Source organism: Aegilops tauschii, chromosome 6 (assembly GCF_002575655.3).
Source record: "Aegilops tauschii subsp. strangulata cultivar AL8/78 chromosome 6, Aet v6.0, whole genome shotgun sequence".
In the NCBI taxonomy this organism is placed as follows: Eukaryota; Viridiplantae; Streptophyta; class Magnoliopsida; order Poales; family Poaceae; genus Aegilops; species Aegilops tauschii.
Genome location: NC_053040.3, coordinates 191,689,836 through 191,761,924, shown reverse-complemented (window position 1 = coordinate 191,761,924; position 72,089 = coordinate 191,689,836). Strand labels below are relative to the sequence as shown.

Here is a 72,089-nt window from a genome sequence, read left to right as displayed (position 1 = left end):
TGACCGCAGAAATCCTTCATCGGCTTCCTGCCGAGGGGCAGGTTATTCCCACCCCCAGATCCGGCGAGAGGGTCGTGTTTGTGTCGCACTTCCTCCGCGGGTTAGGGTTTGCACTTAACCCCTTCGTCCAAGGGCTCATGTTCTATTATGGGCTAGATTTTCATGATCTGGCCCCGGACTCTATTCTTCTTATCTCGGCGTTTATCGTCACGTGCGAAGCCTTCCTCTGAACTCCTCCGCACTTCGGCTTGTGGCTCAAGACTTTCGATGTGAAGCCGCAAGTGATAGAGGGGGAGCAGGCAGAGTGCGGTGGTGCCGCGTTGAGCAAGCTTGCTAGCGCTGTTTGGCTGAAAGGATCATTTGCCGAATCTTCCGACTTATGGCAGCAGGGGTGGTTCTATATCACCGAGCCCCGTGGCTCCAAGTGGGCAGCTACGCCCGCATTTCGATCCAGCCCCCCAATTCAGCTTGCATCGTGGATTAATAAGGGGTTGGACTGGGGATCAACGGACGAGGTGCGGGCTCTGCAAAGTCGCATCTGAAGCCTCATTGAGAGGGACATCAATATCGTCAACGTTGTTCAAGTAATGCTAGTCCGCCGGACCCTGCCGTGCCAGCGACGGCCTCTCCGCATGTGGGAGTTTAATCCAGAGGGGTCGTGGACTCTTCAGCACTTCTTTGGCACTACGCACGAAGGAATGTGGAGATTATTTTTCGGGAAACAAAAGCAATGGCCGGACACCACCGAAGATATCGGCCTAGACTGTAACCATCCGGACACCCCGGTAAGTGCCCGTTCGCCGAACACCTCATAATCAGATACCCAGTGGTAAGACACTGACCGAACCATCCTTTTTCAGGGCTGGATAAAGAAAGTGGAACGGATTAGGTGTCTGGCTCCCCCTTCCCGAAGACTCAGCTAATCCTGTGTTAACAAGGATGCTGGCCTCGGCACCATACCAGGCGCCGGCAAGGGAGGGCAAAAAGAAGAGTGAAAAGACCCGGGATGACCTTTGTTCCGGAGGTAAGTCGGATACTGAGTCCGGAGAAATCGACCTTTCCTCGCCTGAAGATAGAGGCGAAAGAGGAGCCAGTATCCCTTCTCCGAGCAGGAGGAAAAGGGCCGCCTCCGAAGGTTGGGAGGGGCGGTCTCCCAAGAGGGGAAAGATGCCACCGTCGAGTGGCTTGGGTTTGGAAAGCGACGCCGTTGAACAACTCCAACATGGGGACAAGTCCTCGACCAAACCGTGAGTGAATCCGGGGTGCTTTGATAGCGTCCCGCTCCTTTGCCGTTACCAAAGATATACGTAACGTGTCCGTGCATTTTTACAGGTCAGCACAGAGTTTTTCGGGGCAATCCTCTTCTTCGGGAGGTCTCCTCCCAGAGATGATGGAAAGCGAGACGCCTCCCCCGGCCTCCTCGCCCAATAAGGCGGACGACTCCGAAGTGTCATCGCGGAGGGTTTTTCTTGCTCAACAAGCTATGCAGGGGATGAAAGAGGCAGTACCCGAAGGTGGACCTCCGACCGTCCGGGATTCTGGGGCCAATAATAAAGGCCCCGGACTGTCTGGCTTGCAGCCGACGATGATTCCGGAGACAGATGAACAGATTCCTTCAAAGGATGACTGTGCTCCTAGAGCGGCTTCCGGAGACCCAGCGGCTCCGGACATATTGCGGGACCTGTTGCGAAACGCATCTGTCTCGGGGGAACAGCGTACCTTGATGGGTACAGTGGTTGAGAAGATTTTGTCCGCGAAGAGCGGATTAAATGAAGCCTTCATGAGCCTGCTAAAAGGCTTCGAGGTTTGTGATATAATGTTTTCAGCTATGTTTTATTTGCAAAGGTGCACCTGTGTATAGGTAGTAGCCCCTGAGACTCGGGTTGGCTTCCACAGGGAAGCGAACGGAGGATCGAAAAGAATTATTCGAGGACTAACCTGATGAACTTGAACTCAGGCTGCTTCCCCCTTGGCTACTTCCCAGACTATGGATATTGCCGAGCTGCAGTGGAAGCTTGATGTAGCAGGGGACGATCTTGCGTTAATCAATATGCGTCTTGATGAGTCGCAAGGTATGTCTTCGGGGCAATCCCCATACATTTTTGTGGTATAAGCATGATGCTACAATTTATATGCTAGAATATCCATGGCTACAGATGGTGCTGCCGCCGTTGAAGTTCTTCGAGCGGAGCTGGCCCGGGCCAAGGAGCAGGCCCGGTGTAGCAATGCTGCTGCCGAAAAGGCATCTGCTGAGTTAAAAGCCGAACAAGCTGCACGGCGCCAAGACGAGGAGAAAGTATCCACGATGGCGCTCGAACTGAAAAATGCTACTAGCCGCTGTGAATTTCTGGAGAAGGAGAATGAAGCCAAAACGGCTGAACTGGACAAAGCCTTACAAGAGGCGAGAGAAGCACGGTCAGAATCGAGAGCAGCCCGTGAGGAGATCCGGCAAGCTGGGGAGATTGCGGCTGGTAACCCTTTTTGCTACAAACTAAGTTCGGCGATCCGAACTATGCTCAGCTTAACCGAGTGTGGAGTTCTCTGGATGAGTTTTTAGACTTGCCGAAGAGTTCTTCCGATGCGGCACAGTATTACCAAGCACGAGATGGGTACGCAACGGAGAAGCTTTTCTGGTCACAGTTTGGCGCATCAAAGCGCCCTCTGTTGCTGAATGAACAGATGTCCCAGTGGGCCGAGCTTCATAGGATATCCGGCGCTGCCATGAAGAACGTCATAATCCGGTTGTGGCCAACTGAGCCCGTTCCGGATAGCTACTTCGGTTTGGTGCAAAGGCTTGTTGACGCGGTGTCGCGTATCGACGCTGTGAAGCGGTCGGCGTGCATTGAGGGTGCACGGATGGCTTTTGCCCGAGCCAAGACATTCTGGGGGAAGATGAAGGCCATCGATGTCGCGGCGAAGAGTCCACCCAAGGGCAAGGACCGTCCTGAACCGGAGCATTATTTTGAAGACGTCCTAGAGGCCGCCCGCTTGATAGAGGGTCAGTGCTTGAAAGACATAATGTTCGAGTGAGTTGTATGAGAATTGTAAAAGACAATTTTATAGTTAATCTATTTGTATGTTTTGCTCTAAAGCTTGTATTCCTCCTGTGCGGCCGTTGTAATATAATCTGAAAGTTTTCCAGTCGTCGGCTTCAGCCCCCTCGTAGGAAGTACAGGGGTGTTCAGAAAAGCATTTAATCACTCTTTATCCAACGTCTTGGTCCATGAAGGAGGTGATAATGCGGCGAACCAGGCAATCGGACTATAGGGCGTTAACACTTTCACTTAGCCATAGGAGTTTTATGGTAGGACTACGACATAGCCCCTGGTATGTACGCGCCGTATTATAATACGATGCTTTACATTTTTGATCTGAAAAAGATCCCTCGTGTGACAGGGAGAATCGCTAAAGATTCCAATAAGTCGTCAAATGGTTGACCAGCTCTCGCCGCATCATGACAGTCAGTTTTCGGCTTTCTCTACTGAGGTACTTGACCGGATGAACCGGAAGCACAATCGTAGTAGTTATCCCTTTACTACCCTAGCCGATGGAGCGGAACATAGGGTAGCAAGCACAGGAGCCGGGCAACCCAACTATTGACCCAAGACAATGATTCGGAGCTGATGCATATAAGGCCAAACTTACGACGCCGAAGTACGCTATAGAGCTGTTCGGACTTTTGTTGGCAACTCATTTGTTCCCGTACCGATCCCCTGGCAGGTTATGCCAAGGTATATCTGTGAAACAAACATGGGAGCCATTTTCATTGGCGAAACAACACGGATGATTAATTCGGGTACTGTTTACTGGGACCTGAGTGATATGCCAATGATTACTTTATATATATATAAAGACCACAACCCCGGCCATTTGACATGCTCAAGGTTGGGGCGGAGGAAGAGGCATAGTACAGGCTCGAAATAAAGAGTGCGGTCTACAAAAAGTTATTTTGGACCTCCTGTCGCACGTCTGCGCCGCCTGTCCTCGGCGAGGGGAATCCTTTGTGGAAGAAGCCCCTTAGGTGAGTGTATGGATCCGAACTCCGATAGAGTCAGTTTTAGATGTTTGTCCTATTCGTCACCTGTTTTTAAGACATAGTGAAGGAAAAAATAAAAATAAAATAGATAAAAGGTGTTACGGGAATGCTTGCAGGTTTGTCTGTAATGTGCTTCCGCCAATGCCCATGGTATCTTGAGTGCATAGTGATGTATGTGTGGTACAAATTTTGCAGGTATACGAAGTGAGCGGCGGAAGCCGGGCTGCTATTTCCGCTCTGGGAGTAGTCTATCCTCGGGTGGAAATTGCTTCTGACCCCCTATATGTCATTGGTGAACCTCTTCATTGTTCCTGTCGCCTGGCAGCCTCCTCCCCTTGTATTCGGCGTTGAGCTTGCTGGCCTGCTTAAAGACCCAACAGTTTCTGTTGGTATGATTAGCTGGTTTATCGTGGTGGTCGTGAATCTGGCAGGGTCGGTCCAATATCCTGTCTAGGTTTGATGGTTCGTCTCGGTTTGCCTTGAATGGCTTGTTCCGTTGACCAGGCTTGGGATTGCTGAATCCGGCGTTGACCGTTGTGTCGCGTGATCTTTCATTATCATTGCGGCTATTGTAGTTGCTTCGTCGTGGCTTGCCGTTGCCGTCTCGGATATCGGAAGTGCCCGTGTCGCTGGCACTGTTGCTTCTACGAGCGAGCCAGCTGTCTTCTCCTGCGCAAAAGCGGGTCATTAGAGCAGTGAGGGTTGTCGTGGATTTAGGTCCTTCTTGACCGAGGTGGCGTGCAAGCCATTCGTCCCGGACGCTGTGTCTGAAGGCCGCAAGGGCTTCCGCGTCCGGACCGTCGACGATTTGGTTCTTTTTGACTAAGAACCGAGTCCAGAGCTTCCTGGCTGACTCTCCGGGCTGCTGGACAATGTGACTTAGGTCATCGGCATCCGGTGGCCGGACATATGTTCCTTGGAAGTTGTCAAGGAAGGCTTCTTCCAAGTCCTCCCAGCTGCCTATGGAATTTTCAGACAGGCTGTTTAACCAGTGCCGAGCTGGCCCTTTTAGCTTTAGTGGGAGGTATTTAATGGCGTGGAGGTCGTCTCCACGGGCCATATGGATGTGGACGATAAAATCTTCTATCCATACCGCAGGATCGGTTGTTCCGTCGTATGATTCAATATTGACGGGTTTGAATCCTTCGGGGAATTCATGATCCATTACTTCATCAGTGAAGCAAAGAGGGTGTGCGGCGCCTCTATGTTGGGCCACACTGCGACGTAACTCCGAAGGAGTCCATTTGCGGTTTTCAGCTCTGGCGTGGCTAGGTTTGTCACGTCCGGATAGGTAGCCGTCGTCGCGTGTCCGGGCATGCCCTCGCGATCCGTAGATCGATCTTATGTGTCCTGCTCTACTGTCCAAGTCCCGTTGAAGGTCGTCTGTACAGCCACGGGCTGTGTTATTCTTGCCTTTACGGCGAGGTGGGGCGGTCTGGTGTTCGGCTTGAGTTGGCTCTTTATCCGGACCGAATTGTCGATGACCTGCCGAATTGTGTGATGATGGTACGGGCTCTAATGCCTCGTCATTGAACTGAGGTAGCAGTCTATGCTTCGGGTAGCTTTTGGCTGGGCCACTAAGGCCGTATTCTTCGGCGGCCAGGACGTCGGTCCATCTATCGTTGAGTAGGTCTTGGTCAGCTTGAAGCTGTTGCTGCTTCTTTTTCAGGCTCCTTGCAGTAGCTATTAGCCTGCACTTGAAGCGCTCCTGCTCGAGGGGTTCTTCGGGTACGATGAAGTCTTCATCGCCGAGGCTTACCTCATCTTCGGAGAGCGGAAGGTAGTTGTCGTCCTCCGAATTGTCACTGGGCAGAGCCTGTTCATCGGGGCTGGCTTGCCCGTTTTCTTGTTCCTCCTGTTCGGATCTTGCTCCAACAGGGTCTTCATTGTTTTCGACGTCATCCGAAGTACTATTTTCTCCGGTACCAGTGTTGCTATCTTTTGAGCGACGTGACTTAGAATGGCGTTTAGGGCGCCGGTGCTTGGACTATGTCTCAGGAGGTTTATTCGCAACTGGATCTTCTTTGTCATCATCGCTAGCTTTTTTAGGTGTATCAACCATGTACACATCGTACGAAGAGGTGGACGTCCCACGTCCAGTGAATGGTGGGTCTTGGCCTTGCTCCTTGTCGGCATCGTCGTCTATACCGTGAATGTCTTAGGAGCCATAATCAAGCATGTCGGTTAAGTCCTCGATAGTGGCTATGAAGTGGGTGGCGGGTGGGAAGCGAAATTCTCCATCATCAGCCTCCAGTTCGAACCGGACATAGTTCGGCTGTGAGTCCCCCGCCAAGGACAGGCTCTTCAATGAATTTAGCACATCGCCCAAGGGCGAGTGTTGGAAGATATCTGCGGTGCTCAACTCGAAGATCGATAACTGATCCAGTTCGGCGTCCGCAGGCGTGCGTTGTTTAGAACTTATAGCCGGAAACGAGTCCGGAATTCCGTTGACGCAGATATTGCAAGGTGCTGAGTCTGTGTGCGGCTCCAACACCGCAGATTATGTGGCTTCGGATGGCGCGATCTGCTCCGGATCTAAGGCCGTAGCAGTTACAGGAACCATCTCTTGAATATGGTCCGATGACATATTTAAGTCATGTTCATCGGAGCAAGGGGGAGCGATCGCCGTGGACTCAAATCCGTTGAAGATCAAGTCTCCACGGATATCTGCGACGTTGTTCAGGCTTCCAAATCTGACCTGGTGGCCAGGGGCATAGCTATCGATCTGCTCCAGATGGCCAAGCGAGTTGGCCCGCAGTACGAAGCCGCCAAATACGAAGATCTGTCCGGGGAGGAAGGTTTCTCCTTGGACAGCGTCACTATCGACGATTGAAGGGGCCATCGAACTTTTCGTCGACGGCACAGTGGAACTCTCAATGAAAGCACCAATGTCGGTGTCAAAACCGGCGGATCTCGGGTAGGGGGTCCCGAACCGTGCGTCTAAGGTCGATGGTTTACAGGAGACAGGGGACACGATGTTTACCCAGGTTCGGGCCCTCTGTATGGAGGTAATACCCTACTTCCTGCTTGATCGATCTTAATGAATATGAGTATTACAAGAGTTGATCTACCACGAGATTGTAATGGCTAAACCCTAGAAGCCTAGCCTGTATGACTATGGTAATGAGTATGTCCTTTCCGGACTAAACCCTCCGGTTTATATAGACACCGGGGGGATCTAGGGTTACATAGAGTCGGTTACATAAGAAGGAATCTTCATAGTTGGTCGCCAAGCTTGCCTTCCACGCCTAGGAGAGTCCAATCCGGACACGGGTACAGTCTTCGGCCTTCGTGTCTTCACAGCCCATCAGTCTGGCCCATTGATAATAGACCGTACGCCCGAGGACCCCTTAGTCCAGGACACCCTCAATGTTCACCATTGATGACTACCCCATCTCACGTGATGATCGGACATGGGTTAGTTGATTTGGATCAGGTGTCACTTAGATGACTTGAGGGATGTTTATTTAAATGGGAGTTCATTAGTATTTTATTAATTGAACTTAATTTATCATGAACTTAGTCTTAATAGTGTTTGCATATCTATGTTGTAGATCAATAGATCGTGATATAGATCCCCTATTTTGATATGCTCCTAGAGAAAACTAAGTTGAAAGATGATGGTAGCAATGATGCGGAATGGGTCCATGATCTGAGGATTATCCTCGTTGATGCATAGAAGAATTATGTCCTTGATGCACCGTTAAGTGACAGACCTGTTGCAGGAGCAGATGTAGACGTTATGAACTTTTGGCAAGCTCGATATGATGACTACTTGATAGTTTAGTGCGCCATGCTTTACGGCTTAGAACCGGGACTTCAAAAACATTTTGAACGCCACGGAGCATATGAGATATTCCAAGGGCTGAAAATTGGTATATCAGACTCATGCCCGTGTCGAGAGGTATGAGACCTCTGACAAGTACTTTGCCTACAAGATGGAGGCGAATAGCTCAGCCAATGAGCATGTGCTCAAAATTCTGGGTACTATAATCACTTGAATCAAGTGGGAGTTAATCTTCCAGATAATATAGTGATTGACAGAGTTCTCTAGTCACTATCGCCAAGCTACTAGAACTTCGTGATGAACTATAACATGCAAGGGATGACGAAAACGATTCCCGAGCTCTTCACGATGCTGAAATCGGCGAAGGTAGAAATCAAGAAAAAAACATTAAGTGTTGATGGTTAATAAGATCACTAGTTTCAAGAAAAAAGGCAAGGGAAATAAAAGGAACTTCAAGAAGAATGGCAAGCAAGTTGCGACTCCCGTGAAGAAGCCCAAAGCTGGATCCAAGCATGAAACTAAGTGCTTCTACTACAAAAGAAATGGTCACTGGAAGCGGAACTACCCCAAATACTTGGCGGATAAGAAGGATGGCAAAGTGAACAAAGGTATATTTGATATACATGTTATTGATGTGTACCTTACTAGTGTTTGTAGTAGCCCCTGGGTATTTGATACCGGTTCAGTTGCTAAGATTAGTAACTCAAAACAGGAGTTACAGAATGAACAGAGACTAGTTAAGGGCGAAACGACGATGTGTGTTGGAAGTGATTCCAAGGTTGATACGACCACCATCGCACACTCCCTCTACCTTCGGGATTAGTGTTGAACCTAAATAAATGTTATTTGGCATTTGCGTTGAGCATGAATATGATTAGATCGTGTTTATTGCAATATGATTATTCATTTAATTCAGAGAATAATTATTGTTCTGTTTACATGAATAAAACTTTCTATGGTCATACACCCAATGTGAATGGTTTATTAAATCACAATCGTAGTGATACACATATTCATAATATTGATGCCAAAAGATGCAAAGTTGGTAATGATAGTGCAACATACTTGTGGCACTGCCATTTAGGTCATATTGGTGTAAAGCGCATGAAGAAACTATGCAGATGGATTTTTGGAATCACTTGATTATGAATCATTTGATGTTTGCGAACCATGCCTCATGGGCAAGATGACTAAAACTCCGTTTTCCGGAACAGTGGAGGGAGCTAATGACTTACTGGAAATAATAAATACTGATGTATAGAGTGTTGAGGCACACGATGGGTATCGTTATCTTCTAACCTTCACATATGATTTGAGTAGGTATGGGTATATCTACTTGATGAAACACAAGTCTGAAACATTTGAAAAGTTCAAAGAATTTCAGAGTGAAGTGGAGAATCATCGTAACATGAAAATAAAGTTTCTACGATCTGATCGCAGAGGTGAATATTTGAGTTACGAGTTTGGCCTTCATTTAAAACAATGTGGAATTGTTTCACAACTCATGCCACCTGGAACACCAAAGCGTAATGGTGTGTCCGAATGTTGTAACCGTAATTTATTAGATATGGTGCATTCTATGATGTCTCTTACCAATCTACCACTAACATTTTGGGGTTATGCATTAGAGACAGCCGCATTCACCTTAAATAGGGCACCGTCTAAATCCGTTGAGACGACATCGTTTGAACTATGGTTTGGCAAGAAACCTAAGCTGTCATTTCTTAAAGTTTGGCGTTGCGACACTTATGTCAAAAGGCTTGAACCTGATAAGCTCGAACCCAAATCGGAGAAGTGCATCTTCATAGGATACCCTAAGGAAACAATTGGGTACACCTTCTACCACAAATCCAAAGGCAAGATCTTTGTTGCCAAGAATGGAACTTTTCTAGAGAAGGAGTTTCTCTCGAAAGAAGTGAGTGGGAGGAAAGTAGAACTTCATGAGGTAATTGTACCTTCTCTCAATTTGGAAAGTAGCACATCAGAGAAATCCGTTCCCGTGATGCCTACACCAAATACAAAGGAAGCTAATGATGATAATTATGAAACTTCAGATCAAGTTACTGCTGGACCTCGTAGGTCGAACAGAGCACGTTCCGCACCAGAGTGGTACTGTAGTCCTGTCCTGGAAGTCATGTTATTAGAACATGGCGAACCTATGAACTATGAAGAAGCTATGATGAACCCAGATTCCGACAAATGGCTTGAGGCCATGAAATTTGAGATAGGATCCATGTATGAGAACAAAGTGTGGACTTTGGTGGACTTGCCCGGTGCTCGGTAAGCCATTGAGAGTAAATGGATCTTCAAGAGGAAGACGGACGCTGATGGTAATATCACCATCTACAAAGCTTGACTTGTCGCAAAAGGTTTTCGACAAGTTCAAGGGGTTGACTATGATGAGACTTTCTCACCCGTAGCGATGCTTAAGTCTGTCCAAATCATGTTAGCAATTGCCGCATTTTATAATTATGAAATCTGGCAAATGGATGTCAAAACTGCATTCCTTAATGGATTTCTTAAAGAAGAGTTGTATATGATGCAACCAGAAGGTTTTATCAATCCTAAAGGTGCTAACAATGTGTGCAAGCTCCAGCGATCCATCTATGGACTAGTGCAAACATCTCAGAGTTGGAATATATGCTTTGATGAGGTGATCAAAGCATATCGTTTTATACAGACTTATGGTGAAGCCTGTATTTACAAGAAAGTGAGTGGGAGCTCTATAGCATTTCTGATAATTTATGTGGATGACATATTGCTGCTTGGAAATGATATAGAATTTCTAGATAGCATAAAAGGATACTTGAATAAGAATTTTTTTCAATGAAAGACCTTGGTGAAGCTGCTTACATATTGGACATCAAGATCTATAGGGATAGATCGAGACGCTTAATAGGACATTTACAAAGCACATACCTTGAAAAGATTTTGAAGGAGTTCAAAATGGATCAGTCAAACAAGGACTTCTAGCCAGTATTGTAAGGTGTGAAGTTGAGTAAGACTCAAAGCCCGACCACGGCAGAAGATAGAGAGAGAATGAAAGTCATTCCCTATGCCTCAGCTATAGGTTCTATAAAGTTTGCCATGCTGTGTACCAGACCAATTGTGTGCCTTGCCATGAGTTTGGCAAGGGGGGTACAATAGTGATCCAGGAGTGGATCACTGGACAACGGTCAAAATTGTCCTTAGTTACCTAAGAGGACTAAGGAAATATTTCTCGGTTATGGAGGTGATAAAGAGTTCATCGTAAAGGGTTACGTCGATGCAAGCTTTGACACCGATTCAGATGACTATGAGTCTCAATCTGGATATGCATTGAATGTGGGAGCAATTAGCTAGAGTAGCTCCATGCAGAGCATTGTAGAGATAGAAATTTGCAAAATACATACGGATCTAAATTTGATAGACCCACTAAACTTCTTTCATGAGCAAAACATGATCACACCTTAGTACTCTTTGGGTGTTAATCACATGGCGATGTGAACTAGATTATTGACTCTAGTAAACTCTTTGGGTGTTGGTCACATGGCGATGTGAACTATGGGTCTTAATCACATGTCGATGTGAACTAGATTATTGACTCTAGTGCAAGTGGGAGACTGAAGGAAATATGCCCTAGAGGCAATAATAAAGTTGATATTTTATATTTACTTATTCATGATAAAGGTTTATTATTCATGCTAGAGTTGTATTGATCAGAAACTTAAATACATGTGTGAATACATAAACAAATACCGTGTCCCTAGTAAGCCTCTACTAGACTAGCTCATTGATCAAAGATGGTTAAGGTTTCCTAACCATAGACATGTGCTGTCATTTGATAACCGGATCACATCATTAGGAGAATGATGTGATGGACAAGACCCATCCGTTAGCTTAGCATATTGATCGTTCAGTTTGTTGCTATTGCTTTCTTAATGTCAAATACATATTCCTTCGACAATGAGATTATGCAACTCCCGGATACCGGAGGAATACCTTGTGTGCTATCAAATGTCACAACGTAACTGGGTGATCATAAAGATGCTCTACAGGTATCTCCGAAGGTGTTTGTTGAGTTGGCATAGATCGAGATTAGGATTTTTCACTCCGAGTATTGGAGAGGTATCTCTGGGCCCTCTCGGTAATACACATCATAAGAAGCCTTGCAAGCAACGTGACTAATGAGTTAGTCGCAAGACGGTGTATTACAGAACGAATAAAGAGACTTGTCGGTAACAAGATTGAACTAGGTATGAAGATACCGACGATCGAATCTCGGGCAAGTAACATACCGATGGACAAAGGGAAATACGTATGTTGTCATAACGGTTCGACCGATAAAGATCTTCGTAGAATATATAGGAGCCAATATGGGCATCCAGGTTGCGCTATTGGCTATTGACCGGAGAGGTGTCTCGGTCATGTCTACATAGTTCTCGAACCCGTAGGGTCCACACGCTTAATGTTCGTTGACGATATAGTGTTATATGAGTTATATGATTTGGTGACCGAATGTTGTTCGGAGTCCCGAATGAGATCACGGACATGACGAGGAGTCTTGAAATGGTCGAGAGGTAAAGATTGATATATAGGACGATAGTATTCGAACACCAGAAGTGTTTCGGAGTACACGGGGTACTCATCGGGTCACCGGAAGGGGTTCCAGGCACCCCCGGCAAGTGTATGGGCCTTATGGGCCAAAGGAGGGGACAGACCAGCCCACGAAGGTGCTGGTGCGCCCCTCCCCTTGGTTGGCCAGCCCTAGGGGAAGGAAAGGAGAAGGGGTAGCCCCTCCTGCCTTTCCCTCCTCGGGGGAGAAAGGAAGGGGGCGCCACCTCCTTCATTTCTCCCGCACTTATACAAGGAAAGGGAGGCACTTTGGGGAGGACCCCAAGTAGGATTCAGCCTGCTTGGGGGCGCCTCCTGGCTGCTTCCTCCACCCCCACATATATATATATGTGGGAGGGGGGCGCCTAGCACACCAGAACATTGTCTTAGCAGTGTGTGACGCCCACCTCCACCGTTTACACCCCCGGTAATATTTTCGTAGTGCTTAGGCGAAGGCCTACGGAGATAACTTCACGATCACCAGCACCACGCCGTCATGCTGCCGGAACTCATCCACTACCTTGCTGAAGGAAATGTGCCCTGGAGGCAATAATAAAGTTATTATTTATTTCCTTATATCATGGTAAATGTTTATTATTCATGCTAGAATTGTATTAACCGGAAACTTAGTACATGTGTGAATACATAGACAAAAACAGAGTGTCCCTAGTATGCCTCTACTTGACTAGCTTGTTTGTCAAAGATTGTTATGCTTCCTGACCATAGACATGTGTTGTCATTTGATGAACAGGATCACATCATTAGAGAATGATGTGATGGACAAGACCCATCCGTTAGCTTGGCATAATGATCGTTTAGTTTTATTGCTATTACTTTCTTCATGACTTATACATGTTCCTCTGACTATGAGATTATGCAACTCCCGAATACCGGAGGAACACCTTGTGTGCTATCAAACGTCACAACGTAACTGGGTGATTATAAAGATGCTCTACAGGTGTCTCCAAAGGTGTTTGTTGGGTTGGGATAGATCGAGATTAGGATTTGTCACTCCGTGTATCGGAGAGGTATCTCTGGGCGCCCTCGGTAATGCACATCACTATAAGCCTTGCAAGCAATGTGACTAATGAGTTAGTTACGGGATGATGCATTACGAAACGAGTAAAGAGACTTGTCGGTAACGAGATTGAACTAGGTATTGAGATACCGACGATCAAATCTCGGGCAAGTAACATACCGATGACAAAGGGAACAACGTATGTTGTTATGCGGTTTGACCGATAAAGATCTTCGTAGAATATGTAGGAGACAATATGAGCATCCAGGTTCCGCTATTGGTTATTGACCAGAGATGTGTCTCGGTCATGTCTACATAGTTCCCGATCCCGTAGGGTCCGCACGCTTAACGTTCGATGACGATTTGTATTATGACTTATGTGATTTGATGTACCGAAGGTTGTTCGGAGTCCCGGATTAGATCACGGACATGACGAGGATTCTCAAAATGGTCGAGACATAAAGATTGATATATTGGAAGGTTATATTCGGACACCGGAAAGGTTCTGAAGTGTATCGGGTATTTTTCGGAGTACCGGGAGGTTACCGGAACCCCCCGGGGAGTCTATGGGCCTTATTGGGCCCTAGTAGAGAAAGAGGGCAGCAAGCAAGGTGTGGGGCGCCCCCTCCCCCCTAGGCCCAAACCGAATTGGTTTAGGGTTTGGGGGGCCGGCCCCCTCTTTCCTTCTTCCCTCCTCCTCTTTCCTCCTCCTAGTAGGAATAGGAAAGGCGGGCCAAACCTACTTGGAGTAGGATTGCCCCCCCTTGGCGCGCGCCTCCTCCTAGGACGGCCTCCTCCTCCCTCCCTCCTTTATATACGTGGGGAGGGGGCACCCCAAAGACACACAAAGATTTGTCTTAACCGTGTGCGGTGCCCCCTCCACAGTTACACACCTCGGTCATATCGTCGTAGTGCTTAGGCGAAGCCCTGCGCCGCTAACTTCATCATCACCGTCACCATGCCGTCGTACTGACGGAACTCTCCCTCGGCCTCAACTGGATCAAGAGCTCGAGGGACGTCATCGAGCTGAACGTGTGCTGAACGTGTGTTGAACGCGGAGGTGCCGTACGTTCGGTACTTGGATCGGTTGGATCGCGAAGATGTTCGACTACATCAACTGCGTTACTAAACGCTTCCGCTTTCGGTCTACGAGGGTACGTGGACACACTCTCCTCGCTCGTTGCTATGCTTCTCCTAGATAGATCTTGCGTGATCGTAGGCAAATTTTTTGAAATACTACGTTCCCCAACAGTGGCATCCGAGTCAGGTCTATGCGTAGATGTTATATGCACGAGTAGAACACAAAGAGTTGTGGGCCATAATAGTCATACTGCTTACCAGCATGTCATACTTTGATTCGGCGGTATTGTTGGATGAAGCGGCTCAGACCGACATTACGCGTACGCTTACGCGATACTGGTTCTACCGACGTGCTTTGCACACAGGTGGCTGGCGGGTGTCAGTTTCTCCAACTTTAGTTGAATCGAGTGTGACTACGCCCGATCCTTGTTGAAGGTTAAAACAACACACTTGATGAAAAATCGTTGTGGTTTTGATGCGTAGGTAAGAATGGTTCTTGCTAAGCCCGTAGCAGCCACGTAAAACTTGCAACTACAAAGTAGAAGACGTCTAACTTGTTTTTGCAGGGCATGTTGTGATGTGATATGGTCAAGACGTGATCAGATATAAATTGTTGTATGAGATGATCATGTTTTGTTGAAGTATCGGCAACTGGCAGGAGCCTTATGGTTGTCTCTTTATTGCATAAGATGCAAGTGCCATATAATTGTTTTACTTTATCGCTATGCGATAGCAATAGTTGCAAAAGCAATAGTTGGCGAGACGACCATGTGATGACACGTTGATAAAGATCAAGATGATGGAGATCATTGTGTCATGCCGGTGACGATGGAGATCATAATGGTAGTTTGGAGATGGAGATCAAAGGCACAAGATGATGATGGCCATATCATATCAAATATTTTGATTGCATGTGATGTTTATCTTTTATACATCTTATTTTGCTTAGTTCGGCGGTATCTTTATAAGATGATCCCATACTAAAATTTCAAGGTATAAGTGTTCCCCTGAGTATGCACCGTTGAGACATTTCTTCGTGCTGAGACACCACATGATGATCGGGTGTGATAAGCTCTACGTTCACATACAATGGGTGCAAGCCAGTTTTGCACACGCAGAATACTCGGGTTAAACTTGATGAGCCTAGCATATGCAGATATGGCCTCGGAACACTAAGACCGAAAGGTCAAGCGTGGATCATATAGTAGATATGATCAACGTAGTGATGTTCACCATTGAAAACTACTCCATCTCACGTGATGATCAGACATGGTTTAGTTGATATGGATCACGTGATCATTTAGATGACTAGAGGGATGTCTATCTAAGTGGGAGTTCTTAAGTAATATGATTAATTGAACTTTAATTTATCATGAACTTAGTATTGTTAGTATTTGCAAATTATGTTGTAGATCAATAGCTCGCGATGTAGCTCCCCGTTTATTTTGATATGTTCCTAGAGAAAACTAAGTTGAAAGATGATAGTAGCAATGATGCGGACTAGGTCCGTGATCTGAGGATTATCCTCATTGCTGCACAGAAGTATTATGTCCTTCGTGCACCGCTAGGTGACAGAACTATTGCAGGAGAAAATACAGACGTTATGAACGTTTGACAAGCTCAGTATGATGACTACTTGATAGTTTAGTGCACCATGCTTTACGGCTTAGAACCGGGACTTCAAACATGTTTTGAACGACATGGAGCATATGAGATGTTCCAAGAGTTGAAATTTGTATTTCAGACTCATGCCCATGTTAAGAGGTACGAGACCTCAAACAAAAACTTTGCCTACAAGATGGAGGAGAATAGCTCAGCTAGTGAGCATGTGCTCAGAATGTCTGAGTACTACAATCACTTGAATCAAGTGGGAGTTAATCTTCCAGATAAGATAGAGATTGACAGAGTTCTCTAGTCACTATCACCAAGTTACTAGAACTTCGTGATGAACTAAAATATGCAAGGGATAACGGAAACAATTCCCAAGCTCTTCGCGATGCTGAAATCGGCGAAGGTAGAAATCAAGAAAAAGCATCAAGTGTTGATGGTTGACAAGACCACTAGTTTCAAGTAAAAGGGCAAGGGAAATAAAGGGAACTTCAAGAAGAATGGCAAGCAAGTTGCCACTCCCATAAAGAAGCCCAAAGCTAGACCCAAGCCTGAAACTGAGTGCTTCTACTGCAAAGGAAATGGTCACTGGAAGTGGAACTGCCCTAGATACTTGGCGGATAAGAAGGATGGCAAAGTGAACACAGGTATATTTGATATACATGTTATTGATGTGTACTTTACTACTGTTTATAGCAACCCTTCGGTATTTGATACTAGTTCAGTTGCTAAGAGTAGTAACTCAAAACGGGAGTTGCAAAATAAATACAGACTAGTTAAGGGCGAGGTGATGATGTGTGTTGGAAGTGATTCCAAGGTTGATAAGATCACCATCACACACTCCCTTTACCTTCGGGATTAGTGTTGAACCTAAAATAAATGTTATTTGGTGTATGCGTTGAGCATGAATATGATTGGATCATGTTTATTGCAATACGGTTATTCATTTAAGTCAAAGAATAATTGTTGTTCTATTTAAATGAATAAAACCTTTTATGGTCATACACTCAATATAAATGGTTTATTGAATCTCGATCGTAGTGATACACATATTCATAATATTGAAGCCAAAAGATTCAAAGTTAATAATGATAGTGCAACTTATTTGTGGCACCGCCGTTTAGGTCATATTGGTGTAAAGCGCATGAAGAAACTCCATGTTGATGGGCTTTTGGAATCACTTGATTATAAATCACTTGATGCTTGCGAACCATGCCTCATGGGCAAGATGACTAAGACTCCGTTCTCCGGAACAATGGAGCGAGCAACTGACTTATTGGAAATAATACATACTGATGTATACGGTCCGATGAGTGTTGAGGCTCGCGGCGGGTATCGTTATTTTCTCACCTTCACAGATGATTTATCTACTTGATGAAACATAAGTCTGAAACATTTGAAAAGTTCAAAGAATTTCAGAGTGAAGTGGAAAATCATTGTAACAAGAAAAAGTTTCTACAATCTGATCGCGGAAACGAATATTTGAGTTACGAGTTTGGTCTTCATTTGAAACAATGTGGAATAGTTTCGCAACTCACGCCACCTGGAACACCACAACGTAATGGTGTGTCCGAACGTCATAACCGTACTTTATTAGATATGGTGCGATCTATGATGTCTCTTACCGATTTCCCACTATCGTTTTGGGGTTATGCACTAGAGATAGCTGCATTCACGTTAAAAAGAGCACCATCTAAATCCGTTGAGACGACACCGTATGAACTGTGGTTTAGCAAGAAACCTAAGCTGTCGTTTCTTAAAGTTTGGGGTTGCGATGCTTATGTGAAAAAGTTTCATCCTGATAAGCTCAAACCCAAATCGGAGAAGTGCGTCTTCATAGGATACCCAAAAGTAACTGTTGGGTACACCTTCTATCACAGATCCGAAGGCAAGATATTCGTTGCTAAGAATGGATCCTTTCTAGAGAAGGAGTTTCTCTCGAAAGAAGTGAGTGGGAGGAAAGTAGAACTTGATAAGGTAATTGTACCTTCTCCCGAATTGGAAAGTAGTTCATCACAGAAATCAGTTCCAGTGATGCCTACACCGATTAGTGAGGAAGTTAATGATGATGATCATGAAACTTCAGATCAAGTCACTATCGAACCTCATAGGTCAACCAGAATACATTCTGCACCAAAGTGGTACGGTAATCCTGTTCTGGAAATCATGTTACTAGACCATGACAAACCTACGAACTATGAGGAAGCGATGATGAGCCCAGATTCCGCAAAATGGCTTGAGGCCATGAAATCTGAGATGGGATCCATGTATGAGAACAAAGTATGGACTTTGGTTGACTTGCCCGATGATCGGCAAGCAATAGAAAATAAATGGATCTTCAAGAGGAAGACGGACACTGATAGTAGTGTTACTATCTACAAAGCTAGACTTGTCGAAAAAGGTTTTTTACAAGTTCAAGGTGTTGACTACGATGAGATTTTCTCACTCGTAGCGATGCTTAAGTCTGTCCGAATCATGTTAGCAATTGCCACATTTTATGAAATCTGCCAAATGGATGTCAAAACTACATTCCTTAATGGATTTGTTAAAGAAGAGTTGTATATGATCCAACCAAAAAGGTTTTGTCAATCCTAAAGGTGCTAACAAAATGTGCAAGCTCCAGCAATCCGTCTATGGACTGGTGCAAGCATCTCGGAGTTGGAATATACGCTTTGATGAGTTGATCAAAGCATATAGTTTTATACAAACTTGCGGTGAAGCCTGTATTTACAAGAAAGTGAGTGGGAGCACTACATCCTTTCTGATAAGTATATGTGAATGACATATTGTTGATCAGAAATGATGTAGCATTTTCTGGAAGCATAAAGGAGTGTTTGAAAGGAGTTTCTCAAAGAAAGACCTCGGTGAAGTTGCATACATATTGAGCATCAAGATCCATAGAGATAGATCAAGACGCTTGATAAGTTTTTTCAATGAGTACATACCTTGACAAGATTTTGAAGTAGTTCAAAATGGAACAATCAAAGAAAGAGTTCTTGCCTGTATTGCAAGGTGTGATGTTGAGTAAAGACTCAAAACCTGACCACGGCTGAAAATAGAAATAGAATGAAAAGTCATTCCCTATGCCTCAGTCATAGATTCTATAAAGTATGCCATGTTGTGTACCAGACCTATTGTGAACCTCACCATGAGTTTGGCAAGAGGGTACAATAGTGATCCAGGAGTGGATCACTGGACAGCGGTCAAAATTATCCTTAGTGGTATAAGGATATGTTTCTCGGTTATGGAGGTGACAAAAGGTTCGTCGTGACCTAGATTATTGACTCGTGCAAGTGGGAGACTGAAGGAAATATGCCCTAGAGGTAATAATAAAGTTATTATTTATTTCCTTATATTATCATAAATGTTTATTATTCATGCTAGAATTGTATTAACCGGAAACTTAGTACATGTGTGAATACATAGACAAAAACAGAGTGTCCCTAGTATGCCTCTACTTGACTAGCTTGTTTGTCAAAGATTGTTATGCTTCCTGACCATAGACATGTGTTGTCATTTGATGAACAGGATCACATCATTAGAGAATGATGTGATGGACAAGACCCATCCGTTAGCTTGGCATAATGATCGTTTAGTTTTATTGCTATTACTTTCTTCATGACTTATACATGTTCCTCTGACTATGAGATTATGCAACTCCCGAATACCGGAGGAACACCTTGTGTGCTATCAAACGTCACAACATAACTGGGTGATTATAAAGATGCTCTACAGGTGTCTCCAAAGGTGTTTGTTGGGTTGGGATAGATCGAGATTAGGATTTGTCACTCCGTGTATCGGAGAGGTATCTCTGGGCTCCCTCAGTAATGCACATCACTATAAGCCTTGCAAGCAATGTGACTAATGAGTTAGTTACGGGATGATGCATTACGAAACGAGTAAAGAGACTTGCCGGTAACGAGATTGAACTAGGTATTGAGATACCGACGATCGAATCTCGGGCAAGTAACATACCGATGACAAAGGGAACAACGTATGTTGTTATGCGGTTTGACCGATAAAGATCTTCGTAGAATATGTAGGAGACAATATGAGCATCCAGGTTCCGCTATTGGTTATTGACCGGAGATGTGTCTCGGTCATGTCTACATAGTCCCCGATCCCGTAGGGTCCGCACGCTTAACGTTCGATGACGATTTGTATTATGACTTATGTGATTTGATGTACCGAAGGTTGTTCGGAGTCCCGGATGAGATCACGGACATGACGAGGAGTCTCGAAATGGTCGAGACATAAAGATTGATATATTGGAAGGTTATATTCGGACACCGGAAAGGTTCCGAAGTGTATCGGGTATTTTTCGGAGTACCGGGAGGTTACCAGAACCCCCCGGGGAGTCTATGGGCCTTATTGGGGCCTAGTGGAGAAAGAGGGCAGCAAGCAAGGTGTGGGCGCCCCCCTAGGCCCAAACCGAATTGGTTTAGGGTTTGGGGGCCGGCCCCCTCTTTCCTTCTCCCCTCCTTCTCTTTCCTCCTCCTAGTAGGAATAGGAAAGGGGGGCCAAACCTACTTGGAGTAGGATTGCCCCCCTTCGCGCGCTTCCTCCTAGGCCGGCCTCCTCCTCCCTTCCTCCTTTATATATGTGGGGAGGGGGCACCCCAAAGACACACCAAGATTTGTCTTAACCGTGTGCGGTGCCCCCCTCCACAATTACACACCTCGGTCATATCGTCGTAGTGCTTAGGCGAAGCCCTGCGCCGGTAACTTCATCATCACCGTCACCACGTCGTCGTGCTGACGGAACTCTCCCTCGGCCTCAACTGGATCAAGAGCTCGAGGGACGTCATCGAGCTAAACGTGTGCTGAACGCGGAGGTGTCGTACGTTCGGTACTTGGATCGGTTGGATCGCGAAGATGTTCGACTACATCAACCGCGTTACTAAACTCTTCCGCTTTCGGTCTAGGAGGGTACGTGGACACACTCTCCCGCTCGTTGCTATGCTTCTCCTAGATAGATCTTGCGTGATCGTAGGCAAATTTTTTGAAATGCTACGTTCCCCAACACTCGCCGTCTTGTTGGATCAAGAAGGTGGAGGACGTCATCGAGCTGAACGTGTGCTGAACGCGGAGGTGTCGTACGTTTGGTACTCGATTGGTTGGAACGCAAAGAAGTTCGACTACATCAACCGCGTTGTTAAAGGCTTCTGCTTACTGTCTACGAGGGTACGTAGACATACTCTCCCCCTCGTTGCTATGCATCTCAATGGATAGATCTTGCGTGTGCGTAGAAAAATGTTTGCTTTCCATGCAACATTACCCAGCACCATGTAGCAAGGAAGATTATTCGCCCCCAAAAGGCAAACATAAGCCGGCACAATGGTCCTCATAGCTTGAAGAAGTCACTTTGAGCGCTCGAGCACCGCAGGGCAAGGCGCCAAGGTAGCCCCTAAGCCATCGAGATGAAGAAGGAAGCGAGCCCAAGGCTGCCCTGCTATTGTTTTGCAAGCTACCTCCGTCGCCAGCGGAAGCCCGAACAACCAAGTAAGCCCCTCGCAGGGGGGGGGGGTGTCAAGGAAATGCTCTTCCTGGGCAAGCTCAAGAAACCAACTATCAAAAATGTCATGGGAGATTCCATCTCACTTCATCCCATGCAGGCACACCCTATCACCACCTGGGGGCAGAGAAGACGACCCCATGGGAGTACATGAGCCACCTCCGCAAATTCGCAACCCAGGCGACAAATGTCTCGGAGGCTCTACACCAAGGTGTGACCCTTGAAGGTCACGCGAGGAGCACGTGGGGGGACAACAATATTCCGGGCACACTACCATACATACCTTTGATGTAGGTGGGACAACATACCAGTCATCATCATTGCCAGGAACATCATGGATACCCGCTTCGATAGCTCGGCGCCTTCCTCGTCGACACCATCATCATTAGCTGCACAACGCTTGAAGAGCATGCTCAAGGAAGGCGATGGGCATCAAGCCCCCACCGAGCCCCCACCAATACCTCAAAGGGCTTTACGAAGATACAGGGAGAATATCGGGGAGGCGCCCTGAAGCCTTCACCCCACTCATTGGCTTCACTCCAGGAAGGCTGCCCTCCGCCACCTTCATGGCAAAGCTTGCCTCATCACACAAGAGCCGCCACCAGCCACCCATGTTGAATCCTCGTCTTACATAAAGAGCACAAGTTACAACCAAGTACCTTCGGACACACGGCTCTTGTTTTTTCTCGTAATTTTTTTAACAAAATCACACAGATGGATAGCAAAAGATGAAAATTGCAAAATAATTAACAAATGAAAGACGGATATCCATACATATGTATCATATGGATTATTAGCCACCTTACAATCCAATGTTGGTGCCTTATTAGAAACCAATTTATCACTATTTTCTCGTTTTGATGGGCACTAAAGAAATGATTGCAGCTTGACCATTTATCTTTTTGACAAAACTTCGCTACGTTTAATCATCTAGATATCTTGTTTTCACAAGATATGAAAATGCTCGCAAAAAATCAAAAGAAGTTTTCTTAAATAGCACCAGCAATCTGTCAGCATTCATCTGAAATTACCAATCTTTGATCCACTCTGGAGTAGTCATATCAGCAGGATCTTCAGTCAGGATGGAAGGGGGCACTGTTAAATCCTGCTGAAGAGTTTCTACATATATGTCGATGCGATTAGAGATTTCTTGAGGTACTCTTGAAGTGCCATCTGCTATTTGTTTCCAGTCAATGTCATCAAACCAGGGATGTTCCTTCACAGCGTCAGCACCTGTGGCTCCAAGGCGTGTATTTTCATCTACCACAAGTAGCTGGCCAGAGAAACCACAAAATTGAGTTGCCTTATTGCACATAGAACAAATAAGGTCAAAGATATATATGAACAATGAAAGTACAAACATTGGACCGCGGGTACAACCTTGGTTATAAGGTCACCAACTTCCACACTGAAAGCTGATGGTATAATTAGGCGACCTTTCGCAATCTTACCGAAAGGTTCTAGCTCGCTCTCCCTCCAGGACCCAAATGGCATGTCTGATTGCAGCATGAAATAAATCAATACTCCAAGCGCCCACCTGATCATACAAAAGCAAAATAACGATTGGTTAATGTTTACAGAACTATAGATATACATACAAATCGCAAACTCATAGCTTTCCAGCTGAAGAATGTAGTGCAAAAAATATTAATGTGCATTCTTTCCTGAAGAGAATTTGTAATTTCGTATCTACTTCAATCTTGCTTCTTGGGAGAGATTAGGTTTTTATATGTCTCCATCTGCTGTGTTTTCGGCACTGAAAGCACCTTCTAGAGGAAAATGGGCATGTCGGCACTGACACCGACGGCAACAATGACAACAACAAAGACATCCATGACAACAATAATTCACAGCACGCATAATTTGGAAGGTCTTACACAAAAATGGGGGTAGATAACCACTTACCAGTCAGCAGTAAACCCATGCCCCCTGCCAAGAACAATCTCTGGAGGTAGAGAGTCAGCGATGCCACATATTGTGTAAGTCCTTTCACCTTCCAACTTCTTCGCAAACCTGAAGTCAACTATCTGTCACACATAAATACATTTTTATCATTAGAACAGCGATGCTATCTGCTCTCCTGTCACATGAAATGTCAATTTAGTAAATTAGAAACTACGCAACAATCAAGATTTGTCCTGGTCGAAGAAGGATTATATATTTGTATGCTATGGTCTTAGGGCTAGATGAACATGTGTGTTAGTTTTACATTCCTCAAAAAGTGCTTATTAGAAACATGAACATTCTCTGCAACAAATGGTAGTTCTATCACCAGATACCTTAAGGTCAGATAATCACCTGCAGATATCCCGATCGGTCGAGCATAAGAATATCTGCTGAAACACCTCTGTAAAGAATAGACCTCTGAAATATTGTACATACTTAGATGCATATTGTAGATAAGCTCATAATATGAAACATAATACAGTTTTTTTTAATGTCTGCAGAAAAGACACAAAATGGTCTGACCCTTCCCCGGACCCTGCGCAAGCGGGAGCTACATGCACCCGGCTGCCCTATTAGTCTCTCAAGTGCAGAAAATGAAAATCTTACCCGATGAAGTTCTTCTAGAGCAACAACAACTGAAGCTGCATAGAATCGTGCGGATGACTCACTTAGTGGTGCATTAAGTATTGAAGCCAGTGAGCAACAAAGGCAACAATTCAGCAGTATTCCAAGGTATGATTGATCCGCACAAGTACATAAAACTTCTGGCACACAAGCTGATTTGCTCAAAGTTTTCATCATGTCTTTCTCCTGAAACACCTGCTTTTCCTTACGGAGATCATTTACCCTCTTAATGTAGAACCTTTTGAAGCTTTTCATCTTGTCTGGTTGATGGTTAGCACAAAGGAAACAGAACACGATTAGCTAAAAGTCATGTATGGCTGTTAGAAAATTGATACATCTGATAACAAAGGACAGCCAAGCTGAATTCATCATCATACCAGAGCCTCTAATTTGGACAAGACCGATCTCGCTGCAATCAGCGGCATATATGCACTCCTTCCATTCCTGTGAACATATATAGAGCCATGCATCAGCAATGATCTGACCAAATCTTTCCCCTGATAGAAACATTGACATTAGAGAAAAGAAATTGAAATACTAACCCCCTACCAAATCAGATAGCTGAACCCTCCTGAAGGGCAAATCGTCATCCGCACAATGCTGGTTCTCCTTTGGGATAAGAGAACTTTTAAGCCTGCATATATGTCGTGAAATGATAAGCTCAGTGGCTGAGAAACATCTCCTGGGTGACTATGAAAAATATGTTACATGTACAGTACTTGGAATCAGCCTGTGATGGTTTAGGCAAGGACCCAACAATTAAATCAAATTTCTCTTTTGCTATAGTAGAACAGATCACATCACCAACTGAGCTAGCAGTAAATGTGATAGTCTCTCCAATGAGAGCCCACTCTCCAAAGTGACCTCCCTCATCTATCTCAACCACATAATTACCACTTTCTTGACTCTGTTGGACTTGCTTTCCGTGAGTACTAAGAAGATCCCACGAATCTGAATTTAACCTATCAGCTGCTACTGTAAGTCTCACATGGCCTCTTTGAATAATATATAGAGAAGAGACGTCATCATCCTGAAAAAGAAAAGAAACAATTAATAACTATTCAAGGATCCCATAAGTTTGCAAAAGAGCATGCCGATATGTTTTCTTTTGGCCGTGTGCATTGCAGATGCAGAGGTGGGGAGTTAACTCTTTTGTGATTATATCTCCCTGATATGGTGCAAACAATCAATAAAAGCTTCCATTTCATTAAAAAAACAATTTTCAGGCAGTATACCTTGTCTACTATTACTTGTCCATCTGCAAATGATACCTCAACAAGTGAGTCGGCAAGTTGACTTAGCTGAAGCACTGTCAATCTTGTAAACAGTTGTACAGATCGGAGCAACTTCAGTGATGGTATGTTTGAAAATTCTGACATCAGAATTCCCCGGAAATCCTCCCGCTTTAGAGCCCATAATGTTCCATTAGTCACGGCACGGACCGAAGACTGAAGTGGCTTGTTATACCTGTTTGTTTATAAACAACAAATGGTAATTAGATGTGCTAAATAGTGAGGGACTGAGCGTCACCTATATCCGTCTGGACTGCTTATTCATATAGTACTCCCTCCGTAAACTAATATAAAAGTGTTTAGATCACTATTTTAGTAATCTAAACACTCTTATATTAGTTTACAGAGGGAGAATATGGTTAAGTCAAGTCATGGCATGGGGGAGATACTTAGGGCGGCCAGGCCAGACCCAACAAGAATGAAATTTTATTGGATTCATTTGGTTCAGAGGTTGATGGTGGCCAACCTATCAGGTGATGACGACTCGTTTCGGTAGAAGCTAATAAATCCTGGTAGTTTTACCATAATATCATGTAGACTGATGGTATTAATACTGGTACGGTCTTGCAAGATCAATATATATAGAAGTTTAAGATTTCATTGAAATTAAAGATTTACCAAAAAAGGCTTTCGCCCTGCTTTATATATAAAGCAACAATCATCAACAACCCGGTACAAACACACGCCAACACAACACACGCACACACCCAACGCAGGATACATTGGTGCTGAGAGCGGCAACACCACCCCTAGGACTACAAGAGCAACCGGGGCCTTCAACCGTGAACACGCCACCGCGAAGATATGAAGCTGCATACGACGAACCGTGGGCTCCAAGGCGGCGCCTTCAGGAAGGTTACGACACCGGAGCGCCACCACCTCCCGATCCGAGGATCAGAGGAGCAACACGACGGGCAATGAGAGCCGCGACAACGCCTTCAAGAAGGGAACGAGCTTCGCTGCCGCCGGTCCGTCCGAAGATAGAGGTTTTCACCCGGCCAACACTCACCGCTACCGAACGCCACACCCCAGCTAGCACGCTGCCCACACGGCTATGGCCACCGGGCAGACCGAGCCACGGGCTCTGGCCATGAGCACCGCGCTAACACCACCTAGGCTGCCGCCCCGTCATCCAAGACCTTGACACCACCTCACCCGAGACCCGCCGCTACCCCAACCAAAGAGACGAGCAGAAAGGCCCCGCCTTTCACACCCCTGGGCGGCCCCCAGCGCCGAGACCCAATAGGCCGGCCAAAACTGACCTCCATCGACCCGTCCTGCAGCACCGGGCGCGAGACGAGCTCGGTCCTGCAACACCGGCCGTGAGATGAGCGATGGACCGCAGCTGGGAGAGGGCCAACCCTTCGACGAAAGTAACGCCCGGACGACGAGGAGAGGGATCGAAGGCCGACACAAGCCGCGTACGGACGAGCTGACGCCGAAACATGCTAGCCGCTGCCGCAGCCAACCTGCCAAGCTGTCGTGGGGCCACCCACGACCGGAGCAGCAACCACACCGGGCACGCAACCACCAGGAAGCCAACAGCACGGCGCCGCCAGATCAGAGGCAGCCCCGCCCCACCGCTTCCTTGCCAAGCACAGGGCTCACCACCAGCTTCGCACCAGAGCATGCTGGGGAGCACCACCCCGGCCAACACCCCGCGCGGCGCCCCAGCCAAGTCGCTGCCATCTCCCCGCGTTGCCTTACGCAGCTGAGCAGCCGGAGGTCTCGACTGCCCCGAATTGGCGCCGCCACGCCCGGCACACCCCACCATCTCCGACGTGGCCTTCCACGCCAGCGAGCTCGCCGCCAAACGCAGCCACGCCCCACGCAGCGCCCCCACCCGACGGTGCTGGCCCGCGCCATCCACCACTGCGCGGAGGAGAGAGGAAGCCTCGCCGCCGCCCACGCCGCTAGGGCTTTGCCCGCCAGCGGGATCAGGCGGCGGCGAGGAGGGGGGAGGAAGGAGGGAAGAACTTGGACCGGCGGCGGCTAGGTGAAAGCACAAGTGCTCTCTGGGCGATTTTTGGTAATTAATGTCAACATATCTCTTGTTGGACTAATACTTTTATCTAGTATATCTCAGATGAGTTCAACAATGGCGTGGCAATGACGAGAGGATGTGGAACCCCTTCAAAATGCTAAGGACAAAGATTGGCAAAAGCTCAAGACTCTTCATTTTCATTTTAGTGATCCAAGATCACATTGAGTCCATAGGAAAGCCAATACTATTAAAAGGGGATGAGGTGTTGCTTAATGGTCTACTTGCTCAAACTGCTTAGTGATATTGCTCCAAAAACCCTCAACCACTTTCTCATTTTCACATATGTCCAAAACCAGAAGTCAAACTCGACCCCACCGATTTGATCTATCCGGCGGCACCGAGTTCATTTGACCTAGCCACTGACAGAAACCTTAGACAATTCGGTCTCACCGATCGGGATCTCGGTTTCACCGAGATGGCCTTGCAAACTCTCTGTTACATGTTGTAATTATTTCGGTCTCACCGAAATGTGCAATCGGTCCCACCGAGTTTGCTTGACCAACTCTCTGTTTGCTCTTTGCTGAAATCGGTCTCACCGAGTTCATGCAATCAGTCTCACCGAGATAAGGTTTTGCCCTAACCCTAACACATCGGTCCCACCGAGTTGATCATGTCGGTCCCATCGAGATTCCTAACGTTCACATTTTGAACTAAATCGGTCTCACCGAGTTCTTCTATTCGGTCTGACCGAGTTGGGTCAAATGTGTGTAACGCTTGGATTTTGTGTGGAGGCCATATATACCCCTCCACCACTTCTCCATTCAAGAGAGAGACATCAGAACATGCCTACACTTCCACTACTCATTTTCTGAGAGAGAACCACCTACTCATGTGTTGAGACCAAGACATTCCAATCCAACCACAAGAATCTTGATCTCTAGTCTTCCCCAAGTTGCCTTTCACTCAAATCATCTTTCCACCATAGCCAAATCTGTGTGAGAGAGAGAGAGAGTTGAGTGTTGGGGACACTATCATTTGAAGCACAAGAGCAAGGAGTTCATCATCATCACACCATCTATTACCTTTTGGAGAGTGGTGTCTCCTAGATTGGTTAGGTGTCACTTGGGAGCCTCCGACAAGATTGTGGAGTTGAAGCAAGGAGTTTGTAACGGCAAGGAGATCGCCTACTTCGTGAAGATCTACCCGAGTGAGGCAAGTCCTTTGTGAGCGATGGCCATGGTGGGATAGACAAGGTTGCTTCTTCGTGGACCCTTCATGGGTGGAGCCCTCCGTAGACTCGCGCAACCGTTACCTTTCGTGGGTTGAAGTCTCCATCAACGTGGATGTACGATAGCACCACCTATTGGAACGACGGCAAAAATCTCCGTGTCTTAATTGCGTTTGCACACTCCAATCCCATCCCTTTACTTTCTTGCAATTAGCATGCTTTACTCTTTCCGCTGCTCATACTCTTGCCATGCTTGCTTGAAATGTATTGTGAATGCTTAAACTTGTGCTAAAACTCCACCTCAACTTGAAGAACTTAAAAACTGCTACTTTTGCTTGTTGAGGGTCTAATCACTCCCCCCCCCCCTGGTAGACACCTCTTCTCGATCCTTTCAATTGGTATCAGAGCTTTGGTCTCCATAGCTTTGGTTTAATCACCATTGGAGGAAGATGCATGAGTCTATGATTGAGAGTATTAGACGTAGAGTGCCAATGCTTGATGGAGAGTTCTATAGTGCTTGGAAAAATGAGATGCTTGAGATTTTCAATGAATATAATTTGAACAAGTATATTACTAGCCCTTGTGCGCCTCCCATTGATCCCTTGCATCCTACCCCCGATGAGTATCTTGACATGACCCACAACCTTAGAGTTATTGATCTTATCATTAGAGGATTGACTAGAAATTTGCTTGTGTGCTTGACTACATTTGAATGTGCTTATACCATATGGAGATATCTTGAGGAGTGCTTTCCAAACTATTCCTCAAAAAATCTAGATGAGATACTTCAAAAGTCCATTGCTTTTCATAAAATGCATCCTAGTGGTCCTAAATTTGGTGATTGTCTATTTGAGCTTCGTGACCTCATGCGTGCCAAAGGAGACGTTGGAGTCATTAGTAGCATCATTTCTCAAGTCATTAGAATTCATAAAGATGCACATTGTCATGGTCATAAATCTAATGAATCACTCTCTCTAGGTGATGATCAATCACAAGACGATGTTGACATGGATATTATGACGAGGATGATGATAATGACTTTGATCTTGATGAGTCAATGAGACACTTTGGTCTTATGGCTAACCTTCGTGGTTACATGGCTGGAGGAAAGGAATGGGTTCTTGATAGTGGATGTACTGATCACATGACCGGAGACAAGGATGTGTTTCGAGAGCTTGCTAAAAATAATGATCCCCGAAAGTATGTCACTTTTGGTGATAACTCAAAGGGTAAGGTGCTTGGCCTTGGTAAGGTGGCTATCTCACATGACAGCTCCATCCAAAATGTTATGCTCGTTGAATCTCTTGGCTATAATTTACTTTCCGTATCTAGACTAGCCGATTTCGGTTTCAATGTCCTATTTACTTAAGTAGATTGCCAAGTGTTTCGAAGAGATAATCATAATATGGTCTTTACCGGGTATATGTAGAGGTGATCTATACATTGTTGACTTCACTAAAAGAGCTCAACCTAGAACTTGCTTAATTGCTAAATCTTCTAAAGGTTGGTTGTGGCATAGAAGGTTAGGTCACGTGGGCATGCGAAATCTTGATAAGCTTATTAAAGGTGATCATATACTTGGTATTAAAGATGTTATATTTGACAAGGATAGACTTTGCAGTGCTTGTCAAGCAGGAAAACAAGTTGGAGGAACTCATCCCGTGAAGAACATCATGACCACGAGAAGACCACTCGAGCTACTTCATATGGATCTTTTTGGTCCCAACGCCTACAAGTCTCGGTGGTAACTCGTTCGGATTGGTCATTGTTGATGATTTTTCAAGATTTACGTGGGTGTTCTTTTTTGATGATAAATCGCAGGTCCAAAAGATCAGGAAGGCCCAAAATCAATTTGAAGTAAAGATCAAGAAGGTTCGGAGCGACAACGGAACGGAGTTCAAGAACGCCAATGTGGATACCTTTCTTGACGAAGAAGGGATTTCACATGAGTTCTCGGCTACGTACACACCTCAACAAAATGGAGTTGTTGAGAGAAAGAACCGGACACTTTTTGAGATGGCAAGAATGATGCTTGATGAATACAAGACGCCAAAACACTTTTGGGCGGAAGCGGTTGAGACAGCTTGTCATGCAACAAATTGACTATATCTCCACAAGCTTCTCGGCAAGACGGCATACGAGCTTCTTACCAGTAACAAACCCCAAATTGGATACTTTCGAGTATTTGGCTCAAAGTGCTTCATTCTTGATAAGCAGCGTCGTTCGAAATTTGCCCCTAAATCTCATGAAGGTTTCCTACTTGGTTATGGCTCAAACTCTCACACTTACCGTGTCTACAACAATTTCACCTGAAAGGCTGAAGAGACGGTAGATGTGAAGTTTGATGAATCTAACGGCTCGCAAGTAGAGCAATTGCCAATTGATGTAGGAGACAAAGACCCTTCGAAAGCAATTCAAGACTTGTCCATTGGCAAGATTCGTCCAACGGAGGTGAAGGAGAGTACCTCGTCCGTTCAAGTGGAAGTCTCAACTTCACGACAAGGTGAACCACAAGTTGACTTGGAGGCATCCACAAGTGGAACACGTCAAAATGAAGGAAACGAGGAAGTGCAACAAGATGAACCTCATCGACGTCCTTCTCCACCTCCACAAGAGAATAACAACGCCAACAACAATGAAGAAGAACAAGAAGAAGAAGACAATGAAGAGGATGTTCCACCCCGACCCAAACAAAAGCTCTCACGAGTTAGAGCAAGAGTCTCAAGAGACCATCCCGTCGAACAAATCTTTAATGATATTCAAACCGGGAGAATTACTCGCTCTAAAACTCGTTTGGCTAACTTTTGTGAACATTACTCATTCATTTCTAGTATTGAACCTATGAAGGTTGAAGAAGCTCTTGATGATCTGGATTGGGTGAACGCCATGCATGAAGAGCTACAAAATTTCGAGAGGAATCAAGTGTGGACATTGATAGAAAAGCCGAACAACAACCAAAATGTCATTGGAACCAAGTGGGTGTTTCGGAATAAGCAAGATGAGGATGGACAAGTTGTACGCAACAAGGCTCGTCTCGTCTCCCAAGGCTACACTCAAGTCAAAGGTATGGACAATGGTGAGACATATGCCCCCGTTGCTAGACTTGAGTCCATACGGATCTTACTTGCTTATGCCAATCACCATGATATCATGTTATACCAAATGGACATTAAAAGTGCTTTACTAAATGGTGAAATTGAGGAGGAAGTCTATGTTAAACAACCTCTCGGCTTTGTTAATCCCAAGAAACCTAATCATGTTTACAAACTTCACGAATCTTTTTATGGTCTTAAACAAGCTCCTAGAGCATGGTATAAATGCTTGACCAAATTTCTTATTGAAAAAGGCTTTGAAATTGGGAAAATTGATTCTACACTTTTTACTACAAGGGTTAATGATGAATTATTTGTGTGCCAAATTTATGTGGATGATATCATATTTGGTTCGACTAACCCTCATTTTAGTGAAAAGTTTGGAAGGCTAATGTCGGAGAAGTTTGAGATGTCTATGATGAGTGAACTCAAATTCTTTTTTGGTTTGCAAATCAAGCAAACTAAGGAAGGTATCTTTGTTTCCCAAACAAAGTATACCAAGGACTTATTCAAGAAGTTCAATATGCAAGAAAGCAAAGGTATGGAAACACCCATGCCTACTAGTGGACATCTTGACTTGACTAAAGATGGCAAACCGGTTGACCAAAAGGTTTACCGTCTATAAGTGGTTAATTGTTATATATGTATGTGCCTCCCGTCCCGATATTATGCTAATTGTGTGCATGTGTGCACGATATCAAGCGGCCCCTAAAGAATGTCATCTTAAAGCCGTGAAAAGGATAGTGAGATACTTAATTCATACACCAAACTTTGGCATTTGGTATCCTAAGAGGTCTTCTTTCGATCTTGTTGGCTACTCCGACTCGGACTATGCCGGAGACAAGGCTGATAGAAAGTCCACTTCGGGTACTTGTCAATTTTTTGGTAGATCTCTTGTGTCTTGGTCCTTCAAGAAACAAAACTCGGTATCCTTATCCACCGCCAAAGCGGAATACATTGCCGCCGGATCATGTTGTGCTCAGTTACTTTGGATGACCCAAACTCTTAAAGATTATGGGATATATGTGAAACATGTTCCATTGCTATGTGATAATGAGAGTGCTATTAAGATTTCTCACAATCCCGTGCAACATTCTCGAACTAAGCATATTGAAGTTCGTCATCATTTCATTCGAGATCATGTTGCTAAAGGAGACATCAATCTTAAGCATGTTCGTACCGATAAGCAATTGGCGGATATATTTACCAAACCGCTCGATGAGAAAGTATTTTTCCGTTTGAGAGATGAATTGAACATCATTGATGCCTCAAACTTGGAGTAGAAACTCCATTTGGATACATGCAACACATGAGCCTTCTATGACTAATCCTTGGTATTTCTCTTAAGATGATGATCATATGTCTTGGATCTATTCTTGTACCTTGCATGTTATCTAACCCTTGTAGGTACTTGGATGACCCAAATCTATGAGATTGCAAGGCACTCACATCTTGAGCAATCTCTACATCACCAAGTTTCTACTATATGGTTGTCGAATATAAGGAAGCATGAATCCACTCAACATATCCTTTGACAATTTCTATATATCAATTCATGATTGTTATTTTGGATACACAAGTGCTCTTCAAAAGCAAGACTAACCCATGTAGAAAGATGAACTCAAACTATCAAGTGGTGCTCCAAACTCTTGATGAACTACATCAACCTTGAGCATCCAACACAAGTTCGACTATATGATCAAAATCAACACCACTCAAGGTATGTTATTCCATCTTAGAGAAGTTTTACTCCAAGTCTGAGACAAAGAAACTCTACAAGATGTGAAGACATCAAAATGCTTAAACGAAAAATGATAACCCCATTTTGAGCTTCGATGAGTATGACCTATAATCAAGTGTTATCACTTGACTCCTCGGTCAATATACTCTAACATAGGTGACTTTATCGCCGACCCCTCTCTAGATGAAGTTCTTTAGTGTTTCTTTGCTTTGTGTTTTTGCATATGATTCTTGCTATCTTGTTCCTCTTATAAAAAAACTTCATCTAGATCTTTTTTCTTTTGTGTGTTTGTTGCAAAACTTTCCGTTAATTCCTTGCAAATCTTTGTGAGATTCCAATTGCCAAGTGAGCTGAGATGACAAGATTTTTCCTCTACATTGAACTCGGACTCACCGATTCATGCCTATCGGCTAGACCGAACTACAGGGATTACTTGTAGACAGTTCATCGGTACTACCGACGAGGACTAACCCGATCTGACCGATATGCCTCATCCATGACACTGCCAACTCGGTGTCACCGATGAAAACGGATCGGCGTTACCGATTTCACTGCTGAGAAAACCTTTTGCCCTTGCATATTTCATTTCTTCTCCAGCTCCACTCAATGATTTTTATCCTCTACTCGCATCTTAATTTACATGTTGCTTTGTAGTGTGTCTTAAGGACCAAACCTAATTGACTCATGCTTCAGAAGTTTCCTTCTTGGAAATTGATGCCAAAGGGGGGAGAGAGAGAGAGCACATCAAAGCTTATCACATGGGAAAGAGAGTACATCCTAACTCTTCCAGATGCCAGTAAAATAAGAGGAGAGAAGTCACATGTCTTTAAGAGGGGAAAGACATGTCAATATATGGTTTCATTGCTTTAATTTTTCATGCTCTGATTTTCTGATTTTCTCTTACCCTACCTTCTCCCATTATCCAATATCAGATTCAGGGGGAGAAAGAGTTCATATCTAGGGTAGAAAATCTGCTGGAATTCATTGCATATTTTTAATCCTTGGGGACATGTCTATATCCAAATGAAGTACTAAGTACCCACCCGTTACATGTCATCCCAGTCTTGGTACTCTTGTGGTTTCCTGAACTTGCTTTATTTCGAGTGTTCTTGTGTTATCTAACCCTGTTTTCTCAAGTTCATCTCTTCCAAAGCCAACTCAAGACCATAAGGTAAGTATATGCATCACACTCATGCATGATGATCTCTTGCTGCTGCACATATTGTTTGCAAGAAGGATTCATGAACATGTAGGTACACCTATTCTATTTACATCATCTGCTCTGATGCATATAGCCAAGATACATGTAACTCATTGCTTGCTCTGACATGCTTATGCACTCACATGTTCTTATATTCCATCTTTACATGATTGCATACATGTAGGGGGAGCCTATGCATGTTACATGTCCTTCCAAAGCTTTACTTGTTACTCTTCATATCTTTATCTAAAGCTTTGATGTATGTTGTCACCAATTACCAAAAGGGGGATATTGAAAGCACAAGTGCTCCCTGGGTGATTTTGGTAATTAATATCAACATATCTCTTGTTGGAGTAATACTTTCATCTAGTATATCTCAGATGAGTTCAACAATGGCGTGGCAAGGACAAGAGGATGTGGAACCCCTTCAAATGCTAAGGACAAAGATTGGCAAAAGCTCAAGACTCTTCATTTTCATTTTAGTGATCCAAGATCACATTGAGTCCATAGAAAAGCCAATACTATTAAAAGGGGATGAGGTGTTGCTTAATGGTCTACTTGCTCAAAGTGTTTAGTGATATTGCTCCAAAAACCCTCAGCCACTTTCTCATTTCCACATTTGTCCAAAACCAAAAGTCAAACTCGGTCCACCGATTTGATCTATCCGGCGCCACCGATATCATTTAACCTAGCCACTGCCAGAAACCCTAGACAATTCGGTCTCACCGATCGGGATCTCGATTTCACCGAGATGGCCTTGCAAACTCTCTGTTACATGTTGTAATTATTTCGGTCTCACCGAAATGTGCAATCAGTCCCACCGAGTTTGCTTGACCAACTCTCTGTTTGCTCTTTGCTGAAATCGGTCTCACCGAGTTCATGCAATCGGTCTCACCGAGATAAGGTTTTTCCCTAACCCTAACAAATCGGTCCCGCCGAGTTGATCATGTCAGTCCCACCGAGATTCCTAACGTTCATATTTTGAACTAAATCGGTCTCACCGAATTCTTCTATTCGGTCTGACCGAGTTGGGTCAAATGTGTGTAACGCTTGGATTTTGTGTGGAGGCTATATATACCCCTTCACCCCTTGTCCATTCAAGAGAGAGCCATCGGAACGTGCCTACACTTTCACTACTTATTTTCTGAGAGAGAACCACCTACTCATGTGTTGAGACCAAGACATTCCAATCCAAACACAAGAATCTTGATCTCTAGCCTTCCCCAAGTTGCCTTCCACTCAATCATCTTTCCACCATAGTCAAATCTGTGAGAGAGGAGTTGAGTGTTGGGGACACTATCATTTGAAGCACAAGAGCAAGGAGTTCATCATCATCACACCATTCATTATCTTTTGGAGAGTGGTGTCTCCTAGATTGGTTAGGTGTCACTTGGGAGCCTCCGACAAGATTGTGGAGTTGAACCAAGAAGTTTGTAAGGGCAAGGAGATCGCCTACTTCGTGAAGATCTACCCGAGTGAGGCAAGTCCTTCATGAGCGATGGCCATGGTGGGATAGACAAGGTTGCTTCTTCGTGGACCCTTCGTGGGTGGAGCCCTTCGTGGACTCGTGCAACCGTTACCCTTCGTGGGTCGAAGTCTCCATCAACGTGGATGTACGATAACACCACCTATCAGAACCACGCCAAAAATCTCCGTGTCTTAATTGCGTTTGCACACTCCAATCCCATCCCTTTACTTTCTTGCAATTAGCATGCTTTACACTTTCTGCTGCTCATACTCTTGCCATGCTTGCTTGAAATGTATTGTGAATGCTTAAACTTGTGCTAAAACTTCACCTCAACTTGAAGAACTTAAAAACTGCTACTTTTGCTTGTTGAGGGTCTAATCATCCCCCCCCCCCTCTAGACACCTCTTCTCGATCCTTTCACTAGGGTTTCCCCCAGGTCGCACGCGGGGGCGACGCAGGGGGAGGGGTGAATCATTAAAGATTTTTATGTGGTTCTTGCACAACGGTATAGTTCTGACCAAGGATAACCTGGCAGTCGTCGTTGGCAGGGATGCAAGAAATGTTGCTTTTGTTATCAGAAGGAAACTATTTAGCATTTGTTTCAAGCATGCCCATTTGCAACATTGGTATGGTGAATAAAGCTTTTAATCTATTACCCCCAACTAGCATGACGAATATGTTCGGTTCCCTCTACACTTAAGGCACAAATACATGTTGGTGTTCGCGATTTACTATGGGCATTATGGAATTGTTGTAATGACTTCATCTTGAACAAATACAAATTTCCAAAACTTCTTGCAGGTCATCTACAGAGCCACCAACTTTTGCGCGTGGTCTACCCTTCTTCGCGTGGAGGACAGTGGGTTGATGGACTTTGGGTGCAACGGACGAAATGATAGGATATGCGATTGAGTCATTGTATCTTGTTAGTGCCTGATTGTTTCAAGCATTGTGCTCTTTTGCTTGTTACTGTATGTACGTCGTACTGGATGTTTGACACTCTAACCTTAATAAGTACGGCTGTGTGCATGGGATGATGCAGAGGCCAGGGGTAAACCCCCCTTTTTGAAAAAAAAACTTTACCTCTAAAGTTATTCATTATTCCTCTTTCAGTTTTTAGGTTCACTTATTTTTGTAGTTTTATGTTTATCTAAAAATTTCTTTTGGACATTGTATTTGTAAAAATATTCAAGGAATATGTGTTTTTTCAGCAGGAGATATAGTTTGTTCAAACAGTACACATTTTTAGAATAAAGGTAATACACGCAAGTTAATTGTATCTGTGTGTGGCATAAGTAAACCTTCTAACTTCTTTAAAAAAGGAAATTTTTAAACACGCGAATATTTGTTTGAAAGACATTTACATTTTCTAATCGTATGTTGGAAAAAAATTCCAAATATGTTCAGCGTTCGCAGGGTGGTGGGCTAACCAGGTTTCCGGGCTCCCCACCCATCACCAGTGTGGTGGGTCAAACAAGTTTTTGGGCTAGCACGATAGTTGATGGCGATATGATTTTGTTGTTGTGTCTTTGCTTTGTTGCACAAGTGTGTGAGCATTGGTTGTTGCGCTGAAAAGGTTGCACGACCTTTGTCGCTGACCACAAGGGCGGCACCCTCGTGGGTCATTCCTTGTGCTCTAGTCCTTCGGGTGAAAACCTAGATCAGACGATGGCGACCTCGATGTCGCTTCCTCCTGGGGGCGTTGTTCTTGGAAGTATGACCCCTGGTTGGTGTGCATGTTGTTATGTCTTGCACGCCCTTTCGGACCTGCTAGGGCCGACCATGTCAGATCGTGTCTAATTGGTGGTGGGTCAGGTACAAGATCGCCTTGGTGCGGTAGGGATGCCCCTCATGGTGGTGAGAGGTAAGCGATCTGCAGTGTCTTCATCCAGTTGTCTTTGTTTATAGGTTATGGTAGGTTAGGATTTGCTAAGATTGTTTTTAATCTCTCCTATACAATCCTACCTTATCTCTAAGAGAGACTTCTTACCCTCCAAGTTTTGTACTCTGTATATGTTACAGTATATGTGCACTGCATTAGCCCTTTTCATAATTTCGGACTTTTGGTTGCGTTGGCTAGTGCATGAAGCTTGACATGGTATCAGAGCTAGGTTATTTTTTTGGGCGCCGCAACTCGCCCTCCCGATCCAATCTTGCGCGTCGCCGACACTTCTTACGCTGGCGTGCTGCTTCCCTTGGTTAACGCACGGACGACGTTCGAATCGTGGCTCTTGCAGCCGCCCCGTCCAGATCGAGGTTGTCGCCGTTGTCGTTCTGCTCCAAGTCACCGCTCCGTTCGGGCCGCTAGTTGCCTTCTCCGGATGGGTCACGCCTGGGTTGTGAAGAAAGCTGTCGATCCAGCAGACCTGATCGATCTGGAGCTCTGGACATGGCCAAAGCGCAGCCACCTTCGTCCAACACTTGTGCACGTCTGCATGTTTGTCCGCTGTTGCCCCCTCTATGTCCACGCATAGGCCTCTTGAGCCATACCTCTGGGTCTATTCACGTGTTGACTTCCCCGTCACACGTGAGAGGGGGTGTTACAGTATATGTGGACTGTCTAGCCCTTTCCATCAGTTCGGACTTTTGGTTGCGTTGGCTAGTGCATGAAGCTTAACATGGTACCGGAGCTGAGGTCTTGAGTTCAAGTCCTAGCTTTCGCAATTTATCTAAAAAATTGTTGATGCCCCCCTTTGTGTCCACGTAGTCCTCTTGAGTCATACATGAGTTTCGTGAGCCGTCGCTCTCTTCCGGTTGCACGTGTTGACTTGTCTTCCCTATCACACGTGACGGGGTGTTATAGTATATGTGGCTAGCACTAGCCCTTTCCACCAATTCGGACTTTTGGTTGCCTTGGCTAGTGCATGAAGCTTAACAGTATATACTAGCCCTCGAGGCTCCGCAATACAACAAGCGATTCCATCACCCCTCTAATCCTCTTGCATGGTATCGCCGCAAGTTCCTGACATCGCTCCACCACAACTTCTGCGCTGCCTCCCCTGGGAGGTTCGTCTGCCGATTGTGCTGATCGGCTGCCTTAGAGAGTCCTTCTCCTGATTCATTTATCAAGGGTTTTCTCTCTCGTCGGTCGTTTGATCGGCGTTTCTTTTTTGGTTTTCCGCTCTAAGATCGGTTTGCATTGCCCGTCAACCCTCTATGCGCCTCTACCTCGACATTTGTGTCAACAAGACCGGCCTCTTTTTCGACTATGCGGCCTAAGGCGGCACGCGACACCCTAGGGGATGCCCATTGTCCGCCGTTCCATCCACACATCGTTCTATAAGAGCCTTGAGTGGTTAGTTATTTGTCCTAATTAGTCTATTAAATATATTCTTTCTATCAACGCATCGAGACACAAGCGTTGTGTTTTCTCGAGAGAAAAAATGCAAAAGAGCAAATTTTAATAGCTAACCAAACATTTTTTTCTTGTGCTATAATTAGTCATGAAAATATTTTATTTACTTCTTAACTAAACATGAATTGTAAACTACCTTGTTGCTAAATTCTATAATAAACATCTGCTTTTTGGGAAAAAAGTTTTTTGACAAAAACAAAATTAAAAAGATGTGCTAAATGGGCTTGCCCATACCCGGCCCATTTGCTCCCTTACACATGTGGCATCCAGCAGTGGGAAATAGGACCGCTCCATGGCATGGTACATTTCGGATATAAAAAAAATACTTTGCGTGTAGTTTGCAAGCAAAGGCATAGCTCAACATTTTAGTATCCGTGCACTTAAGAGTTTACAGGTTAATATTTTGCATTTCAACATTGTTCAAAGGGAGATAACATGGACTACATGCTTTATAGCGATTTCTTTTGAATCTTCAGCGCATGGTAGAACACTTGGCATGGTAGAAAATGTACAGACTGGCCAAATGGAGTGTGGTTTGTAGGCCGAAAGACCAAGGTGGCCTTGACATTAATGACCTGCAGGTCAAGAATGATGCCGTACTTAGTAAATGGGTTTTCATGCTAGTTACTGAGGATGGTGTATGGCACACCATGCTGCGCAATAAATATCTAGGCCAAAAAGCTGTGTCTCAGGCCTATTGGAAACCTGGCGACTCGCACTTTTGGGCTGGACTACTAGTGGCAAAGAAACATCTTTTTCACTTTGGATCCTTCTCGATAAAAGATTGGTCGGAGATTCGTTTCTGGGAGGACAAATGGCTAGGCAAGCCAACCTCCGAGAACAATATCCAGCTTTGTGCCGCATTGCTCGTGATAAAAAACATACTATTGCGCATGTGCTCTCAATTCATACCTGCCAAATATTTCTTTTGGGCAGGATTTGATTGGCTCCCGTCTTTTGTCATGGCAAAATCTTCTATCCAGATTGGATTTGAATAACCTGACACAAGGACAAGATGTGTTTCGCTGGAATCTCACTACATCTGGGTCCTTCATAGTTGAATATATGTATCGTGCGCTCACACATTCAGAGGTTCCAGTGGATAATAACAAGAAAATTTGGAAGTCAAAGATTCTGCTAAAGTTTAAAATCTTCATGTGGTATCTTCGGAAGTGAGTTCTACTAACCAAAGACAACCTCGCCCGTCGCAATTGTGTCACGACCCTGGATCAAGGCGTAACAAATCAACACGGAACAACTCAAATCGATTGATACAAGTGTTCCCGGTGTATGAATCGAATTCACCAAACCTAGGTTCACTGAGGGGATATAATCTAGAGAAGAGAACTGAGGATGGGAGGAACATAGATCAAGGATAGAAGAGCAACAGAGGATACATGGGGAGAGACTCGTCAGGCCACGAGGGAGGGGCGAGCCGAGGAAGAAGAAGCAATTCTGTTCTGTTATGTTCGATACCGCCCCTCGCTGCACTCCTGTGTCCTTTATAGTTCTTGCTCCAAGGCTTGATCCGCTGGGCCAAGCCCATGTACAAGCAGCCCATAAATCCAATGCGGTCCAGTGGGTATGTAGGGTGTACCGCCCCCGCAAAACATTGCTTGCCCCCAAGCAATGGCTCGGATTCCACTTCCATGAACACCTCCGGGTTCTCATGGCAATCCATCAAGCGTGCACATGTTGCACGGTTGAGGAATACAGGACTTACAACCTGGATTGGATGTGGAAGCAATGCTGCGAGCCATCTTCTTGTTGATTCATGGGAACCATTCCCTCCTGAATGAATGAAACCCACTGATCAATCTGATAGTGCCAAATGACACGGGCAAAAGCTAGCTCTGATTCAGTATTATGTAGGGATCTTTTCAACCTTGAAATTCTACAACTAGTTTCAGTTAATCCATCTGCATTTGTTCCTAGACGAAGGACAACACTTGTATGTACTTTCATCTGTGGTCTCCAACTTGTACAGTTCAACATCAGACTCATTCGACACCACATAATAGCTAATCCTGGGCACTGTTCATACTGCCATATTCCCATTGGCTGAGGTATTGGATTCTCGAATTTCTTGATACATACACAGTATTCTGGCCAACACTACTCCCATTTTGCCATCACGAATACAGACTGAAGAGCTTGAACATTGAAACTGCTAGTAGGACCTAAATCATGTTTCCCACTGTTCAACAGCAACAAATCCAGTTGACATCCTTTAGTACCTTTTATCAGACTGGAATAGGCAAAGAAAGCATGACATGATTGTGTAGTTTGAGTCGGAAACTGACTTGGTTGCTGCATTAAGGCATAAATCAAAAGTCTGCGCTCTAGTGTCAGACAACAACAATTCCAATCTGTACAAGCAAACCTCAAAGTACCAGGATCCCAATTTCTTGTGGCCAATCTGTACAAGCAAATCTCAAGGATGCCAAATTCTCCTCTGTATTTACTGTGTCGTGTTTTAGCAACTTTCTCTGCTTGCATTACTCCAACAATGGCTGAAATAACAAGGATTCAGACATATCGCGCATCCTTGGTATGCAGAAAATGATAAGCTTGACAGAGAATTATAACATCCAATGAGCAGTTATCCGTCAATATATTTGCACAAAGTTTGAGACCAAAAAACTGACCGTAGCCGCTGCCCCACAATTGCATGCATATAAAGAATCTTCATAATACCAGGCTCCCATTGCACATAAAGTTCAATTGAAAGAACTCTAATCTTGGCATCCTCCCAAACATTTAGGACAAGCGGCAGGTTCATGTAATAGACTTTGATGGTTCCAGCAAAATGTTTGCAACTAAATACTCCACATATGTATGGTTCTAGCAGAGTAAGCACTAGTGGACCTGATGGCATGTGAGTAAACTTAATTAAGCTTTTGCATGTGCACCTTCCAGCCTTCAGCTTGATAGCAAGTCTTAGGATGCCTAGGATAGAGCTGCAGACTGATATTACACCCAGATCAATACCATGAGACGGACATTGTTCCTTGCTGCTGGCCGGACTCCACCATCGGCACAAGAAATGACCACTGTCGGTATAGAGACATTTCCTCAGAGGAAGAGTTCCAAATAACAACTCCAAGTATGATGTTTGTCGTGATAGGCAAGCCAATGTCATATGTACACTTTCCTGTCGACTGCATGCAAACGACGGTCATGGTTGTGGCCTGCATATGTGTATAGTGTGGCTTATCCACACTTACAATTGTGGAGGCCATGGTTGCCACTCATGATGCAACCCTTCTTCGAGCAGCACGTACATGTCGACGTCCTCTGTATCATCACCTACCGGCACCAGCGAGAACATAGGCATTGTCCTGCTGATGTCTTCGTCGAAGCATTCTGTCAAGCACTTGTGGAGCATCTGCTTGTCAGTAGAATCGACACAGGCTCCAAAGGACTAGTTATGGCCGCAGACAGACCCCCCATGCTATGGAACACGTCGGCATTGTCGATGCCTTGGCCGGGACAATGCGTCGAACAGGTGGTGGCTGTCAGCATGTTGAACTCAAGGGCAGTGCACCGCTGAAGCGGTTGTCCAGGGAAGGCTCCATGGATATCATGAGAGGGGCAAGCGAAGTGAGTGTTGACTGCACCTCACTTTTTGCAGGAGTCAACAACATCATAGGCTTGACAACCTCGGCATTGGAGCTTGGCATGGGTGGCGATGCTCCTTGTACTGCAACTTGTACCGAGGTAGGTGGTGCCATCTCCACACAATCAAAATCAACAACGAACGACTTTGAGTTGGGCAGTGTGATGAAGCTGATGGACGATGGGGCATGCTGGATGTCCAAAAAGGAACACCCATCATAGATGCATCCTCCATGCAGTGCATCCTTAGCCGCTCGCCTCCGGCCATGATTGGAACTCCACAAACACCTCCATGTGCAAGGATTTATACGAGACACACAGATCATGCACCCCATAGGCATCAAAGAGCTGATTAGTACATCCTCTGTTACCTGGTAGATCAAGTTGGTGATGGTGATATGCAAAACGCAGTTGCTGGCTGCCTTCTGGTGTATTGACATTTTGTCGAACAGGTGGTGAGTGGTGGAAAGGGACACGAAATTTGATGGAAATTTTCTGGGATTTTTTGAGAAAATCGATGGGTGGATCGAACAGCTCTGAATACCAACTGTCACGACCCTGGATCAAGGCGTAACAAATCAACACCGAACAACTCAAATCGATTGATACAAATGTTCCCGGTGTATGAATCGAATTCACCAAACCTAGGTTCACTGAGGGAATATAATCCAGAGAAGAGAACTGAGGATGGGAGGAGCATAGATCAAGGATAGAAGAGCAAGAGAGTATACATGGGGAGAGAGAGACTCGTCAGGCCACGAGGGAGGAGGAGCGAGCCGAGGAAGAAGCAATTCTGTTCTGTTCTGTTCGATGGAATTCCCTATCTGACGCTCTCTGCGTCAACGTGTCGACCAAACGCACAGGTGCGCAATTGATTGGGCCGGCCCATCTACAAATGCACGTATAGCTGGCAGTTCCGGTTTTGGGAACCTTCTAGAAGATTCCTAGCCGGTTTTCTCGGTTCTGGGATCCTTCTAGAAGGTTCCTCAACTGGCTTCTTTTCCTTTTTCTGATTTTTTTTCTTTTTCTTTTTTCTGTTTCCTATTATCTGTTTCTTTTAATTGTATATTTTCAAAATTGTTCCAAATATTCGAAAAAAATTGTTTCCAATTTTCTTTCAGTATTTAAAAAAAAATTGAAGTTTAAAAATTGTTCGTGTTATACAAATGTTTCTTTTTATTTTAGAAAAATGTTTTGATTTTCAAAGAAAATCGTGTATACAAAAAATCTTCAGGATTTTCAAATTGTATCAGATTCAAAATTTTGTTCTGCATTTGAAAATCTGTACCAATTTTCAAATTTACTCACCAATTTATAAAATGTTTGCATTTTCAAAAAGTGTTATGGAATTGTTTTTTTGTGTTATACAAAAAAAATGAAGTTAGCGAAAAATGTTTCCATTTTCAATATTTTGTTCACATATACAAAAAAGCTTCGGGATTTTAAAATTGTTCTCGGGTTCAAAATTTTGTTCTTCATTTCTAAAGTTTTACCTGTTTTCAAAATATGTTCACCAATTTAAAAATGTTTGTCTTTTAAAAAATGTTCTGGAATTTGAAAATTTGCTCGCGTTTTACAAAAAATGTTTCCATTTTCAATTTTTTTGTTCACGTACACAAAAAATCTTCAGGATTTTAAAATTGTTCTCATGTTCAAAAATTTGTTCTGCATTTCAAAAGTTGTACTTGTTTTCAAAATATGTTCACCAATTTTGAAAATGTTTGCATTTTCCAAAATTATTCTGAAATTTGAAAATATGTCCACGCTATACAAGAAATGTTTCCATTATCAACTTTTTGTTCACGTACAGAAAAAATCTTCAGGATTTTCAAATTGATCTAAAATTCAAAATTTTGTTCTGTAATTTCAAAAAAGTGTTTGCAGTTTTTAAGTAATGCTCAATTTACGCCGGTGTTTTTAGTTCATTTGACTTCGAGCCAAATATTTGCCACGAAGGCTCGATCGGTGTGGTGGCTAGCTAGATGCGTTCACACCCGGGAGGTCTATAGTTCAAATTCCAGCTCGGGTGCAGTTTTCCTTTTACAAACTTTTGCTCGCGCGACTTCAGTCCTAACGGGTCGGCCCAGTCGCGCGAATCCTGTGCAAAAGGATGACTTTTTGACGCAGAATGCGTCAAATAGGTGCTCCCCTGTTCGATACCTCCCCTCGCTGCACTCTTGTGTCCTTTATAGTTCTTGCTCCAAGGCTTGACCCGCTGGGCCAAGCCCATGTACAAGCAGCCCATAAATCCAATGCGGTCCGGTGGGTATGTAGGGTGTTATAAATTGGCAAGGAAGTAAGAACTGTAGTTTTTGTACTCACGATTAGACAATCAAACACCTCCTTTTTCAGTGCAAGTTTGCACGTTCTACATGGTTAGTCATCCAAGTAGCGTTTAATTTGTATCTGTCAACAAGTGTTGCCAATATTTGTGGCCATTGATTGAACAGTATTCCAAACAGTATTCAAAACGCTAACAAGGATGGGAGTGTATGCCTTGTTATGTGGCTATGTACAAATGATTTGGTCTTTAATGGCAAAAATTGTTCACCTTCACAGCTTATTCTCCGCTGTATGCACTCGCTTCGTAGATGGTCTACGCTACACCGAACGGAGTGCCAACCGCTGTTTAAGGTGGTGTGTATGCGGTTGGAGCAGGTGGCCATGGAAGTTTTTACCCAACATGGGTGGCAGCATAGTCTCTGGATCAGTCCACCACCTCATTCGACATAGGAATAGTGTCGGTCCTATGACTCTTCTGTTGCGATATGTCGGTTTTTAATTTTCATTTTGTCAGACTGTTGGTATTGACCGTGTGCGTTTTAGCTATGCAGAGGCTGGGTATTGCTCATCATGCTTTGTATTCACTTGATGCTACATTTTGAGTCAATAAAAGTGCCCTTTATTATTGACAAAAGAGAGTAATGCATTAGCTTTCAGTTTTGGCACTTAGTGTTGTATGTCCTTGGAAATGATCGAGTGACTGATTACAAGGGCCAATGGTTGAGTACGGCTCTAAGCTCCATATTTAGGTGCAGAGAAGAAAAGCTTAATTATGTACTACTGATAAAATCAATGTGACACTGAGAGCTGACCATTATTCACCACCTCGCACACGTATGCGTGTTGAATGGTAACACTAGGGGTGACAGGTGTTCACCCAAGTATTTTCTACAGAAACTTCGCTTATAAGCATACTGAAACAGTATAATAAAACACTGAGTAAAACTGACTCACATCAGTGCTAGCTCTCCAAAGGAAGATAGTTTGTCAGCAGTATACCGATGCAAGACCTTGGTCACTTCCTTCCCATCTTCTTCCTGTTTATATATCCTTCATTAGCTTAGCCTTCGATAATCATAGCATAGATATTAAAATAAAATAAATAATTTATGAACTGATTTAATTTCTCGAACTACATGGTTAAACTCAAATCTCGATATAAGCAGCATATACGGAAAAGGTTTGTGCAATGACCAACTAGGTAGCTCTGTAATACCAATCACAGTGACAACTTGCTTCCACTGCTACTTTTCATCGCTTCATACATGGCCACCAACAAGGTAGCACCCAGTGGCGGACCATGATTTTCACATGAGGAGGCTAAGAAAACAACCACATAGAAAATAGCAATACATCACGCGGATTCAAATTTCCAGCAGTGCAGTTAGGAGCTTGATGAATTGGCATAAAAAGGAACATAGTGTTTTTCCTCTTTATGCCTGAACTAAGATAAGAAGTTACTCCCTCCGATCCATATTAACTTAGTTCAAAACTGCGACACTTATTTTGGATCGAAGGAAGTATTAGATAGTTAAGCAAAAGATAAGAAGTAGATCTTTCATTGAGCATTTTAAGGCCGGTTGACAACATCCAATGTCTCCCATGAGGGTGCCTGAAACTCCAATTTTTCTAGGCAGAGGTAGGTATATATATATATATATATATATATATATATATATATATATATTAGTTTGTAGCAAGATTCCCCGCTCTGAATTTTTTTCTACTTGGAGCTTCTTCCAAAGAGGTTGGGATTCTAGTTTCAATTGGATGTGTCCCGGTAAGATCATTAACGACTGATATACTGCCTGAGACAGGGCATGCTCTCCCCTCTGCGTATCGAGAGAAAGAAACAACTTCCTGATTCCAGATTCTTTCATTTATACCTACGATATCCACGCTAAAGATGAAAACTTTTGCAGTTCATATCAGCCTGATTGCCTGAATGAGGAAGTAGAGTCAGTTTCGTCCATAAACTGGGCCAAAGATCTGACAGAGGTTGACTTGCTGGCTTGTGAGTTGCCAGCTCCGTAGTTGATTACTAACCAGAGGATAGTGACAGCCAATATTCCTATTCCTGCTTGTGTGCTTGTTTGCTATTCTTCCTGTTCCTGTTACAAGACGACCTCGGCTCAAGCTGACCCCACACCGAAAGTCGCCAAGCAGTCTTGGGCTCCATCAATCAGTGAGGAGGAAACCAAAACCTGTTGGAGTTCCCCGCCATCACCTCGCCTAGATCCGGGGATTCATACCCTCCTGTAGCAGAGATATAAGTCGCAAAGGCTACTTGCTTGCCAAGGGGGGAGAACTACCTAGTATCAAATTCACAAAGCAGCACATTTAGTAGTTGACATCTTTCTTTCTCGTTTTCACCGGAAAGGAGAATTTTCATGTTAAGCAAGAAGAGCTATGAGTTGGAGGGCTATTTCACCGACCGTCACTTCTCCTTTGCATCTGCCGAAGACGAAAGTAGCCCAACGACAGGCTTGTGTGGAGTTGAATGACAACATGCAGAGGTCTTTTGGCGAAACTGGGGGCTCTTTGTCTAAAGGAAGGGCAAAGTCAACAGGCCAATCCCAGTTTCAGAATTGGAAGAAGCAGTAGGAGGTTCACCATCAGAAAGGCATGGGGCAACAAACTCTCTTAAAGCTTTCTTCGAATAAGTCTTTCGCTTGACTTGGCTCAACGGCATGTTACGAACATTATCAATCCTTGAAAAAAGGAAGAAATGGCGAACGTACGCTATCCAACAGAAGTCCCGACTGATATGACTATTCCTATCCTTTAGCGAATGCTGGAACGAAAGTAATCCCTCCAAGTTCAATAAAAAGGGTATTGCAAATCAACTAATTGTTTGCAAAATACCACCTCCTCCTGTTGGTTTCCTGAAAATCAACCAAAAGCAAGGGTAGCCTTCGTTGCACATCTTCTGAAAAGACAAGGGCCCGGTATCGGCTCAATCGAACAAGCTGAGGTATATAGGGAATAGTTTCAATTGGATGTGCAACATGATCCCTCGCTTTTGACTGTATTCAGTGGCCTATTGTGCATATAAATACTTGGGATTAATTTTCTGTTCGGCCAGTACTTTGTTAGGCAGATCCCCCAGATTCGTATTTTTTAACTTAGTAGTCATTTTTCTGCAAAAAAAAAAAACTTGGAAGTCATTTTGTACTCCCTCCATTTACTTATACAAGGCCACTATGGGATATACGTTTTACATCAATACAAGGCCACCAACAGTAATCGAGGAAAGAATTAATTATATTTCCTCGTACTAGCAACATGTTTAATACTTGCATGCATGCAGTCGTAATGACACTAGCTACTTCCTCCACTCAGTTTCCTTGCATGCATGTTGCGTATTAATGATTCCAGTAAACGAAAAGAAAAGTTAGCTTGTCAAGTATGCATTAAATTTTATCTTGATACCTGTAATTTGAGTTTGTGGCCTTGTATATAAAAATGGAGGGAGTACTATTCTTCCATCTGTATATACACAGGGCGGTTGATGTGTCATTGTGAAATCCTAAGCTTGTAAGTTTATTCCTCTTCTCATATCTTTCTTTTAGAAAAGGAGGATGACCCCTGGCTTTTGCATCTGGGCGATGCATGCAGCCATTTTATTAATTATTCACAAAGACCTTACAAGGTAATACATCAGGTAGTCCAAAGCCACCATCTTGGCAACATCTGTCGCTACTCCTATCCACTCGATGAAGGGGTGCCGATTGTCTGAGCCGAATACCAAACAGACATCACACCAAAGCCTAACATCTAAAGCCGGAGGCCCCAACCAAGCTGCATTGTTGGGTCTGGGGCACACACCGGTCCGGCACACTCTCAGAGCCTGCCGCCGCCGTCTTTCACCGATCCATCTGTAGAGCAGGTACTGACGCATCGACCTTGCCAGGCCAGCCGTCGACGCCACCACGGCGCCAGACAACGCCACCATCCTGCACGTATCCATCCACACGTGCCCGTTGCCGAAACTCCGCAGCGCCATGCCGCCAAGATCCGCCTTCGACCTTGCCGTAGATGTAACACCGCTCCTCCTCTTGTCCCCTCCAGCCAGAACTTGATCCAAAACGATGCCCCCAGGAGGGAGAACGACACCGAAGGCTTCATCATCGTCTGATCCGGTAGACCCAGCTCTAGGGTTTCCCCCGGAACATCCCGATCGAGTTGATGTGTGCAATGATGATGCCTCGAGAAGGGAACAACTTCAGAGACGTCACCATCGTCCGCCAAGGCTGCAGTCAGGCGCGATTTCACCGGAAGCCGCGTCGTCCCGATCTCATGGCTGGCTGGAACCGCGCGGAGCCTCAACATGACGACGTATGCCGCCCCAGGTACTCCGGAAGAGATCCTCCATCCCCTCACCGGTCCCTCCACATGCCGCAGGCCGGCCAAGATCACGCTGCGGCGGATCTGGACGGGACGCCAGATCCGCGGCCGCCGCGACCCATCTCCAGGAAGAGCCATCCACCACATCATCCATGGAGTGCTTCACCACCACTCATGCATGCAGGGAAGCCCATCGCCGGCCATGGACCGTTGGCCACCACCGCACAGGCTAGGGGCGCCGCCCTGCCTGCTGCCCATGGGCGCACCACAAGAGGCGCCCCTGCCGCCTCTAGGGGATCCCGCTGCAGATCCGCCCGCCCTAGCGCCTTGGGCACCGGGCCCGCCGCCACCGCGGACCTCGCTGGCGGCAGCGGCGGCAGGAGAATGGTCGAGGGAAGGCTGGCGGCACTGGTTTTTTGGGGCCCAGGCGTCGCCCAGGGGAGGCGACGCGAGGGGGTACGCGAGGGGGAGGGTTCTCCTCCTGAATTTATTTATGACCCTTTCAAAATGGGAGAGATTTTCACTTCCCGGCCTCTGCACCAACTAGGGATACATACAACCATTTTAGTATGAGTACCAAGATAAACATGGTCAGATTTTTTTTTTAAATGAGTATTGTTGAGTAGTATGATTATTAGGAAAGATAGGATAGCATAGGATCTTACCCTACCTTGTCTTGTGCTCCAAGTTGGTCATTGTACTCCTATATAGTATATATATGCTCATAAGGCTCAAGCAATACAAAACAATTCGACCAATCCTTTTATATTCCTTAACATGGCATCAGAGCGTCCTCGTGGATCCACTCATGGGGATTTATGTGTCCCGTGCATGCAGGTGTTTGCACGTGGTGCATCCCTTGTGGGTGTGGGTGCATATCTTCACGCGTACCTTGGCATCCGTCTTCCTGATCTCGCTCGTCGCGCCTTCGCACGCAAGATCTAGTGACAATCGTCATACAGTATACAATATATGTGTTTCCCCGCCGATCGAGCAACAGGCTTCCGCTGCGTCGTCCCTTCAAATCGCAACGTCGCCGCCCCATGGTTCTCCCGGCGGCTGCACCGACTCGCGTGCTGCCGCTGCGTCACTCCTTCGAGCCGTAGTGACGCGGCCTGCGGTCCACTGCCACCCCCAGGCCGTCCACTCCAAGGCGTCCCCGTGGTTGCATCGACCCTCGCACTGCTGCTGCCTCACCCCATCGGGCCGTAGCGAGCATGTCACGTGGTCCCTGCCGCCGCCCCATGGTTCTCCCCGTGGCTGCACCGACCCGCGTGTTGCCGTTGTGTTGCCCCTTAGGCCGTAGTGCCGCGGCTCGCTGTCCACCGCCGCCCCGAGGTCGTCCGCTCAAGGCCGTCCTCCTGGCTGCACCGACCCTCGCGCTGCCGCTGCGTCGCCCCATCGGGCCATATCGAGCATGGCACGTGGTCCCTGCCGCCGCTCTGAGGTCTTCCCCGCCGTCTCCCCGACCCACGCACTACCGCTGCGTCGGCCCTTCGGGCCGTAGAGGCGCGGCATGTGTCGGTGTATTAAACCGGCAAGAGTAAATTTTCAAACAAAGATTTCCCAAGCTGAAAGAAGCAGCTCTTCGTGGATCAAGGAGCGCATCAAGAAGACCAAGACAAACCACAAAGATGAAGCTGACCCTTGCCGACAAGGCAGGCCCGGCAAGAGAAAAGCCTGGCAGGCGCTGAACCCGGCAGGCCTTCACCAGCCAGCAGCGCTCCACCTCACATAGCAGGTAGTCACCCATCGGTGAGGTGTCGAGCCCGCAGGCGGTTAGGTGAAGCTTGTCGGGCACGTGGAAGCCCGCTGGAAGAGTTACCTTTATTGACACCCATCCTAATGGCGTGTTAGCCTAATAGGAGGCAGATGAGCAAGCGATGCGGCAACCTTGCCGGGGCTCCTCCTCCTTGCGACACCTAGCGATGCATTTAATGCATTTTTGTCCTAACTAGCAGAGTTAGGTATGATAGTTTTGTTTCTATCTAATCACCCTGTAATGACCCTTTTGCCACTGTGGTAACCCCTTGAGCTATAAAAGGAGGGCCAGGGCAACTTTTACAAGGGTTCGAACCAATTGCAACCTCACGCATACGTACTCGTGCAGCTGCCCTCTCCTCGCGACTTGTCGGGGGAGAGTGCTCTCTGTACTTGCGCATACACCCATTCAATACACCAAGGCAGGAGTAGGGTTTTACGCTTCTCAGCGGCCCAAACCTGGGTAAAAACCGCCGCGTCCCTCGTCGTTCTTGCTCTTTGCGCCGTGTGCACCCCCCTTGCCGAACCAGAAAGGGACAGCACTGTCCCATAGATCGCTGGCTCCACGCCGACATCTTTGGTGCGCCAGGTAGGGGGAATCACTGGCGTGAATCAAGCCAACGGACGACGCGTCGACTTCATCAAGTTTAGCATCTTCTTCACTTTTCATGGCGCCCAAGAAGGGCTCCATGACTACAAAACCTTCCACGTCCAAACTCCCACCGCACGCATCTTTGGACGGCGCAGGCGGCGCTGTCTTCGCGGACGGTGCGGACGCCACGGTGGGCGCGGCCGGCACAGGAGGTGCGGTCGTCGTGCCCACTACGGTGGAGACGGGCGGGGAGACTCCGGAGGCGGACATCTACCTCGACCCTCCAGCAGAGATAGCAACAACGGCCCGGGTGGCGCGGGCGTGCGGGCCCTGCCTCCTCAGCGCACCGGCGAACGAATCCATCGGAGTGACCCTGTCCGGTCAGGCGCGAGCCGCGACCCTCCCGTTGTGACGACTCCAGCAGCGATGACCAGGGGAACGACATCGAGGCACACGCCGCGTCCATCACAAGATGGGCGCGACATGACACCAAGCGACGTTGTTGTGCCTCCATAGCAGTGCCCGCACGGCAAAACGTCTGTCAATCAGGTCCAAGATCTTCACGCACACCTCCCGCCACGCCAACCTATTGCCACTCCCGCAGTTCGGCGGCAAGATCGTAACGGCGCTCCTGTTGGCTCTGCCAGGAGTCGAGCGATGTCACGTTCTTCACACTCCAAAATGCCTTCTAGAGCAACAGAAGCAATGGCGCGAGCTCAGATGCGTGTGTGGTTCCCATATAGGAGCAAGAGCACTTGTCAGGAAGGCTTTCCGGCAAGATTTTTATTGGCCCAACGCCCTCCAAGATGCAACTGAGCTAGTAACAAGATGTGAAGCATGCCAATTCCATTCGAATAATGTACATCAGCCTGCACAAGCCCTCCAGACAATCCCTTTCTCCTGACCCTTCTTGGTCTAGGGGCTCGATATCTTGGGCCCCTTCCCCAGTGCTACCGGGGGCTTTGAGTTCTTGTACGTCGCTATCAACAAGTTCACAAAGTGGCCTGAGGTAGAGCCGGTGAGAAAGGTGACTGCCCAGTCAGCCGTCAAGTTCTTCAAAGGATTAGTTTGCCGGTTTGGGGTCCCAAACCGAGTCATCATTGACAACGGCACTCAGTTTACGAGCCGCGCCTTCATGCAATACATCCATAGCCTTGGAAGCAAGGTTTGCTTCGCCTCCGTTGCTCACCCAGGAGCAATGGGCAAGCAGAAAGTACGAATGCTGAAGTGCTGCCCGGGCTCAAAACAAGAACCTTTGACAAGTTGCACAAATGCGGGAGGCGATGTATTGATGAATTGCCGGTGGTTCTTTAGTCACTCAGAACGACACCAAATCGAGCTACTGGCCAAACGCCCTTCTCCCTAGTCTATGGTGTAGAGGCGGTGTTACCCACGGAATTCATACACGGGTCACCTCGAGTACTTGCCTACGATGAAGTAGCGCAACAGCAGCTCCGGCATGACGATGACGTGCTCCTTGAGGAAGATCGTCTTCGGGCGGCTGTGCGAGCTGCACGCTAACAGCAAGCCTTGCGCCGCTATCATAGCCGCAAGGTTCATGCCGAAGCCTTGAGGAAGGCAACCTTGTCCTTCGGCGCGTTCAATCTGCTAAGGGAACAAACAAGTTGACGCCAAAGTGGGAGGGCCCTTACCGGGTAGTGCGGGTCACCAGACCTGACGCAGTTCGTCTGGAGACCGAGGATGGCATTCGTGTGCAAAACTCGTGGAATATCGAGCATCTTCGCAAGTTCTACCCGTAAGGCGCCATTGCCGAGCCTTGTCTCGGCAACCCCTTTTGTACGAGCATAGTCCCAGGGACTTGTAACCCTTTGTACAAAGCCAGGCGCAGATCCTGTGCGTACCTAAATAATGCTAGGTGCTCCACGAGCTTTCATGCATGTTTACTTATGTACTGATGCATAATATTATGTGATAGCACTTTTGCTTGTATGAAGTGACTAACATACCGCCAAGGTATCCACATTACTATGCTTATCCTTTCTGTTTTCTTCAAATGCAGAAGGATTCCCCACGTACATGTTTCCCGGGGAGGAACGAAGATGGAACGTTGGATTGGCGGTTCATTTTATTTCATGCTATAAGTACAGCAAAGAAAGATCGAGTGCAAGGAGCGCAAAAGGAGCGGTCACCCCGCCAGGACCAGAGGGACGCAGCTCGACGGGAGCCCCGACACGGAAGACGAAGCCGGAGTCCAGGTGCAAATGACGGTGCTGCCGGCGCCCAGCTGGTGATGAAGGTGTTGCCGGCATTCAGCTAGAGTCCGAGTCATCGTCTTCGGACATGACGGCCGGAGACTCGCCGTCGCCGTCTTCACCGTTTGCGTCCTCCTCGTCACTGTCGCTCGAGGAGGAGCTTTCGCCGTCGCTCGAGCATTCCGCACAGCACCCTAGACGAGCGCCTGAAGGCCCGAAGATCTTCACGGAGAGCGCGTCGGCCTCCACCAGCTTGAAGTGGAGGAAGTGCCCTTCCGCCAAGTAGCGGGCGCGAGCGAAGGATTTCCACCCTCGGGTGAGGTACATGACGCCGTTGGTGGGGAGCTCCACGTTCACCCAAACAGCGCCATTAATGCAGCCGTTCACGCGCAACCACAACCCGAGCGGCCGGTCCATCTCCATCACCCTGGCAAAGGGGCGAGAGAGCCACAGCCTGCTCCTTGGCGGGTCACGCAGCTCGACGATGAATTCAAACGCGGTGTCCCCCATGTGGCCTTCCGTCGGGGGCGAGGCCGCGGGAGGTGGAACCGCTAGCGCCCGGTCCGGGCTCCTCGACCACGACCACCACGCCGACCACGATCTCGCCCTGCGGCCCCGCCCCACGCACTGGAACCAACCTCCACGGCCGCCGCCGAAGCAGAAGCATGGCTCCGAGGGGAAGCTCTCGCCGCCACGGAGGAAGAACGAGCACGACCTCTTTCTCTCGCCATGGAGAGAGAAGATACAAGGAGAAATGGAGGAGAAGGAAGTGGATGAGCATCGCCTTCCACGCCCCCTCCTCCTTTTATAGGGGAGGGCATGGGGGCTGGTTCTCCACTACCCTAGGGGCAACCGCCCTGCTTCGCCAATCCCAGGTCCTGCGCCCCTGGCAGGCGCATTACTCCACCGGCCACCCCGCCTCGCCAATCCGGCGTTCTGGCTCCATCAATTGAAGCGCTATTTCCACGACCGCCCTTCTGCGCCAATCCCACGTCTCGCTTCCAATCCGCGTCGTGGGGGAGGGGGCGCATTAAAGGGAGGGAGTGATGACAAAAGATGGCAGTTACCCCAAACCATGTGTGATCGTCGGCTACCCGAGCTAAGTCTCGTGGCGACCCACGTTCGTACGCGCCCTTGGTTTTTGGTGCAGACACTGAAACACTGACTGGTGATAGGAAAACCGGAGGAAAGCCGGGGGCTAACCCAAGTTCAGATTAATGAAGAAGCAAAGAAAATCTCAAGACGATGGCATCAATACAGCAACGTCGGCGTCGTCTGTGCATTGTTTGGGTCTCACCCAACGATGCCCGGCAACACGTGCGGCCGAGACCCGGGGGCTCCTGTCGGTGTATTAAACAAGGGGTATAATACCCTGACTTATGCACAGACAAGTAACAACTTCCTAGGCAAGAGTAAATTTTCAAACAAAGATTTCCCAAGCTGAAAGAAGCAGCTCTTCGTGAGATCAAGGAGCGCATCAAGAAGACCAAGACAAACCACAAAGATGAAGCTGACCCTTGTCGACAAGGCAGGCCCGGCAAGACAAAAGCCCGGCAGGCGCTGAACCCGGTAGGCCTTCATCAGCCACCAGCGCTCCACCTCACCGAGCAGGTAGTCACCCATCGGTGAGGTGTCGAGCCCGCAGGCGGTTAGGTGAAGCTTGTCGGGCACGTGGAAGCCAGCTAGAAGGAGAGTTACCTTTATTGACACCCGTCCTAATGGCGTGTCAGCCTAACAGGAGGCAGATGAGCAAGCGGTGCGGCAATCTTGCCGGGGCTCCTCCTCCTTGCGACACCTACGATGCATTTAATGCATTTTTGTCCTAACTAGCAGAGTTAGGTATGATAGTTCTGTTTCTAACTAATCACCATGTACTGACCCTTTTGCCATGGTGGTAACCCCTTGAGCTATAAAAGGAGGGCCAGGGCAATCTTTACAAGGGTTCGAACCCATTGCAACCTCACGCATACGTACTCGTGCAACTGCCCTCTCCTCGCGACTTGCCGGGGGAGAGCGCTCCGTGTACTTGTGCACACACCCATTCAATACACCAAGGCAGGGTAGGGTTTTACGCTTCTCAGCGGCCCGAACCTGGGTAAAAACCACCACGTCCCTCGTCGTTCTTGCTCTTTGCACCGTGTGCACCCCCCTTGCCGAACCAGAAAGGGGCAACACTGTCCCATAGATCGCCGGTGCCACGCCGACAGCATGCGGTCCACTTCGCCGTCCACGCGCGTCGAATTCTGTGTGGTATGCACCGCACCACCTTCCTAGGCGCGAAAATGCCACCGTCCGCGATGGTCTTCGTCATACTGTCGGGTTCTTCCTCGCCGACTTCGAACACCGCCGCCGCGCTCCTAACCTAGCCGCCGCCTCCTCCTCAGGCCGCCGCTGCCGCTCTTCTTCCTGGTCCACAGCGACTACCTCGATACCTGCCACCCCGACTCGACATCGACCACGGCGTCGCTCGCACGGCTACCTCGACCACGGCTACACCACCCTACGCTCTTGGCTACCTCGACATCGGCACAAAGGGCTACTGCCTTGCTTGAGCAACCTCATCGGTTTCCACTCCAGCCACAACTTCCGCGATGCATTGACTGTTGCGACTATGGGGGGATGTTCGTCGGCTTACCTTCGGATTCCTCTCCAGTCTCACCGTCTGCGTCGCTACCGTTGTGACTGCGGGGGATGTTGAGTATTATGATTATTAGGAAAGATAGGATAGCGTAGGATCTTACCCTAGCTTGTCTTGTACTCCAAGTTGGTCATTGTACTCCTATCTACCCCTAATAATAAAGGGGCTATTGTTTCTGGTCGTACGTCATATAATTTACCCTATAAGTTGACAAAAATTACCCACCAATGCCACTCGTAAGTAAAAAAACGATTCGTTTCTTCGAAAGTCTCCGATGTGCTAAGTTCTTTTACAGGGAAGATACCCCATATATTTCACAAACATGCGAGCAGTGCAGTGGTTGGAGCCTGTCGCTTCCACTGTGTAGGCCAGGGTTCGATCCCCAGGATCTGCTGATTTTCCATCTCCTTTTTGTCACGCACCTCCTCCCCCGTGCACGTTCATGGGCCGCCCCGGGGCGTCGTTTTTTTCATTTCGTCTTTTGTCTTTTCTTTTCTTTTCTAACTTCTTTTTTTGTTTTTCCTTCTTTAAATTAATTCGAGATTTCTAAATTTCAAAACGTTATGAATTTTGAAAAACATTTCGGGGAAATTATAAAGTGTTGTGAATTCAAAAATGTGTGGGAAATCATAAAATTTTCGCAGTTTCAAAAAATATTAGTGATTTACAAAACTGTTCACAAATTATTAAAAAATACAATTTGGAAAAAAATGTTGGGAAACAAAACCATGATCATGATTTTGAAAAAATAATCGTGTATTCAAAACAAATTCTTGAATCTGAAAAAATATGTCGATGAACTTTTAGAAAATATTAAAAAAAGCTCAAAAAATGCGAGTTTGTGGTTAATGAGATTTGTTTTTAAAGTTTTTAAAGTGTGTCCGGCAGTGGCAAGCTCATTGCCTTGGGATTTACCATGTCGGATACATTGCGATCACGTGGACATCGGTCCATTATCAACGAGGGTGGGAAGAAAGATAAGTGGCAACGTGACGAGTCACTGTGTTAAAATAGATGATGCTCATATGTCAGGGTATTGAGTCATACTTATTTGGCTAGCGTGTATTTTTTCTCTCTCTCCCGTTGCAACGCACGGGCATGTTTGCTAGTATATATATACATGCCCATAAGGCTCAAGCAATAAAAAACAATTCGACCAATCCTTTTCTATTCCTTAACAAGTGTCAAGATAATTCTTGATGGGTGGTTCCACCCAGTGACGGCGCCAAGAATCGAAGGGAATCAGCATCACGCCCCAGGCAGCCGCCCGGGCTGCCTGGGGCCTGTCTCCGCCGCTGGTTCCACCACGGACCAAGCTTGATCCTCAATAAATTGTGGAAAACCCCTATGCATCACCTGTCAATTCTAGGAATTGAACTCGGGTCGTTAGGCCGCACAACCGCATGCCCAACCACTGAGCCAAGGCTCTCCTGATATCTGATCAGCACGTTTGTGTGCAGTTATTTTTTTCCTCCTGATTTTGGGTTTCTCTCTATTCTTGATTATATTCTCTATTTGATTTGCATTTTTAACATAATATACCAAAAAAGGCTTTCGCCCCGCTTTAAGCAAACCGTCAGAAGCCAACATAATATATAAGCTTCAAAACCATTACCTGCATGGCCAGAACTTCAAACTCACCATTCCCAACAACATAAAAGCAGTCGCCTTCACCACCCTGCATTATACAATCTTCTTATTGTATACTTCTAAGCAGCCTCAAAATGTCATTAAAAGACGTAATGAAAAGTGGGGGATAATAACCTGCTGCACCACTATATCCCCGGGTGTTGCCTCAACCCGTTGCATGCAATCAAGTAAAACATTGTGTTGTGAATCAGTGAGCTTTCTGAAGAGGAAATGATCATGTAGTATCCTCTCAATATGTGCCTTTGTATCATTTTGTTTATAGGATTTGTCAGCAGTAGGAGATAATAAGAAGTCCTGAACTAAATTTTGCACAATGGAAAAGTGGGTAGACCTTACTTGCTCTTCCCATGTCTTGCGATGTGATGGAGATGGAGGAGTCCATAGTTGACCATTTTCCAGAGAACTTTCAATAGCTCTCAACCGTGCACGTGATAGATCATGCCTGGAACGCTGGTTATTGGGGTTCAAACTTGTGATGGATGGTGATTCAGAGCCCACCAGCTCTACTACTTGCTGTGATGGTTGTAAAGACACCTTCAATACGGTATGGGTGGAACCACTCTGTTGAAAGACGAGGTTTATCCACGTGATCAAATAAAATAACTGCTATGGAAGCTACACAGGAAACTATAATGATAAATCCATACATCAGTTAACCCGTTAATATGTACAAGTATGATTGTGATGTCATCCGTACGAGTTTCATACTGCAGCCAGAGACGATAGGACTCAGCAACAATTGCAGCACATGCATCACGAGGATCCTTGTATTTAGCAATCTGCAAATCCATCATGATAGAGTTGAATATACTGTCACACTATACATGAGAGTATTCACAACATGTATGCAATGCAATAGGTGAAGAAGGGCTTGATCTCTAATATATACTCCCTCTGCAACTTTTTGTAAGACATTTTTAGAGTCCATGACAGTGTTAAAAAAACATCTTATATTAAGTTACAGAGGGAGTATGTCTCTACTATTCCAGCGAAAAACTTGGTGCTCCCAGGATATTCAGAAACTAAATTAAGAATCACACAGACAACCACGGATTAGCAGCAGTAGATGGGCTTTACCATGTCTACGACTGTTTGGCTAGAAAGAAACTCGAAAACTCCGTCACTAGCAATAACGAAGAATGGATGGCTGGCACTGAGCTCCAGGATAAAAATTTCAGGATTTGCAACGACGCCAATTGATTCAGCAACAGAATCTCCAATACTACGAGTAAAAGCAGTTCCCGGATACATGCCATTTTCCACCCACAACCTTGGAGGATCGCCATCGTCACTTTCCTCGTTGCCCCAACACTGAACATCTGGATTCTTTAGTCCTTCTATTTGATCCAATGTCAGAACCCTGGCACCACACTCCTTGACCCTTTCGACCTCATCGGTCCGGTAAGGAGTTTGATCTATGGACAGGTCAACAGCAATAATATACTCTCCTCTTTTCTCAGCAATAAGAGCACGTGAATCGCCTGTATTTGCAATGTACAATGTTTTGCCCCTCACCAGTATAGTGATCGCGGTAGTACCACTCATGGAATCATCCAAGCTGTCCGCATGGAGCTGAGAATTTGTTGCCAAGAAAGCAGAATGAAGAGCCTGAACAGCATCAGTACGAAACCGGCTATCCCGGAGCAAGTTTTCACACAATCTTCGTTTCACGAACTGCGAGCACTGAGCTCCATATTCCCCATGACCATCAAATACACCAAAGAAGTGGTCATCAGGGCTTGTTCCAAATGGAGTGTGTATGCAGAAGCTATCTTGGTTTGGTTTGTCCAATGACTCTGGGTAGTAACCTCTCTGAGACAAATAGGAGTATCTCAGGTCATAGTTTCCCAACGGGACTCGAACTTTGCGCGAACCTTCTGGAGGAAGAAACTGTGAAGAGACCCTTGAGAGACGATTAATACCAACATTTGATTCCCTTGTAATGTTCATTTGGCCGAATCCATCATCTCCCTCTAGATCATCAGAAGAGCCATCTGAAGCACTAGAATCTATCTTTGCCCTTCCCCAACTTGATTTTCCCCTTGACTCTCTTCGGGAGTCAGGTGTTTGATTAAAACACCCGTGGGAACGCAAACATCCCTTAAAATGTGAACAAAAACAACACTTCGAAGGTGAGCAGCCCATCAGATGTAAAACCAGCTTGGTAAGGGCCAAGAGGCAGAAAGAACATGAACACTCAGAATTCTCCGATCCAGCAATAAATGATGGACCGACAAGACCAATTTCAAGAAGCTGTCAACATATACTGAATCCAAGAACTCAGAGCGCCACACTCTGTAGATGATACTTATTTCCTTACATATCAGAAAAGTTCATACGCTCACCTGAAATTTTGAAAAAAGAATACTAAACAATTCAGGCATAACCCCAATACCGAAAAAGGCTTTCGCCCCGCTTTATATATAAAGCAAACCACCAGAGGCCGCCCTCAGAAGTCATAACCCCATTATAAGTTACAAGCGAACTATTTGGAGATATTATTTCATAACAATGAAAATCTACCCATGAATTCTTATGGAAGCACAGATTTGGAAGAATACTAACTTAAGTGCAATAATAACATAATGATGAGAAAAGAATAAAAGAAGAAGCCAATCCTTGGCACTGTAGTGTTTAGTCCCTCAGTAACAGGAACTCGGCTTTTGTGTGTAGGAGTGTAAGCATGCAACTGGTAGATCATAGAATTTAAAAGATAGGCACCCTCTTCTAAAATAACATGATGGAAGAACTGAATTTAATTGGCATTTCAATCAAATGGAAACACTGCAAAACAACTCTCTTATTGGACAATAAATAAAATGATTGATAAAGAAATAGCTCAAAATCTAAATAACATACCATATAACAATTGAATCTTGGAAAACACAGAAACATTGAGAGCAAAACATGCATTACCCTAAGATTTGACCAATCAGACACTCACCAAGAAAACTATTTACAGAAAACTTAAGATATGTAGCTCTACTAATAATGTGAATCATCTGAAGTCGTCAACTCCAAGCAGAAGAAGCTAACACATAGGAGGAGGACTACTAATGTGTACATGTTATTCAAAAATGAAAATTTTGGCAATGGTAATTGGAAAGAGTAAATTACATCATTCCCTGCGCGTTCGTGGAACTCTTCTATTTTTGGTTTGCGCGACTGGGATGCTGTTTTGCTGCTCCCTTATCTCCTGATAGTGGAACCCGGTCTATTTTTAGAATGGATCATGGAAAAATGTCCAACCAGTCCTATTTATTTGAGAATATTATAAAAAATAATGAATTTTTTTGTTAAGCTTTTTCATTTTTCATTGCGATTTCTTGTAACTGTTGTCTTACAAACAAAACAGTCAAGTGCATTTATCTATGAAAGGCATATACTTTACTAAGCCTCTATGTAATTTCGACTTAGAGAAAAAACTCACCCGCAAAAAAACTGAAAAAACTGGAAGCAATCCTAGTGTGGAGCAATATAATGACTAAAGATTTGTGGGTGCCGTTAAAGAAGTGCAATATACATATCAAGTTCATTTAATGTTCTTAAAAAACTTCAATCATTATAGCACAAAATGTTGGGAAAATCTTGATCAATTCAAAAGGTAAATTGATTCAGACAAAAAATGTCATTAACAGCTAAATGTTACTGCAGTTCAAGTACGCAAGAGAGGGCCTTTCACTCCCCCCACCACAACGTTCAAAGAATCTTTCTCTTTTCTTCGAAGAAGCAGCAGCAGCCAGACGTGCTATTTATTGCCAAAGAAAAGAATCTCATATGGTCCTAAAGAAATTCTACAGTGGAAAAAGAAGAGGAAAAGAAAAGAAAATCCTGATAGCAGAGTTCCCTTGTGTACGAAATAATTACACAATCGCATTATAAGCACAAGTATCGAGTAAGCACAGCAAAAAAAAACTGAGCTGTTCTTCAAAGAAAAATACAGTAGTTGCCAGGTACCTGACTTGGGATAATGATAGATCATTCTGCAATCACGACTACTATGAACTCGGCACTCCCAAGTCCCAACTACCAGAACTTAGAAGAAAGGAGGAGAACGGCCATGGAACTTACGGACGTTGCTCGCGAAAAGTGGGGAATCTGCGGCAGCATACGGACCTGTAGCCTTCGTGGGAGAGAGAGGGAGGGAGGGGGGGGGGGGGGTGAGTTTGTGAGGTGGGTAGAGGAGGAGGGAAGCAAGCAAGGCAGACAGGAGCGGAGAAAGTGAGAGGAGGGAGGTGTGTGTGGTGGTCGTCGAGTAGGGAGGAGCAGAGGAATGTATTACTACAAGATTAAAGAAGGAATCATCAACCGGTGATCAGGGGAAGGGAAGGGGAAGGATGAGGCGGGGAAATGGAATCCCACGAAAACAAGAATCATTTTTTCTAAGAAAAGATATCAAAGTGCATCTTTCTAAAAATTATCAAGCAAAACAGAAGGTACAATGAGAATATGGCTGATAGAAAATAAAATGGATCGTTCCTAAAAAAATGGAACAAATTAGATTTGGGGCGGCTCCGGTTAACCTGACACTGGGAAAGACTTATAGAAGGACTCAAATTAGTGGCGGACAAGGTCAGATACCCGCCACTGCTTTTTAGGAAATATATTATTGGTGGGTAGAAGTAAAAGTCCGAAGTACATAGCAGTGGCGTGCAGAAATTACAACATGCCACTCTTAAATTCTTCCAAATTTGTTGGCGGGCTAAATACAACAGTGGCGGGCAACGGGCCGAAAAATGTGCCCGCCATAGTATTATTTGGGTAAACTGTGTAATTCTTTTTCATAGTTTCCAAAAATTGGAGTGGCGGGTGTTGTAAGCCACCCGCCACACATATTTTAAGTCTAAAAATTCTTGAAAAGATAAATTTGCTAAACCCATAATAGTCTCAAATTTGAGCATGGGGTTTTGAATGGTGTGTATTAATCATAGAAAAAAATGTGAAAGAGTATTTTGCCCTTTTTAGTGGTCGGAAAATCAGTTAATGCCTTGAAATTAGCAGATCAACTTGAAAAGTGGCCAAATTTGAGCATGGGTCTTTGGATGGTGTATATTAATCTTAGAAAAAGTTTGAAGTTTAAAAGATATAAAATAAAGTTGTGCGTGGCAGGCGGTGTTTTCTGTTTGAAACCTTGACACTTTGTGGGAGAGTGTCTGATTTGTACAAGAGGTGCATCAAGTGTTTGCCGTAACACTCTCAAATTTTTACCATGCCCCTACGAGTGCCCAATGAAGACACCATGCCAAGTTTCGTCCCTTTTGAAGCTCATTTGCACGTGATTTCCTACCGAAGAGTCTTTAACCTTTTTTACTGGTCGAAAAATCAGTTAATGCCTCGAAATTAGCATACCAACTCGAAAGGTGGTCAAATTTGAGTATGGGGCTTTTTATGGTGCGTATTAATTATAGTAAAAAAAATTGGAGTTCAAAAGATTTTAAGTATGGAGCGGTGTGTGGTGATGTCTACTACGCAACTTTCTTCTTGTAGACTTTATTGGGCATCCAAGCGTGGAGTTTTGTAGGACGGTAACAAATTTCCCTCAAATGGATGATGAAAGGTTTATCAATCCGTGAGAGATGTACGATGAAGATAGTTCTCTCTCAAACAACCCTGCAATCAAATATAAAAAATCTCTTATATCCGCAACATACCCAATACATTAGTCAATTGTATAGGTGCACTAGTTTAGCGAAGAGATGGTGATATAAGTGTAGTATGGATAGTAGAAATAGGTTTTTGTCATATAAACAAATAAAAATAACAAAGTAACAAGTAACCAAAGAAGGTAAAATGGTGTCTCAATGCTTGGAAACACTAGGGTTCATACTTTCACTAGTGCAACCTCTCAACATCATTAACATAATTAAACCACATGATAATCCATTAAAGTGCAGTAAAAATTCACTCCAAAGTTTCTATTTCTATCGGAGAAAGTAGCATGAAATCACATAGGTAGCAAACCACCTCAAAGTTGTCTTTTCAATCAATCTATTGAACCACCCCCAAAGTATCACATATAGTTCTAGAGGTCGTACTATGACAACACCATATGATACCATCATTCAACCTTTATGCTTAGTGTACCCCAATGTCACCTTGGGTATCTGCAAGTTAATTATTAGACAGGTATCAAGTGGTCTTAAATCCAAAGTATTCTATCTAGCATAAAGAAAATTCGAAGAACAAAACTCAATTCACCACGAAAATAAGAGAGGGAGGTGAACATCATATGATCTAACTTTAGTAATAAAGCTCATGATATAATCAAGATCGAATCCATCCAGAACATGAGAGAGAGGTTGAACACATAGCTACTAGTACATACCCTCAGCCTCGAGGATGAACTACTCACACATCACCATGAGAACGGAGGAGAAGTTGGTGGTGATGTTGATGACAGAGATGTCCCCAGCGGCCTCCGGGCGCAACTAGAGCGGAGGGGCAGGGGAACCTCCTCCTCCTCCTTCTTCTTCTTCCCTGGACCTGCCGGGAGAGAGGGAGATCTCCCCTAGATTGGATCTCTCTTCTGTCTTCTCTTTTTCGCGTCTGTTTTCTAGCCTTTCACCATTTCTTTATAGCCGGAGATTCGTAACTCTGATCGAGCTGAAACAAGCTCAAGAGGCGTGACCAGGGGTAGGCCACACCCCCAGGGCTTGTGGAGCCCTCGGGCACCATCTTGCATTGATTCTTTTTTCCAAAAATCACATATATTTCATAAAAATTCTCCGTAAATCCCCGTGGCACTTTAGCATTCCTAGATATTGATATCATGTAAAACAAAAAAACATGCAGAAAACAGGAACTAGCACTGGGCACTAGATTAATAAGTTAGTCCATAAAAATAATATAAAAGTGCACCCAAACCATATATATTTGACGTAAACATAGCATGAATACTTCATAAATTATAGATATGTTGGAGACGTATCAACATCCCCAAGCTTAATTCCTGCTCCTCATTGAGTAAGTAAATGATAAAATAATTAATTTATGTAGTGTGAATGCTAGAATAGAACAAACGTTTGATCACATAGGCAATGATAATTCTAATAACAGTAGCATCATTCCATTAACTTCAACATATCATAAAGTGGTAATGAAGTATCTCGCAATCTTTCAAGACTATACTGCAAACATAAAGCAATCAATGAATTAAGGATGATGACTAGGTACCCCAATTTGAAAATAACCATCATACTTATACAATGCTCAACAAATTTCTATTAGAAGAATGCATACAAAGCTAAGAGTGATCCTCATGCTCAATACGTGGTGCCAAAAGAGAGAGAAGATGGAATTGACCCAACATGAAAAGTAAATAGATACGCTCTTTTCGCACACGAACATATCACGTGTACCCTCGATGCCGGGGGTGATACACCGCAGCTCACGCCGAAGGAGTCTCACCGGAAGCGCGATTCGCAAGACGACCGGAGAGAACTTTTGAGGACCCGAACCCCACACACCCGGGAGGGATCCCATCAGGGAGTGTGGCGGCTATGGGTTGCCCTAGGTCGGTCAAGCCGTCCCTAGAGCCTTGGTATTCGCAGCTCTCCAACACGAAGAACGAGGGAGCAAGAAATAGGTAGAGACAAAAATGTGGATGAAAAGGTGGTAGATGCCTTGCGATTGTGTGTTGTTGTTTCAATTGGCCGTCAACCCTTATGTATATAAGAGGCAGCTGGACTTCCCATGCAAGGAAAGGTTTGGATTCACGTAGAAAACCCTAGTTTGGGTGCAACTCGGACTCCGAACTTTCCAAAATAGTTCGGTTTAAAATCTGACTGCACCTTGCGGGTCACTTTTGAGGCAGTTAACGATCTCATATGAAAATGTGACCAAAAGCAATTTTAACCGTTTTGACGAGACGAACAACTTTCATGTTGAACGTTTTTTGATTCGAGGCTTTCTTGAGGGTTTCCTGGATTGCTTTCTGAAGTATACAACAGAGAATTTAAGATCCGGATGATAGCCCCCAGTGTCCGGCCATCTACTGCAGCAGCTATATATTAAGCTGGTCTCTTTGGCGCCCCGTGCAAGCCTCATATGACTTCAGATCACGATGACTCCAAAAGAGAAGTTGATAAGCTCAAAGAGGAGAACAAAAGTCCTATTGTACAGTTCACCATCGGAGGTCATCTTGGGGGGAAAATTGGCCAGCAAAATGGTACAAAATATCCTGGGGCAAACTTCAGCAACACATTCTTTTGGCTCTCGAGGTTGCATACGACCTCAGATGAAGATGACCCAAACATCAAAGTTGTTCATTTATATGATACGAAGATTCCATATGTTGATAACTTTTTCATTTGAGGTCATATTAAATATGTTCTCTGTTGTGCCAAAAACTGGTGTGAACAAATACCCACCCTGTTTTTCGGTAAAGCTTGCGTGCCGAAAAATAACTTCCAATGAGTTTATTCTAAGGACGATGTCAACACTCCATCAGCAATTCATATGTGCTTAGGGAGATAATTATATATCGACCATGTCTTTGCTTAGGGCGATAGTTTTCTATTAGCCATGTCTTTGCTTAGGGCGATAATCATATATTGGTTGTTGCCTATCTAGGCTTCTTGCCACACACTTGGGTGGTACTTTTCAAAATATTTACCGTTGAGAGCTCGAGGTAATAATGTCCCTTGTATGGATTCCACCAAATATGAGTTTTCGGGAACCACCCTTGTAATCTTAAATGGACCTTCTAAACTTGGAGACCACTTCCCGAATTTTCTATCTTTTGAACCAATTGGTAGGAGTACCTTCAAGACAAGATCGCCAACTTGAAAATTCTTCAACTTGACCTTCTTATTGTAATCTCTTGCCACCCTCTACTTCTATATCTATGGCCTTCAAAGAAGCCAAACATTTATCGGCGACTTCATTAATATTGTCCATCATCAAGTTATAGACGTCCACCGCTGATAACTCATTTTGTTTGGCTATTCTTAAAGCATTCAAATTCATTTCCACTGGCAAAACAACATCTTGACCGTATACGAGATCATATGGAGTTACCTTTGTAGCACCATGCCTTGAGATTCTGTGTGCCCACAAAGCTTCGGACAATAACTCATGCCTTCTCCTTGGATTATCCTCAATCTTCTTCTTGATGAGCTTGATTAATATTTTATTGCTAGACTCAGCTTGTCCATTGGATTGGGCATAATATGGAGAGGAATTGAGCAACTTTATCTTATATGATTTGGATCTTTAGTTAATGTTTGAGGAATGCCGACTCTATGAATAATGTGCTCAGTTATGAATTGAATTACCTCTGTATGCGTCATATTTTTTAGAGGTATTGCTTCAGACTATTTAGTGAAATAATCAGTTGCCACCAACACGAACTGATGCCCTTCCGAAGAAGGATGAATCTCTCCAATAAAGTCTAATCCCCAACCTCTAAAAGTCCACAACTTGGTAATAGGATGTAACATAGTAGCGGGAGCTAATTGAATATCACCAAAGTTTTGACAAGCTTCACATCCTTTATAATACCTGAAGCAATCATTAATCATCATCGACCAATAAAACCCAGCACGTTGCAATAACCATTTCATCTTGGGAGCCGACTGATGAGTGCCACAAATTCCTTCATGGACCTCTCCCATAGCAACTCTCGCTTGGTCCTCATCTAAACACTTTAAAAGAAGATCATCAACCGTTCGACGATAAAGATCATCAACTATCATCGTATATTTGAAAGCCATATGACGAACTATCCTGTCCACCCTTTTACTAGGATCGTGTAAATAATCAATGATGGGTTTCCTCCAGCCTTGATTTTCTTCTGCATTAAATTTTTCAATAGTGGCTGAAACGGTGGGCTCCGGTTCGGCCTCCCCTATGTTGGCAAGACTAGACATCGGCCTTGAGAAATATGAAACATTCCATGATCAACACGATAGCCGGATGCTTGTTGTGCCAACTCATTTGCTCTCCAATTGTCATGTCTAGAGATATGAGCAATGCTAAAATAATCAAAAGTAGAGATTATATCTAGACATTTATCAATATAAACATTATGAGATTCGTCAAAACATAAGACTTTGGATATTTGTTGCACTACTAATAACGAATCACCAAAAGCCTCATTATGTGTAGCACTTATGGCAAGCAAATATCTTTAAGCCGAATAACAATGCGTCATATTCGGCTCGATTATTTGTGCAAAAATATTCTAAGCAGCATGGGGCTTCAAAAACAGCACCATGAGGAGATATATAAACAATACCAACACATTGGCCATTGCTACAAACTGAACCATCAAAATATAATCTCCATGGTATTAACGAGACAAGGTTTATGTCAATATCATGCTTGTCGTCAATCCGATGCTCAACAATAAAATTAGCAATGATTTGGACTTTCATGGATTTCAGAGATTCATAAGCCAAATCATATTCAATTAAAGCACAAGCCCACTTGCCAATTCTACCACTAAGAATTGGCCTATGCAACATGTACTTAATGACATCGGTTTGACAAGCCACTATGCAAGAACTCAACACTAGGTAATGTCTCAATTTTGTGCAAGCATAATATAAACCCTCCTTGCATTTATGCCGGAGATGTCGCCAGTGCTATGGGCTTTGGTTTATGTATATCAAAATGATGAATAGGATAGTGGCACTCCACTCGCCGCCAATGCGGAAGGATCCCGCCGAAAAGAATGGAACGCTGCTTCGCTCTGCTAGATGCGTCGGATCCCATTTAAGAAGGGAATCAAGGCTGTAAGGCGGAGCGAATCCGGAAAGATTGCCTCAGTTCGGATTGTTCTCTGCAACTCGGGAACATGAAGTTGAAATCGCTAGTAATTGCGGATCAGCATGCAACGGTGAATATGTACCCGGGCCCTGTACACCTGAAACTCCGAACAAAACCGACCCTGACTAGACCTTTTCCCAAGCAACTCTGAATACTGGAAAATCTGAATGAAATTCGATAAGAGAAATCAGAGCATGCCCCGGCAACCTTTCAACAACTCATGAATAGTGTTTTAAAGAGATATGTTGGAAAGGGGTATTGGTCTTTTTCGATGACATTCTAGTGTACAGTTCTACCATGGTGTAGCATCTCAAGTTGCTAGAGGAACTGTTCCGACAGAACACACTTTTTGTGGGTGAGCCAAAAGGCATAATTTTTCAAAATATGTATACCTTATCTTGGCGTCTAATAAGTGTAGACTCAAATATGTAATAGCATGCTCTTTTCCTTTGATTTCTAGAGTCAAAACAACACCAATTAAACCTTCCTCCACTACAATGTAAAGCTTAAAGGGCTCCCTATGCTTGGGCACTTTCATCATTGGAGGAGTGCACGAATAATTCTTGATCGTATCAAACGCTTCTTGCTGTTTTGCCCCCCCCCCCACCCCCAAGTAAAATCAACATCATTCTTTAATCGAAGAATAGGAGTGAATGCATCAACCTTCCCTGACAAATTAGCCATGAACCTTCTCAAATAATTGACCTTTCCAAGGAACCTTTACATATCTCTCTTGCAAGTTGGAGACTCCACTTTTTGTATGGCTTCTATCTTTTTGGGATCAATCTCTATGCCATCTTCATGAATAATGAAACCCAAAAACTCGCCAGTCAACACGCCGAATGCACATTTCAAAGGATTCATTTGTATTCCATACTTTTTCATTCCTTCAGAAGCTAAGCGCAAATTGCCTATGTGAGATTCAAAACCATCCAATTTGACAACAATATCATCAATATAGACCTCAAGTATAACTCCGAGTAAATCATGAAAAAATTAAATTCATAGCCCTTTGATGCATGGCACTGGCATTCTTTAATCCAAAGGTCATCACGGTTCACTCAAATAAACCAAGGAAATTAGGGCATCGAAAAGTCGTTTTGGACATGTCCTCTTCAGCCATAAAAATCGGGTTATACCCCGCATGACCATCAAGAAAGCTAATGACCTTATGTCCAAAAGCATCATTAATAAACATATCAGCTATGGGCATGGGATACTCATCTTTGGGTGTAGCTCTATTCAAATCTCTGAAATCAATGCACACCCTCAACTTGCCGGAGCCTTTCTTCTCCACTAGTACAATGTTAGAAATCCACTCATCAAACCTACTAGGTCTAGTAAAATTAGCTTTAAGCAAACTATTGATCTCTTCCTTGATCTAGTCATATGTTTTTGGATTAAACTTTCTGGCCGACTGCTTGTATGGTCTAAAACCGGCCTTTATAGGTAACCGATGCTCTACTAGCACTCGACTTAAACCCGACATATCATGATATTCCCATGCAAAGCAACAAACATTCTCTTTCAATAGCTCGATTAACTTAGCTTTATAATCGGCTCTCAAATTTTTGTTTACAAACCTAGGCCTAGGAATTGAACCATCTCCAATATCTATCTCCTCTAAAGGATCGACCGACATAAAACCTTACCCTAAATTATCCATATCATATAACTCTTCTATAAACTCATACATATCTTTCTAATTGGACCGGTATTCCACAAGACGCTTTTGTAACCACTCTGAGTTAGAATCCATTTAAATACATCATACCTTGGAGCTGATTACCACCAACCAACTTTAAAGAAACGGGCACGAAACCACTTGTTGTAGCGCTAAGAAAATCAAATCCCGATAAGTCACGCCCTGTCAAGCAAGTAGCATTTGGATGTTTCCAATCCAATGATGCATCGGCCAAAGCAACATAAGCCGAATTATCCGCATGAATGACTTCCACTTCATCATCAACCCACTGAATTAAAAACTGGTGCATAGTAGATGGCACACATTAGCTTGCATGAACCCAATCGCGGCCTAATATCACATTGTAGTTATCTTGCACCTCAGCGACAAAGAATGCGGTAGCCAAAGTTTTGCTTCCCACCATAAGCTCCACATGCATTACACCTTTGGCTTCGGTTTTCTCTTTGCCTGAAAATCCATTAAGCACCATGTTGGTCTTTCTTAACTCTTGTCACGTAGCACCAATTTTTTGAAGACCAAATATGGCATAAGATTCACCACAGCACCACCATCAACAAGCATTCTAGCAACCAACGATCCATTAATATGAACTTTAAGGAACAATGGCTTCAAGTGTGTCACCGGTTCTTTTGGCTTCTCGAATATAGCATTTTTAGGACCAAAATCCAGCAGAGCTAATTCTCCTTCTTCATCTATAGCACGAAATTCAGCGGGTAAGTAATACACCATACTTATCCATACCTTCATGAACCGGTGTAGATCCATAATTCAGAATATCATATCCATCCTCAAGCATGTCCACGAACTCCGAAATATCTCCAAGTGAAGAGGAAGTAATAGGTGAAGTGGACGTTGTAATAGTGGCCGCGTCGTCCTTCGTTGGTGGTGTAGGTGCTGCTATAACCAATGCAGAAGTTGCTGTGTTTTCTTTTTGCTTAGGCTTC

The 72,089-nt window shown here is 45.0% G+C and overlaps 1 protein-coding gene across 26 annotated transcripts; it reads right to left on the bottom strand.

The window, feature by feature from the left end:
- Positions 1-22,365: 22,365 nt before the first annotated feature.
- LOC109745145 (protein phosphatase 2C and cyclic nucleotide-binding/kinase domain-containing protein) lies at positions 22,366-62,953 on the bottom strand. 26 transcript variants are annotated; one of them, XR_012187540.1, is made up of 16 exons: positions 62,742-62,953; positions 59,748-61,015; positions 59,318-59,449; positions 59,002-59,231; positions 58,785-58,910; positions 58,636-58,698; positions 46,424-46,506; positions 25,443-25,674; positions 24,927-25,237; positions 24,750-24,841; positions 24,585-24,651; positions 24,190-24,467; positions 23,935-24,000; positions 23,542-23,663; positions 23,017-23,173; positions 22,366-22,909 (listed from the first exon to the last, which is right to left on the bottom strand). XR_012187540.1 is itself a non-coding variant. In XM_020304284.4 (16 exons), the coding sequence occupies exons 2-16, from the start codon at positions 60,813-60,815 to the stop codon at positions 22,664-22,666; spliced, it is 3,261 nt and encodes a 1,086-aa protein (XP_020159873.1). In that variant the 5' UTR covers positions 60,816-61,015; positions 62,742-62,953; the 3' UTR covers positions 22,366-22,663. The 26 variants fall into 26 exon arrangements, 7 of the variants coding, with proteins under 7 accessions (XP_020159873.1, XP_020159876.1, XP_020159872.1 ...); XR_012187543.1 differs by having other exon boundaries at positions 23,935-23,983; XR_012187541.1 differs by having other exon boundaries at positions 23,916-24,000; positions 24,757-24,841.
- Positions 62,954-72,089: the final 9,136 nt, after the last annotated feature.

Excerpts from the sequence above, each read along its gene's own strand:
- LOC109745145 (XM_073501273.1), bottom strand. The coding sequence starts at position 60,815 with ATGGGCTGCTCACCTTCGAAGTGTTGTTTTTGTTCACATTTTAAGGGA. Across the intron at positions 59,450-59,747 it reads GCCAAACAGTCGTAGACATG|ATTGCTAAATACAAGGATCC; the intron begins GTAAAGCCCATC and ends ATGGATTTGCAG. Across the intron at positions 24,001-24,189 it reads CTCTAGAAGAACTTCATCGG|AGGTCTATTCTTTACAGAGG; the intron begins GTAAGATTTTCA and ends ACAATATTTCAG.